This window comes from Dermacentor andersoni, chromosome 6 (assembly GCF_023375885.2).
Source record: "Dermacentor andersoni chromosome 6, qqDerAnde1_hic_scaffold, whole genome shotgun sequence".
NCBI classification, from domain to species: Eukaryota; Metazoa; Arthropoda; class Arachnida; order Ixodida; family Ixodidae; genus Dermacentor; species Dermacentor andersoni.
Window position 1 is genome coordinate 116,316,424 of NC_092819.1, and position 72,089 is coordinate 116,388,512.

Below are 72,089 nucleotides of genomic sequence, written 5' to 3' on the forward strand. Positions count from 1 at the left end.
TATGTAACCCCCCTGCCACTTTTGAACGCATGATGGACTCCCGTCTTCACGGTTTCAAATGGACCACGTGCCTGTGCTACTTGGACGACGTTACCGTATTCTCCCCAACGTTCGCTACGCACCTCAAGCGCCTCTCAGTAGTCCTGGACGTTTTTCGTCGAGCCGGTCTGCAACTCAACGCATCGAAGCGCCACTTCGGCCGTCGCCTGATTACCGTCCTTGGACATCTCGTTGACGCCAACGGAGTGCAACCGGACCCAGGCAAGATCTATGATGTTGCGCACTTCCCTTTCCGAAGTGTGTCAAGGATGTGCGCAGCTTCATCGGCCTTTCTTCGCACTTCCGCCATTTCGTGAGAAATTTCGCCGCCATAGCACAGCCACTAACCGAGCTCTTGAAAAAAGACGCCCCTTTCAAGTGGGGCGATTACGAGGCCTCTGCATTCTCGCATCTAATCGACATTATCCCAACGCCTCCCGTTCTTACCCATTTCGATCCTTCTGCGTCTACCGAAGTCCGTACTGATGCCAGCGGTCACGGAATTGGCGCAGTACTGGCACAACGCCAGCGTGGCCACGACCGTGTTATTGATTACGCCAGCAGGCTCCTCTCACCCGCGGAGCGCAACTATTCCATCACTGAGCGTGAATGTCTGGCGCTAGTTTGGGCGGTTGCGAAATTGCGCCCATACTTATAGGGCCGACCCTTTCCCGTTGTCACAGACCACCACGCGCTTCGCTGGTTATGCTCACTGAAAGATCCTACAGGAAGACTTGGTCGCTGGGCCTTACGCCTCCAAGAATATTCGTATACTGTCACCTATAATTCTGGCCGACTACATAAGGACGCTGACTGCCTCTCTCGCTAAGCGGTCGGCGAGGCTGACGACGCCGTCAGTAGTAGAGCCAACGGCATTTTCTCTGTGTCAGCCTTCGCTAACATCGCCGATGATCAGTACCGAGACCTATCGCTGTGAGCACTTATCGAGCGTGTGCGCTCTACACCTACCGACGCATCCGTTCGCCGATATGTCCTCCAGGGCGGCATTCTGTATCGAAGGAACTTCCTCACTCACGGCTCTCATCTTCTTCTTGTCGTGCCAAAACACTACGACAGACTGTACTCTTTGAGATGCATGACAAACCCACTGCAAGACATCTTGGGGTAACCCGCACGTACGACCGCGTCTGCCGCCGCTTCTATTGGCCTGGTCTCGCTCGCTCTGTTCGACGCTATGTTGCTGCCTGTGATCCCTGCCAGCGTCGGAAAACACCTCAGGTGCTACCTGCCGGTCATCTCCAGCCGATCACCATCCCTGTGGAACCGTTCTTTCGTGTTGGACTAGACCTGCTCGGTCCCTTTCCCACGTCATCCTCTGGGAACAAATGGGTAGCCGTCGCGACTGATTACGCCACCAGATACGCTATCACTCGGGCTCTCCCTACCAGTTGAGCCACTGACGTCGCGGACTTTCTCTTGCGTGACATTATCTTGCTTCATGGCGCCTCGCGACACCTGCTTACTGACCGTGGTCGAAACTTCCTCTCGAAAATTATCGCTGACATTGTGCGTTCCTGCTCCATTCAACACAAACTGACTACCTCATACCATCCTCAAACCAATGGCCTCACAGAGCGGTTAAACCGTACTCTTACCGATATGCTGTCCAAGTACGTTTCCAAGGACCACCACGACTGGGACATTGGCCTTCCTTACGTAACATTTGCGTACAATTCTTCCCGGCACGACACCGCCGGATTTTCTCCATTTTATCGACTCTTAGGTCGCGAACCTACCTTGCCCCTTGACACGGCACTTCCTCCTGATGCGATCTCAACAAGCCAGTATGCGCGCGACGCCATCGCCCTCGCCGACCATGCACGCCAGCTTGCCCATGCTCGACTGACGGCCTCACAAACCACTCAGCAGTGTCAGTACAACGCCCGCCATCGTGACGTACAGTTTTCGCCTGGTGCGCTCGTGCTCCTGTAGTCGCCCTGTCGTCACGTCGGACTTTCAGAGAAGCTGCTTTCGCGATACCCAGGGCCCTACCACGTGCTTTGCCAGGTGACGCCTGTGACTTACGAAATTGCTCCTGTGCGTTCAACCTCGTCCTCTCCTCTGGCATCTAGTGATGTCGTGCATGTCAGTAGGCTCAAGGCCTACTACACTGCTTCCGAGTCCGATCTTTAGTGGCTCCGGGACGGCGCTTTTCCAGCCGAGGGTAGGGCTACGTAACAATATGTGCGGTCCCGAAAAGGCGAGCAGTGTGAAGACGACGACGACGATTAGAAGCTAGCGCGGGCTGTTGCCTCTTGGCCAAGCGCAGCGTATTTTCTTGTAAATATACTTGTACATAGCTTTTCTTCTGCGTCTTCCTACGGAACAATATTATAGCGGATACAGGGACATTCTGGTGTAGCAGGCAACGAACTAACGAGCTCATTGGCAAAATCGGCTTATAAAGATGCAGAAATTAAACTCATCCCTTTATCACCAATGGGCACGCAACGCATATTGAGAGTACTAAAGAAAGATTTGCGTATGTCAACTTGGAATAATGAAAATAATCAGGAATCAATTCTTTACGAAGTGGACGCTCAACTCAAAAACCAGCTGGATGTAGCAGTTTCGAAAGGTACCGATATCCTAATTCATCGACTGCACTTTGGGACAGCATACACCAAACATTTCTTATATCGCATAGAACGGGCTCCTAAAACGGGCTAACACAACAGCTACAGTCTATTGATCCTCACCAGCTTTTCTCACTCGGAAAGTTGCTGGGCCCATGGTTATCGAAAATAACACAGCGAAAAGTATATTGAACCCATTTGAGCATTTTCCACGAAGAAACAGGCATCGTTAACAAGTACTAGATACTGCATCGAATAATCACACGATGTTACTGTAACTTGCCTCTATTATTTGTAATTGATAGCGCTTGTATATTACGTGTTATACTTTTTTGTGTACTGTGTAAACATTATTTAAGCTTTACGTAATTCCACATATGTTTATATGCTCATCGCAATCTACATCACGGAGGTTTGTGTGTGTTTGTGACTGTTGGAAAACTCAGTGTGGTGCAACTTGCATTTGACTTTCATATTGTTATGTTCCCGGAAGTTCTGACCCTATGAGGTGATTTCTTCTCATTTTCTTACACATTTTTTATATTGTTGTTTCCGCTATCAGAAAAGGAGTAGTCGGGACCATTATAAGGTGACTACGTCTCTTTCTTTTATTTTCATTTCAAGAAAGAAATGTTACCAGAAGTGATACGCGAATGTGTGCGCGTACCTATATGCTCACGATGACCACAGATTAGGATAATAAATATGATCGTACCTTTGTGCAATATTCTGCGTCACATGTGTGTCGTGCGCTAAAGATCTTCGCAGGTTCCACGTTCACAAAAAATTGAGTGGCTCAAAATGTTCTTGCATTTCAACATGGAGAGTAAATATGTAAGAACTTAATGAGAAATGTTGAGCAATTCAAATGCATGAAAAAATACAAATTACCAAAGGGACATAAATGCGAAAAATAAGACACACACGCAAGCTCGCCCACATTGAACCTACCTGATATATAGATTTATGATTTGGAGGTTAACTGAAAGTTTGGTTCTATTGCACGCGGCATTCTTTGGATTGCTTGTGGCATTCGTTCATTTCTTCAACAAAAGCCCACAAAATAAAAAGCAGCCGATCTTTTTTACTTCTATCTTTATGTTACTCTCTGCATTCTCGGTAGAGGCGAAGCGCCCGAATTAGCTGGTGCAGCTCTTATTCCTAAATATCTACCGTGAGTCGTAACTGAGAAAAAAAAAGCGGAAAAAAGGAGCATTGTGCATATAAACAAAAATAACTACATTAGTATGGCCTTTAAGCGCGAAATCTTTACAAAACGGACTAGTGACAATGGCCGCAAACAGGCTGAGATCAGCTAGGAGCAGGCATCATTTTGAAAGAACATCCGAGCTCACGGCGTAACAGAGAGAAAAAGAAACAGGTTGACAGAAACCATGCAACCCAGCAACCGCACCCTAACGTTTTCGAAACGGAACTGTACTCTCATTTTTAACTGCTCAAGGTTTCGAAAGCAATAGCAGGTCGCGCGTTACGCGTCGCTGGCCTGGTAGGCTCACTGTAGACGCAAAGCACAGAATAGTGTTCAGTTCAAGTACTGAAATAGAAGCCGGCGTTCAGTCCGCAAGGCTTGATTTTACAGTAACATGCACTTTGCCACGTACTGCACTTCTTTGCTGCTACATTACTCTTATGACTGACTCATTTGTGCAAGCGCCCAATAAATAAATCAAACGAGCTATGTCGTAATTTGTACATTGTCATTACGTGGCACTCGCAGCTAGTATCAAGCAGAGCAGTACATGCACTTCAACATACAAACGTTGAGAAAGCGCGATACGCTATTCGGCAGACAATTTTCTTTATGTTTGCATAGAGAGTTCAAAGTGAAATTTGTAAACATTCTTTCGAACAGAGCACACAATTGTACGTAGCAGAGGGAGGGAGAGAGAGAGAGAGAGAGAGAGAGAAAGCAAGGACAGGAAAGGCTGGAAGGTCAACCAGAAGAGCACCCCGTTTGCTACCCATCAGCAAACTAAGAAAATGGCAATCACGAATTAAAGTGACGGTGTTCATCCCTGCAGCTTAGCAAAGTACGAAGTTGTTAGCCAGCCTTGCACGCAAGCCTCAGCGTTGTCCATATCCCCGCAGCGAAAGTTGTGGTTTGAAAACTAATTGCCGTTCACCAAACCAACATCACCACAAGACCCAATTGCATGTGCATCCGTAATTTAAGCACGTGCCGCATCGCTGATTATTTGGTGTTGCCCCTATGGTCCTAGTGAATCACGGCATTCAACAAAATTCACAAGAGAAGCCAACCAAGAGCAACGAGCAACCACTTCAGTATACGTGCCACAGAATAGTGGGAGCCGCGCTGATTGATACGAAAGAGACGCCAGAAATTCTGTGAGAAATTTGTATTGTTGCCAGTAAATGAACTTAATGTTACTGGTTCACAATGTTTCCATCAGCTTCCTTGAACGCTTACGCAAAACGAAAAGCTGGTAAATTTATTCATTTGCCCGTTATATTTATTTTACAATAAAAGATGGCGCGACAGAGTGCGCGGAGGCACCAAGCTTAGGGATCATATGGTGCGCATACTCAATGTTTCAAATTGTGCAATGTAGAAAGAGAGCACAAATAGACAATGCTGATAACTGTAGTTTCATTATGTTTCTTTGCATCAAGGCATTGTGTTACCGCACCCACCTAATGGATACTTTGACGATATAGCTCATGTCAGTCATTGGTACATTCATCTCGCAACACATGCATAATGCCTACCCAAAGACACATGGCAGACCAGTTGTATAATGTACTAAAGCGAAAGCCTCTTTGTGGAATGGGGCTGGTTTTCATTTTATGGTAGTTTCAGACGGCTCTATGCTAGGAGGCTAATAAATGTAGTTACTGCGGTTAGTACACAGTGTGCCTAAGCTTTCTATGTGGCGTCCGATGGGTTAGGTGCTATTATCAGTGGTGCGCTTTGAGTCAGACTTTGCAGACAGTAGACAGCGCTTACGCCAGAGGTATCATTGCGTGCCGGCGTTTGTCGGCCGCTGTGATGAGTAAGACACTTCCACTATGCTTTATTTGGCTTAATGGCCCGCTGACTTCCCGTCATTTTAACCAAAGAAATAACGAGCCCCTTGGTTCGGCTATCCTTGGTGCTCACACACAGTATTACATACACCAACAATCAATAATTGCAAAATAATAAGTCTGCATCAGGTCATCAATGACTTTTTATTGACAAACAATCAAAATCAATACCTAAGCGTACTTATAATATATAGCTTGTACATGCTCAATAACTGTTGGACCTGTGTATCAGTGGTCATACCCTAATCTCATATGGACAGGCCGTTCATAGAAATGTGAGGACCTTCCTTGTTATCGACTGCCCTTCTACAGCGGTACACAGATACTATACCTGCGAGAAAAAACTATTTCCTAAAAACAATTTCCGAGAAAAGAACGTTCCTGTACCAAAGGTACAGGAACGAGCGTTCCTGTAGTGTTCCTATACCAAAGGTACAGGAACACTACTGGTTCCACTTCGAAGACACAGATCCCGCGGTATATCCAGAGGATGGATAGAACCAGATGAGTGGGGGACCTCTAGGCCTGAAGATGACAAAGAGATCACTTAATAACTACGTCTCTCAATCATTAAAGTGCGAAAGGAAGCGGCAGATAAAAGAATGTAGACTATAGTACATGACAGCAAACCGGGAAGTAAACTGGGCTAGGCCCAGGCGGTCTCCTGCAAGCGCTCTCTGTGGAAGTCTGACGTCTCACGTTAGAAATAGAACGCCTGCAGGCTGGAACCTGCTGCACACGGCAATCTACTAAACTTAAATACTGCTACAATGTGCTCGTTATCCTCAGCAGCGACGGCTTCTGCAGTAGGCATTCGAAAATGATTCCCTCTGTTGACGCTCTTTCATCAAAGAGCACTATCGCCATTGCGAGCAATCGCCAAAGTTAGTAGCAGCAAGTACAGTAACACAGAACGTGTTTCGCATTACGGTAACTGAACAGGCCTGGCCTGCACACACGTGCTTACAAAAGATATAAACATTATGCGGCGAAAATAAGCAGTGCATGCGCAGTTACCTTATTCGCAATGCAACATCAGTGTAGCGGAAGACGCCTAACTCTAGAAACCTCTGAGCTTGTAAAAATTTTATTTGAGCTTCGGCAGCATCACTGATCCCTGCAAAAATATTAGCGTTAACTAAACAATACGTTCCGCAATTTTGCTGGGTTTCGGGTACTCGCTCTCAGTTACTTAGGTATTTATTTTTCATTATTATAATTATAGGTCGTTGAACTCGTCACATTGAAAAAAAAAGGAAAACTAATAAACAAACGCGAGGAAATAGGTGTTTATTTACAATTCTCATCCACTTTTATGTAATGTTCTCGCCAAAAGAAGTTACGCATGCTTGAAAGTCATTTTCTTGAAGATAATGAACAAGTACAGGAAAGAGAAGAAGACGTAGAAGAAAGAACGTTCCTTTCTGCTATTAGCTAGGTTACAGCTTCCCAATATCTCTTGAAAATTGCCAACGCGTAAGTATACTGATATTAACCTCTTGCCAAACATACTTCTTTCTTCAAATCAGCGCTTCTATCTGTTCTGAAACTTTTAGGGCAGGTGAAAAATCGGAAGCGATATTTCAGATTGAATAGTGCAATGCGTTGCCAATGTGGTACAAAGTACAAGGAACAGAACGATGTCACCTGATGAACATTTCTGCAAAAGGCTAAGCGCTAACACCTTTGGTTCTCGTCCGCTTTTACTATATGAAAGTTATCTATCTTTGTGCACTCCTTTTAATGCGTACGGATTACTACAGATTCCGCGATTTACGCGCAGTATTCGCATTCATGCCGCACACACCGCCACTTTCAGTGCAGCCGGCTCAGTGAACTGCATCAGCGTTACTAGAACCCGCGACAGCATTGCTACGGCACTGTTGTGAGCCACCGTGTCTTCTGTTAAAACTTGCCCAGGAGATGGTGTCTCGGATCCTGTTTCTTGCAATTTCACTCCTGATGGCGAAAGCTCTTCTGCTGGACAAGAAAGACGGCGGATACGTAAGGCTACTCGTCGCCATTGACGACAACATAAAGAGCGACCCTGCTGTTCTTGATGGCATTCAGGTATGACAGTAGACACTCTGTTATTCCCTCAACAACATTCGCGACGTCCTGTGTAGTGCTGCTCTACAAAGTATTGTAACATTCTGGCATTTTACAATTGCTAGGTAATAATTACCGTGCGTGTTATCGCAGACACTTTTCACTGAAGCTTCGTCCATACTGAACCGGGCCACGCACCACAAACTACATTTCAAGGAGGTCACGGTAGCTCTTCCTCGAGGCTGGACTCCAATGGTCGAGCGACGCGGCACGGCCATCGAACGCGTCGCCTACCGAGCGTACCCGCACGCGCAAGTTCGTATCGTGTCGTCCGACGGGAAAAGCGACAACGACGCGATGCCGAGAATCCGCGCGTTCAACATCCGTGGCTGCGGTCACCGCGGGGACCATATAGATGTTCCGGACGGCGCCCTTCGTGAAGTAGACCACACCGATCTTCTTAGGAGAACCGGTCAGTTCGATCACTTAAATTGTTTTTCCTTTCCAGGCTGGTTACTTAAAGATGGAAATGAAATTTATCAAGGTATAAATGGGCGTGCTGATATTATAATGTTTAGGCGTAGAAACCTGTGGCGGATAACACAAGGTATACGAATCATAAACCTTATCGCTTCCCCAAGAACGGCATAATTGACGTTTCATCGTTACTTGTGCACTGACGTGTTTTGTAATTGCTAAATAAAAGTGGCCTGCTAATAAGTACTGTATGGGGCTGCAGAACCCCAACCTCGTTGGCACAATTACACTCATAGCACTTCAACCACTCAAAAGAATTTGGACAGCTTTTTCACTGCTTATTGCAATAAATGGTCGCTTTGCATCTACTCAAAACATCGCGATGGCTTTTGTATCTAGAGGTAGAAGTCACTAGGCAGGCGTTTAGCGTAGTGAAACAAGTACACGGACGCAGTAAAACACGACCACACACAGAGCGCTAACGCCGCGTTCCTTATACGGCCGTGTACTAGTCGTACGGCACTGAAAACATTTGGGATGACATACCAGCACACCAAGATCGTAGCCCTTAGTTACCAAGTTCCTGTTTCAGTAGACCATTGAAACTTCTTCGCTTTCAAACAGAAAGTAAAGTAAATAGTTCACTCACAAAATATTTGTGCTTATGACACGAGTTACTTTTACCAACGTAATCGACTACTCTGTGTTAGGAAGTGGGTAGATCGTACTCGTCTACAATTTCTCTTAGGCATAGGTGCCCTGATAACCTTATCAACGCCGACCGGTTCTTCCATATATCTAAATTTATTTATTTATATATTCATTTATTTAAAGATACCTTACAGGCCCCTAGATGCATTGTGGAAGGGGGAAGAGTACACTACAATATTATATAATAATTGGTACACATATGTGAGTACATATACAAAAAATACTGTCTAAGAAATGCGCTAACATGCAGTAATGTAGTGCTAAACATTGTGCGAAAGACAATCCGAATGCTTTTGAACGCGAGAGGTGAGTGAGTTAGAAATTTGCACAAAGGAAAACATAACCAATAGAATTACAGAGCGAGTGGGAGAATATTTGGCTATAATAAAACAGTATTTGAAACAGTATATATGTATATATATACATATATACATATACATGCATATATATATATATATATATATATATATATATATATATATATATATATATATATATATATATATATATATATGTATATATATACTGCGCTCCTTTTCTCCATTTTAGTCGAAGGGCAGGAATTTGCGGTACAGTAAACCGTTTCAAGCATCCCCTTCGTCAGTTTTACAGTCAACGGCAGATTTGAAAGCGGAGCTTTCTTTGCCTCTTCCTTTGACTTCCCCACTACTGCTGCTTCTTTCTGGCAAACCACGTCGGGGAGTGGTTTAGGGCCTACGTATACATGACAACAGCGCGGTAGAGAGGAAAAGCTACCCAAGAAATTCGTTTGTACCTTTGCACAGCGACCCTCAGCAAAAGCACTGCAGAAATTGCAGCGCTTACCTTGCCACTAACGTGCAAGTTCAGAGGGAAGGTAGGCACAATGGTGAAGAGGGGACGTAGAATGGGGGGGCAGAACAAAAAGCGCCTTTAGTAAAATGACGCAGTGGGGAAACGAGTAAACAACAGTCTTGCGACTATTCCCTCGCAGTTTCCATACCACTGGGGCGGGGGAGGATCGTAAAAACAGTGACGTGAAAAGGTAAGGAAACGCTACTAATATTGGCGCGACAGCAGTTGCGGGCAGACGGCATAAATTTAAGTTACGATACGGTGTGCTTTTGCTATTTTTGAGAAAATAAACGTCATGCAATTTTCTAAAGCAGATAACTTAACGCAGGGCGTGCACACTGTAAACAAAAGTTAGCCGACATTGGGGTTTTTGCGGCTCATGAGCTTTGAAGACTACCTTGCACCAGAAAATTACTCTGGCATGAGGCAGTAAAATGCGTTACATTACATCGTTTTACTACCATCTCTGAGAAACGTAGTAAAAGGATGTCATGAGCCGGCTTTACGACGTACGGAGTTTTAGATCACGTGACCAAAAACCATCTATTGAGAGTTTAAAACCACGTGATCTGGAACCAACCTGAAGATCACGTGATTAAATACTACCACTTTACTCCCCAAGGTCTCGATCATTGCAAGCTCCGCCCAATCCAGTTAAGCCTATGCTCGGCGACAGGCACGGCCGCGGCAGAAATAGCAAAGATCGATGCCGTGGCGGTGCATCCACCAGCGGAACGGCAGAACGTTGGAAACTTGGAACGTATGTACGTCGCGTAAGAGGTGCCTCAAGTGGACGCGGCTTCCTGCCGGCGCGCCGCCCGTTGCACGACCGACGAGCCAATCGACTGCATTGCGTCAGTGCGAACTCATCGAAAAATAATGTTCCGATTCCGCTCTGCACGGCGAACCGGCGTGGCCATGCTCGCATTCAGCGACAAAAATCGCCTCAAGAATCGTTCCTGGACCGATCCTCTCTACGGCAGGTAAATATCTTGCCGTTCGCGAGGGATACCGCCATCGGCCGGCAGCCTACAAACGGCGAGTTGTCGCGTCTGCTGCTCCGGCCGGAAGCAAGCGTGTCGGTCAAAGTTCATTGCCAAGCACAAGCCCACTTTTTCATGCTTCTACGAGCTAGAAAACGACTGTCTCTTGTCCACTTTGAAGCTGTGAACGGAATCGTCACGACCCACTGTAGCACAAAATAAACAAAACGTTGGTAAGTTGTAGTGACAGTCAATGGAAAGCCTCACGCACTAGAAATAGATGCGATCATGTCGAGCGGTCTCACCAATTGAAGATGAGGGCATATAATCTCGTAAACACGACAGCTAGCGCTGTAGGAAGCGTGTATACGAGCGGTGATCATGAATTTGTGCTCAGTAGGCGTCAAAGAAGCCCGTAGGCCATCCACTATTGCAAGCAGACGGAGCTGCACGGACGGCGCGCTGATGGGCTCGTGTTCGCCAGCTAAAGCGGGAGACACACGGCCCGATTCGGTGTCCGATCCGGCGTCCGACGCGCCTGAACGGCAGCCGGAATCGAGGTGTTTTGCCGTGCCGAACCGCCGGATCGGACGTCCGGCGTGCGACAAACCGGGCAAAGTTTCATCGTCTGATGTGTCCGACAACCGCACTGACCGCACCGTCGTTTGGCCGCAGCTAATGTGACGTTCTCTGACGTTCCCTCCACGGGGGCGGCGCTGGCAGGCCGGTTTCTCGCCGTCTTTTTTTTTCCTTGCCTGCTGCAGTTTGTTGCCGACACGAAATAGTTACCAGTTCAATAAAGTTATCTCGAACGTGTGCTTATTATGCAAAACAGCGCCTAGTACACTAGCACTAAGCTACCGTCGAAATCGGGAGCCGCGACGCGAGGGCCTTTCCGTGGGCAAACAGCACACACCGACCGTCTGAGCGAGGCTGCTCGCTTCGCTTGCACGTTTGCCCTTCGCAACGACTGCGTCGAGTAAACCAATTGTATTTAATTACGGGCTACCTAAGTGCACAGCGTTAATTGTTTTGGCAAAAATAAGCCCTCTTCATCGAGCTCGGGCTGAATCAAGCGCCGTCGGCCGCAGCGTCCGCCTAGCTATGCCTGCCGGCCGTATTGCTGGCTGTCACCGGAGCCGTCAGTGGACAACGCGCCGTCGTGAAGTGTTCTGTCATTTGCAGGGGCATAATTTTATTGACAGTGTTCACGTAAAGCGAAGCAGTGTTGTGCAGAGTTGTTTATATTGCGTTTCTCGACGTGAATATGTACTCAAGCGGGGGGGGGGGGGGGGGGGGCTGGATCTGGGCGGAGCTTACGCGCCGCTCGACCGTTCGGATACACGCACGTTGGATCGGACGCCAAATCGTACCGTGTGTCCCCTGCTTAAAGCTCGCTCATGGTTCGGCGTAAGTCCCTGTATATTCTTTATAAATAAGGAAGCCTACCTAGGCACTGTAAACCCAACAATTGGGGCCTAAATGCCTGCCCTCCTCCCAGCTGCGGCTTCGTTTGAGCGACAAAGTCCGATTTCGAAGGCCGTGCTTTTGCAAACTGCATGCCACTGAAGCGGTTGCGAATCTTGAAGGCGACATCCGCTTCATTTTTTTTTAATATATACAGTACATTTTCTTAAACTTCGTATAAAAAAGTGCATATTTATACAAAGTTAACACTTTTGGACCCAAGAAATTTGTTAAAGTGTCCCTACCGATTGTTGTTAGGAAAAAACACGTAATTTTCTCATTTACGATACATTTTTCTAAAAACCGTAGAGTGGCGCCACTGCAGTATTTGTTTGGTCGACATACCACGTTGGTTGTAGTGAATGCACCTTGCAGTAAGGCGGTATTTGAGTTATATTTTAGAAGTGCCTAGACAAAATCTGCTCCTTGTCGTGTGCAGTAACCATCGCAAACCCTCCGGACTTGTGTAACGCCGTTAGTTCGCCGTGTGTTTCGTGCGATCTACCAGTGTCGACAGTGAGTGTCTTACTACAGCGCCCGTCCGAGCTGCCTTTGTTCTGCCGAGCTGCCTGCCCGCGCTCTCGTGAAAAGTCTGGTACTGGAGCTTCGAATCGTAGTGTATGGAAGACTGTTGAAGGTTGTGCTTTTGTGGAGCTGGAGTTCATCGGAAGTTCTACAGTGCTTGCGCCAGAAAAACGTCGGTGCCTCGGTACCTTTGAGACGAAGGAGCGTTGGCCAAGTCTTTTTGAAAGGTAAGCAAGTTTGGCCCTTGCGCGCATTCTTGAACTTATGATTTACGTAATGAACGTTGTGTAACTAGCTAGAGCAACGCGCTTTCTGATCGTAGGTTGGCCGTCTTGCTGTGCACATTTAGCAAACAATTTCACGAAGGCTTCCTCTGATGTTACAGCGTACTTGCATTCTGCTGTAAAATATATGCTACCCGCCTTGATTGCTATGCCTGAATGGGCACACAATTATGAAAACACTGAAAGTTGCTGTTCGTTCGGTAGTTTTCTGGCAAGAAGTTATTCGTTATATATGCATTCCCGCAAGTACAGTACATGTGTAATGTATCCGTCGATGTATCATGGGCTTCGCGCGTTGGCACACGATTCCTATGTTTGACGCTTAAGCAGATAGAAGCTTGTATGAAGATTTTTCTATGTATACAGTTTGGTTTGGATGACCACGTCGCGAGAACCTGTGTATTGTTTATGTTCTTGAGTGTCTTCGCGTATTTGTCTTCTATGTTGCAGACCCGACATAGGCCGATATTACAGTAACGAAGTTTATTTTTAATCGAGACATTTCAGAGACCGGCCTTTAAGAAAGACATAGACCAACCAATTCTTACGAACGGGATGCCAGCTCTTGCAATCGTAGGTTATACGGCAGTGCGTAATAAAGTAAGGACTGCGATTTTGTAGCGATACTTACCCCTCGATTCTATACCACTCTTGTCGCCCACCGCAAACGGCCGGCTGTTCCAGTACGTAGCACGGGCCGGGGCGACGGTCAAACCACTAACGAATAACGAAAAGGAATAGCATCGCTACAAAATCACGATCTAGCTTTCAGAATGCTTTTCATGTGCTTAATATTTTTGTTTAATCAAATGCGCCACGTTTTACTGCATATTTGAGTTTTGTTTTTGATTGTCCTGGTAGCCTGTTGTTGCTGATTTCGTTCCTTCCTGAAACTTCGCTTGTTACAGAATATCAGTGTAACCTCCTTAGATATAACAAAGAGACATTTGTGCAACCAGACGCAAATTCATGCAGCTGGCTGTGTGAGGCTCTCTTTGCAATTCCACATGACACTGGTAAATCACAAATTCCCAGGTTCACAACACAATAAATTAAACATTTCTTACTTTTGAAGGCTATGCGGATTCTGGAGGCATCCCTACATCAAGCAGGAACCTGCTGCACTGCTGGAAGCTGGACAGCACGACAATAAAGCACGTGATCTGTGTGCTTTCTCAAAGGTGCGTACAAAACTGGCGCTGCCTTTCGAGTTGTAGGACACATTTGTGTAATATGCAATCATTTTACTGTATTGCCATTTTCAGGATTTCTAGTGGCTGATCACGAATTTTATGTTTTGGTGGAGTGCCCTCAGTTTAATGAATTTACCTAAAGTAGCCTCCTCTGAGTTAAATATAATTGGACGCTTGAGTAATTATGCCTTATATACTCCATATAGACTATATTAATCTAGCCAAAATGCCTTTTTAAGAACCATGAATTGAGGTTTCGTGTCTCGAAAAATGCGTTGTACCGCCTAAAGACATGGTTTAGGCAAAAGTGCCTTAAGCAATGCTTTCGCACAAAAGTTGTATCATCAAGAGCTTCATAGAAGCCTGTGTGGTCGGTATGAAACATGACAAAGAAAGACAAAGACCAACCAAATACAACATTAAAAGCAATACATTTTGGCTTCCATATGGAAGCCTTGTTCACAATAAGGCTAAAAAAAGTGGAAGTGCATATTTAATTAAGTTAGTTTTAGCATAAGATGGGCGTGGGCTCCTTGGTTTCAGATAAACGTGTGTCCTGTTGATTGCATCTCCAGGGAATCCGGGTACAGGCATGGCTTCCAATTTCTTTCCTGGCCGATTATGCTAGACACTATCCAGTCACTGTTGTGTTTAGTCATTGCTGCATGCTCTGCCAAAGCATTTGATGCCACTCTTTTCTCATCCACGTAGTTCTGATGTTGGCATAGCCATTGTTTAAAGTTGCCCATTGCCCTAATGTAGATAGTATTCATATACACATGTTATGTTTCAAAGGTCAGAATTCATGTCAGTAAAATTTTTGATACGGGTTGTTACTGGGATGGCTACCTCGTTGGTTTAGCATGGCTTGTCACTGGGATTGCTCTCTTGTTTGTTTAGCTTCTTGTCGGGTTCTTATGGATTTGATTTTGTGCACAATGAGATGTTACACACACACCTTGCATATACATGAAAAAAAGGTTTACAGCAGAGATAACATATATGCATGGGCATATATATGTGTCAATAAAATACCCAAGCCTCATTTCTGCCTACAGAAAAAGAAGTTATTTCTCCTTGAGGGCATGACTGCTTCCAATAATGAACCTCCAAGGGAAGGTTTTCTCTAATCCCCATTTTTGATATCTACATGCTTATGTGGCATGTACAAACTGGACGAGTGGTCTAAATTTTAAATTTGAGTAATAATTGCAATAAATAACTCATTTCACCTGTCTTCTAATGACTCTAAAATTCTATGCTTCTACCTTGCCAAACCTTTTATGAAATTAGTTTGATGAGGCCCAATATACAGGGCTTTCTAAATTGAAGGTATCAGTACCTATTAAAGACTGTGCTAACTATGAAAATGCTTGTGTATGTGGTTTATTCATTTCTCAGACAAAAGCTTTACACCCAAGTGCAGTCAGTAAATCGAAAACAATTGCGTCTTGTTCAATAGTTCTCGAGCACTTGTGCGTCACTATAGTCGGATACAACTTTAGAAAAAAGGGGAGGCCCCGCCCAGATGACTGAAGCGCGACGTCCGATTGCCTCCGCGACTAAAATAATCCCGCTCAAAAAATCGTGCTTCGGAAACGCGCAATTCTCGGTATAAATAAAGACTTTGATGACTGGATTAGTAGAGCTCTCATGTGCTACAGCACATGCCAGATCGCGACAGAAAAATAACCCCGTGCCTTCCACAACGCTGCCCGTCGTCTGCTCTTTAGCTTCATTGCAAGTGGCAAAAGTAGAAAGAGCAACTCTGCATGGCATTTGTGCTTGTTTACATGTACACGGCAAATTTACTACTCCTGTTCCGAGCTTCAAATGAATCAGTTGCTACTGAACAAGTACTTATATAAAACAATGCATTTATCGCAACCATTACAAACCCAAGATGCTCAGTGTCAGCGAAAGCACCGGGTTAAAGGTGAGGAGGGAGGTCAAAGCTTCGCATATTTCGGGTGGCAAACTGTCGACACCCTCGTGAAAACGCCCACAAAATGTGGAGAAAAGAAGAAGCAGCACGAAGTAGGACACATGTGCGCTGAGGTCGTGTGCACGATTTCTTTCACCACAACGAGATACCGACGATCGAGAAGATCACTAACGAGTTCTCGAAGCGTATGTGGTGTTATGTTTGTGCCCTGGGATTTGCCTGACGGAAGGCCAGTGCTATGGTTTGTCGACCGTGGAGGCAGCATTCATCCCTGCATGGTGCCTGCCTGCTTCGGACACGACTACGTGCACGGCTCGGGTTTCCTCGCGGCTGCACGGCATCCACGACGGAAGCAGCCACCGGATCACGGACTGCTTTTCGGCCCCTCCCCGTCCCGGCAGCAATGCAACCCCCCCTCCCCCTTGTTTGTCCGGCGGCGCCCGCACCGCAAACGACTCCCGCTGTGTTGGGGACAGTTTCCAAAGGAGGGCTGTGTTTCGACCCAGTGCCTTGCAGTTGGTTCCCTTTGTCCTATGCGGGCCATAAAACTTGACCGGCGCACCATTCTGACCGACCGCCAAATCGTCCCGACGCCGCAGCGCGGTTCAAGGAAGCGCCGGCCACCGAGAGCGGCATTAGGACACCGGAGGCTGCCCGGACCCTCTCTCTCTCGACCTTGTTTCGTCCTTGGGGACTGTCTGGGGGATCTTTGGACTAAGGGGTGTTATTTAAGCAGCTTGCAGCTTCTCTGTTGGTCTCTGTCCTGATAACGACGACAACATGTAAACATTGTATAAAGAATTATTCGCAGAGAAAACTCTCCTCGTCTCTGACTCTGCGTGAAGCGAGGTCCAGACCTCCTGCCAGCCACACATACCTCGGCAAACGCAACAATGGATCTCCCATCACTGAAGCGGTGTACTGTGTGTCAAGCACAGCAGCCAAGCATTCTCCCGTGGCCTCTCAAATAAATAAGCAGTTCATTTGATGATATATTCCTTTTAATGGAAGCCCAATTCTGAAAAAGCAACGTCCTGCACAGATCATGCTCAGTATAAGCGTTGGCATGGAAACGTGCTGAAATGCCGGAAAATCTGAATGCAAATGCAGTTATTAATCCTGAATAACTATGTGGGGTCCGAAATGCTCATTCGGGCATCCACTGTCCAGCTTCACACGAAAAAGCAGTAGTCAATGTGAATGAAATTGACAGCCACTCTTAGCAGCCTGCACGCCAAAGCACATTGTGCTTTGCGTGCAGTTGTGCTGCCCCTACTGTTTTTTCCAGCCCGTTGAGATGAATAATGCCAATGTCAGAAGGCCCAATACTCTATTGGGCAGCCACCTATGAGCATGACGGGCCCTGTGATGAAATAACAGTCATCAGGGCACTCTTCAAAGGCACCTTTAGCAGTCTGCACGTCAAAGCCCAGTCAAGCCGTCACCGCTGTTGGTGAAACGGCAGCAATCAATGCGAGAATGACAGCCACTGTTGGCAGCTTGCATGCAAACACACATTCATGTGGTGGCATTGTTTATTTTGGTTACCTGGCCTAGGCAAGTAATGCGAATATGACAACAATTATCAAACATCATTAGCTTAGTTAGGTCCAATATACTCAGTCGGGTAGCTATTAATAGCAGTAGTCGAGGGCACGCTTGAAAGGCACCATTAGCAGTCTGCACGTCAAAGCGCAGTCAATCCGTCGCCACTTTTGGTGAAATGGCAGCAATCAATGGAGAATGACAGCCACTGTTGGCAGCTTGCATGCAAACACACATTCATGTGGTGGCATTGTTTATTTTGGTTACCTGGCCCAGGCAAGTAATGCGAATAAGAGAACAATTATCAAACATCATTAGCTTAGTTAGGCCCAATATACCCAGGCGGGTAGCTATTAATAGCAGTAGTCAAGGGCACGCTCAAAAGGCACCATTAGCAGTCTGCATGTCAAATCACAGTCATACCGCAGCCATTGTTGTATTTGTTTATCTGACCGGGCAAGTAACACCAATGTAAGCACAATTATTCACCCTGAATAGCTCTGCTAGCATTGTGCTAAAAATGCTGAGTGAAGTTGAATGTGTTTTATTGAGGCAATTATTTAATTCACAAGCCATCGGCATGTCGATCAACGGCCAGGTTCAGACAATGTCATTTGTGAAGTGATAAAGGGTGAAAGTTGCAAAAGCTCTTGGTGCACTGCTTTGCTGGGCTCCATTCACTGAATAATGTCTTTGCAACGGCGAAAGCGTCAGACAGAAATCACACCCCACTGCACATTGTTATTCGTGCTGAAAATTTTCACCATCATATGTGATAGGCAGTGAAACCGTTTGTTTACTAAGACTGCATGCATGAAAAATTCAACAGCATAGCAAGGTGTTTCACAATATGCAGCCTTTCATGTGCACTTCTGGCTAGCTGCCACATGCACTGACGCATAAACATGAACAGAGGTAAGAGGCAAAGTTACTGTGCAACCCACATGACGCTTTTAAGAAAATGTATCTCTAAACCTTTCTGTTTTGATAGGCGATCAAAATTTGTTTTGAGCAAGTTGGTTAGTCACATTGCAGCAACAGCACAAGAAACAAGGACAGAAAACGCAGCGAGTAGGCAGATTGAGAAGACGAGGTAGACCAGCGAGAAAGGTTTTAATGAGATGGAAGAGGCCAGTTGTGCAGTGTACAGGAGATAGTGCTTTGAATGAGATTGGCTAATGAAAATGTGTAAAGACTTTGCTGAAAGAAAACTAGCAAAAACAAATGCTAATATAAAATAAAAGGACAAATATGAGTAAGTGCAAACACGCATGGAAGCAGGAACGCTGGCAACACAACTTATGCGTGACTGTGCCACAGCACGCATTCTACAGCTTGCGTGCGCGGTGAGCACTGGTGGAAAGAAATCAATCGACGGTGCTATACACAACGCTCGAACACCGCTGTTAGACGCTCGGCTATCTCACTGTTGACAACAATCATTCACGCTAAGTTGACGGCGACAAATCTTTGCATTGGAGGCTTCTTTTGCAAATATTTTCTGTTGAGACGCTCGTAGGTTTGTTTCACGCACGCACGCTTTTCTAATTTCTCCTCAGAATGGTTTTGCTCCATCACTTTACCCCGTCCGACGGAAAATGCAGCGACACGGTACACGAACTCACCCGCAGCTGACAGCAGGCACCAGACTTTGGCAAACTTTTCTTGTCCTAACTTCACTCGGGAGCGAAATAAAAAACATGGAACAAACAGGCAGGATGTGTGTATGCAGCAGTCACCGAGACATCCTGTTTTCAGGCAAAGCATAGCGCAGCATCAGCAGTGCTCGCTGCAATGTTTTCTCGCCGGATCACGGCTTAGAATACACGCACGCAGCACAGATGCCGCATCGTAAGCTCGCAGTAATATTTCCGGCATGATAGACAATGACAAACTGTTTGGGAATTCACTGTGACGAGGCATTGACGCGCACAGCTGACGCGACTTGGCCTAGTTCGAAGCCCGGGCGGCCATCTTCTCCGACGGCGGGCCACCGGCCGTCCGGCGCATGACATCAGTCCAGAGTGCGCAACCATTAGTGGATGCTCGTGTGCATCCGCCTCGGAGGAGTAAACGCCTCTGTTTTTCTAAAGTTGTATCCGACTATAATCGAGCACAGCTTGACCCTTGGCCTAATACTAAATCAGGCTTGAAGCTTTCAATGTCTGCTAATCGCTAGAACAGCACCAGATCTCATTCTGTGCCAAGGGGTGGAACGCATTCGCTTAGAGCTAGGCAGATGAATGTCTTTCTTTCGCATTGAAGTTCCCAATACTTTCTAGTCTTAGGTGAAAGTACACAGCTCAGCACAACGCACGTATGGTATACGTAAGGGTACTTTGTTCTTTAAACCATATCAACAAGAAGCAGCTACTTCCGTTTTTGCACACCTTACCCTATTTCCTAACCTTTCCTTGATCAAAAGTGTAGAAAATTAATCTGTGCTTGTTCTATTGTTTCACAGGTAGACATCGGCGACGGTGTTTATGTTGAAAAGTGCCTGCTGAAGAGGCTGCGCCTGGATGCTAACAACTCAGGCTTTCAGTTCGCGGGGGGCCTCCTTAAGGCTCCTTTTACAAAAGAAGAGGTTGAAGGGAGGCGCTACACATGGATGCGCAGCGATTGTTTGTGACATCGTCACTGCTGGCAGGCCTGGCCTGCCTTTTCGCTTCGTTCTGGGTCTTCCACGTTATCTACTTGAAAAGGCCCACAGGGTTTTGACATTTATTGAGCACTGCTTTCTGGATTTGAGCTACACAAAGCTGCAGGTGAAAGCATTGGATTTAGTCAATATTTACAAGAACTATTGCTAGGCAAAAAAATTTTCAGATGCATATCCTCAAGAAAGTTTCTGTAAAAATTATTTTGCCTAACAAAAGCACTCGTGGGTTCTGTGGCTGGCAGCTTGCCCAAGCCATGTAGCACAGTGCTTGCTTTAAAGGGACACGAAAGGGAAAATTTATTTGAGCGTTATTAAATCATTTTTCTACAACACCGAAAAAACAACTCCCTCTATGAGAATTGGCTTGATAAGCCAGATAACTTGCAAAAACGAAAACTGGTGTCGCCACCACCACCTTATAATTCCTGCACCAGCTCGCTGTGATATGGAATTTGACGGTGTCTGTTCGGGTCTAGCTAATGTTCTACTGGCCAATATTGATGAATTCTGTTGTAAAGGTGTCAAAGAATATACTTAGTTGAAGTATGACTCCACACTGATGTGCGGGCACTGCATAAAACTTGAAAGATAAATCTTCATTTTCTCATCTATTAATCCGCTTATTGCCACAATGTTCATGAATACAGTTCTGAAAGATTGTTTTATCAGTCTAAAATGATTTATTGTTTCTCTTTAGTATCTCTGTAATGGACCTTTAGCAACAAAATGTGTGTTAGTTTGCGACAGGTATTCTCGGCGGGGGCAAGAGCACCAGCAGCATGCTCAGTGATTCTGTACCAACTGATAATTTGAAGGATGTCCTGTGCCACTAGGGTTAGGCCAACATGGCTCTGTGTTAATCACCACAAGTGTATTATGCAAAACTTAATGGCCCAGAAATTGGTAATTCAGGGGGGAGTTGAATTAGCTGTTTATTTTTTTTTTCTTTATCATGGACTTCTCACATTACACTTTGTCACAACGCATTCACTTTAAAGTAACTGGAGAATAAGGTGGTTTGGTATTCAGACATGCCTTCTGTGTGTAAACAGTGTTAGATGAGCAATACAAAGATACACCATAGATGCTGACTGGCAACATGAAGGGGTTTGAGGGCAGCTACGAATATACATCCTTGTAGTCGTACCTATAGCACTATGTTCAATTTGTCACACAAGCATATGGCATCCATCACAACTGCATGCCTAGAAAAAGACAAGGGCAACACACTCAATTACCTTTTATTCTATCTAAGAAGCACTACAATATTTAGGCAACGAAATTGACATCTGGCTTGTACCCATAAGTACTGCAATACAGTTGTATAACATGTTCCTCTTGTGTGGAAAAAGGGCTGCATACGTTTTCTTTGAGCACAAGGGGGAGTGGTATCAGTTAAAGCCCCTCCATCCACGCGCCACTGCCGCTTTCTTAAGTAGCGACAACCTTTGTTGTGCGCCGCCTTTTCCCCCGACATCAAATCCGGTTCCAGCATTTCCAGTTTCAAAGTTTCCAGTTCCGGCGTTACCGCTTCCTGGAGTTGTGCTGCGGGAATTTCCACTTTGACTGCCGATGGTGAGATGCCCACGCGTGCTTAGCAGAGCTGTGGTAGTCACCATGAGAAGAATGCAAAGGCGACAAGCTGTTGCATTCCGCTGAAGTAGTAATTCGCGGTCGCTGTTTTCTAAATGCACGAAAAATGGCAGTGGTCTCCAAGCGCCCAGGCACTACATTCCACTGTACGTTGTCTCGTGGCACAACCCGTCGCAGGTTGACGCGAAACAGCGAACACGATCAGATCGCTGGTTACAATAGGCGGTGGTACTTGGATGGAATCGCATTCACAGTTTAAACCGCAGCTGGTGCAATTAAAGCCTCTCCATCAACGCGAAAGTAAACAACGTTAAGAAAAACATAGCGTTACTTCCACTCGGAACAGGAAGCTGCAGCTACGGAAGTTCCACTTGACGCCGGAAGCTAAGGGGGCGAGTGGCAGAGGAACGTGGAGGAAGAGGGTAGGTTGGCGGTACTTAACCTGGTCGGCAGAAACGTGTATGGAGGGGCTTTAGTATCAGTTAATGGCTGTTTTCACATATATGTTTTGTCGTGTGTATTAGCAATCACCACTTTCCTTATCTGAGTGAGGTCATTTTTTAGAAAGTTTGAAAGTTTATAGAACATGTTGCTCATGGTTGTTGCAGTTTTCTTCCTAACTATCCATTCATTGCACTGTGCACCCATGTCTTGGGCAACTAGCTGTTTGAAGGTCAGCATGCTATCGATGGGTCTAATGATAATCTCTAGTGCCCTCTCATTTGCTTGTTGCAATACTTAAGAGTTAGATTTTGTATATTGTGTCACTGGTTTATTTTCACTGTACTTTAGTTTCACTACATCTTGAATGTGTTGTGATAGTTTTTCTTTTGCAATGAAAGATATGGTGGGCAGTTGCCGACACTAATGTTTCGCTGGGCAGTAATGGTCATTAGCAGCAGATGCTAGCTGCCCTGAAGTGCAATGTTTTTATGTTGCATAGTATTGTTCATGATCCATTGAATGCACTGCACGCGCATGTTGTGGACAACTGCCTGTTTCAAGAAATTATCTGCATATTCAGTGGGTCTAATGTGAACATCTCTACTACTGACAGCTTCACTACATCTTGAATGTGTTGTGATAGTTTTTATTTTGCCGTGACAGATGTGGTGGGCAGTTGCCGGCACTAATGTGATAGTACGAATGCTTGCTGTATTTACCACATGGTTGTTTCATTTCGTCTGAGGCAGTAGTGGCCGTTAGCAGCAGATGTCATTTGGCCTTAAGTGCAATATTTTTATGTTGCATAGTTTTGTCCATAATCATCCATTGAATGCACTGCAGACCCATGTTCTGGACAACTGCCTGTTTGAAGGAATGATCTGCATATTCAGTGTGTCTAATGTGAACATCTCTAGTACTGCCTGTGTATTTGTGAGTTAGATTTTGTATTGTGTGTCATTTTGTTTTCGCTGTGCTTTAGTTTCACTACATCGTGAATGGGTTGATAGTTTTCCTTTTGCAGTGAGAGATATGATGGGCAGTGGCCGGCACTAATGTGATAGTACGAATGCTTGCTGTATTTACCACATGGTTGTTTCATTTTGTCTGGCGCAGTAATGGCCGTTAGCAGCAGATGCCATTTGGCCTTAAGTGCAATATTTTTATGTTGCATAGTTATGTTCATACTAATCCATTGGATGCACAGCACACCCATGTTCTGGACAACTGCCTGTTTGAAGGAATGACCTGCATATTCAGTGGGTTTAATGTGAACGTCTCTAGTACTGACTGTATATTTATCAGTTAGGTTTTATATTGTATGTTGCTTGTTTTCACTGTACTTTAGTGGAATTGCACATTGAATGTGTTGTGATGTATTTTATTTTGCTATGAGAGATCTAATGGGCAGTTACCAGCCCCCAGTCTGTGTATTAGTACAAATATTTATTATGCTTATCACAGCATTTTGTAAGGCTATAGTTTTGTGATGATTAACTCATGCCTGACTTTTTTATGAGAAACATGTCACAACTAATAAACAATCACTCATGCTTGGGATCCATGAAATCATCCTTGTAATCTTTCAATTGTCTTCGAACTACTTCCACATCAGGCCCAAGAAACTCCAGAACGCGCTTGAAGAATTACTCTCGGAAAGAACCAAGAAAACCTGATGAATGAGGTAAAAAAATACTCCGAGATCAGCTCCAAGAAACCACAGAATGGGCTTGAAAATTTCTCTCAGGTAGAGCTACGAAACCTTGATAACGAGGTAAGAAAATACCCCGACATCAGTACCAACAAACTCGAGAATAGGCCTGAAAATAACTCCCAGGAATAGCCTAGAAAACTGGATGAATGATGTAAAAAAGTAATCCCACATCACCTCCAAAAAACTCCAGAATGGGCTTGAAAAATTACTATCAGATAAAGCTGAGAAAAGTTAATGAAGGAGGTAAAAAAATACTCTCACATCAGACCCAAGAAACTCGCGAATGGGCTTGAAAAATAACTCTCAGGAATAGCCGCTAGAACTTCGTGATGGGAGTAAAAATATAGTCGCACTATCGTCCCTAAAAACCTTCCCACAGATTAAAAAATTACTCTCGTTTCTACATGCAAAAAACTTGGTCAGCATGGTAGTAAATTTTTACCTCGACTGGTACGTAGTAAAAAAAACCCAGAAACGGGAATGCGATACAGGACGAGCGGTTTACTCCCGTTTCGCGTTATTTTTGTTTAGTGTGCAGCAGCAGAGCTGCATTAAAGCGTGCGACATTACGGAAACGTTCAGACGTCAAATAAACACTTCTGCGCCAGCCGCGGTAACTTTGTGGCTGTGGCATTGCTCGAGGTCGCCAGTTTGATCCTCACTGGAGCACTCGCTATTCGAGGGGACGAAAAAAAAAAAACGCTCGTGCACTTATATTTAGGGACATGTTAACGGCGCCACTGGTCAAAATTAATCCGGAGTCCGCTACTATGTCATTCCTCATGCACCGATTTTCGTTTCTCTATGCACTGCTCCATAATTCAAATAAAATTTAATGCGTGTGCTAGGATGTGATGCGCCATGTGAGCCAATGACTATGCTCAGCCTTCTCAGAGGTTATGAATTATGGCGCACAAGAACGCTTCAGCAAACACCTATCCCTTTGTGTTCTGTGTATTACGCAGACAAACAGCAATGGTAAACGCAAGGTCACCTTTAATATGAACTCGCCACTCTCGTGTTGGGCTAAACGTTGAAGAAAGAAAACATTCAGGGCAAACATCACCACTAATTATCGTCAGTCAAAGAAAACAGCACCGAAAGCTTCGCTCACATTGATTTCCACAATGCGTGGAATCAGCATTTTTTTGGACTCCCTAAAGGCCGCGGAACGTTCGAGAACTTGAGCAGTCCCAAAAAATGAATGCACGTGTTTTACTGCCCTAAGCCCTCACATCGCCACGGGCACATACGAAGATCTGAAGGCCTGCCAGTACCCTCATTCTGCACATCGGTGCTAGTGCTGTGACAGGAGATGGCTGGTGGCAAAACGTGGCAATTGCCCGTTGCCACGTTTTTCAAGCGAAACTTGTATTGCCTAACAAGTGGTGCTGCAGAGGTGACGCAAAAATACTGTTGCTCCCAGGGCTGAGCAATTGCGGGAAAGGAAGGACAGCTGCGCTGGCGCCGGAGAATGAGTCATTACCCAGGATTCCGCAGCCAGTCAGAGCCGTCTCTCTTCCACCGGAGAAGGAACGGACAGGATAGGGTCTCGCTGACGCTCCGCCGATTTTGTTTCCGTTCACCGTCACTTCCACCGGTTCTCGGAAAACGGATGAGACGGCCACGCATCGTGCGTTCCCCCGAAGAAATGGCGGCGGTTGACGAGCGGCGGCGAGAATTCTCCCATGAATGAGCTCGCTCTGGGCACGCCGATCAAGCCATTAAGGCCTAAATATAGTCCGACGTAGCGCGAACGCCTGCACACGTTACATCATGTCGGCGAGAACACCAGCGTCTATATTTCGACGGATGGTTCGACGCACTGGCGTGGCCAATTAAACCGTACGCGGCCAATGCGCTTCGACACGCCCGGCATCTCACGACGATCGCCTGTGCGCCGATAACGTCGGACTATAAACGCACTCTAGAGCCGGCTGATATTGAGAGTGTGTGTGATTGGGAAGAGGAAGAGGTGCTGTTTTCTGCAGCCCTTTAGAGAGCACGACTCAGCGCCTCGGGGAAGGGGACATAAAGAAGAAAGAAAAAATGAAAAGAGGGAGAAGGTCGATGCGATTGCAGGGCACGGTACCCTTAACTGCCGCTGTCAGCAGTAGCCATGCGGCGGATTCACAGTTTACACGACAGCCCCGTCTCTTCCAGGAGCGTAAGAAGGTGCCAGAAGGCGGAGCCGTGGTGCCGGCCGGGAAACAGCAGCTGGGGTGTCGAGACCGCTCTGAGTCCGAGGCTTCGGAATGAGATGTAGAGAAGGCGGGACAAGAACAAATTAGATGGTCGATCATTTCGTCATTGCCGCACACTGAGCAGGCCGGGAATGAAGCCAGGCCTTTGCTGTACCTCCGGGATGCCGTCTAAGAACGGCTCCGGATCGGCTGCTCGCTCGGCATCCCAGCTGTCGTTTCCCGGTCGGCACCACGGCTCCGCTTTCAGGCACCATCTTGGGTTCCTGGAGGACATGGGTCTGTCGTGTAAATCGTGAACGCGCCGCATGGCTACCGCTGACAGCGGTACCTAAGGGTTCGAATCCAGGCAATCCGTCAGCACCGAGAAGATTCCGAGCTGAGGGAGCGGGAGGCCGAAGAAAACCAGCACCGTTACCGCTGGGTTGCTTGGCCGTGATGGTCTGCTGCACGCAGGACAAGCTTCACTTACCCCTATTTTCCGGTAGCGGAAGGATTCATATTTGTATGATTCACCGGAATAAGTTCGCGCAAGCTTTGCCGTGTAACAACGTTGTAATGAGGCGAAGCTGCCTTTCGGGAATTGGCACTATGCAACGCGTCTTGCTTTCCGAGCTTCGAAGCCAATTGCGAGGACAACAAAGGCAGAGTCGGTGCCCTTACTTGTAGTGGCAGACTCTTTCAATGAAAAACGCGGAACCGAACGGCAAGAAGCTTAGTAGCGAACGTCGAAGCAGATTGGCCCAGTGTTGCTGCGGTTGTGGCTACGGCTGCCAGCGGATCTGCCTGCGAGAGCGATGGTTCGAGGAGGCGAAGCAATAAATACGGCGGCACAGGTGGCTTTGATGAATGCCGTTACGGACCTGTGGTCACGGTAAAAGACCGGAAAATCGGACCGCGAAGGGCTCTTGCATCCTAAATCACAGACGTCCTCATACGTTCAGCCTATAGGGTACATGGTGGCGCCGCGAAGCCGTCTAAATTATCGGGCGTCTGGAAAGTCGGTCATGTACACTGGCTACTTCTCTAGCCGACGACACTGCGTCAAAGACGATTCGTCATGATTCCTCTCTGTTACCCGAACCAGAAATATGACGACTTAAGTTCTCTTTCGATAAAATTACAGCTAATTTCCCTGAGAAAAGCCCAAATTCCCTGAGCTTTCCTTGAATATTTCCAGACTATTCAAAAACCCTGAAAATTCCCGGTTTTCCCGGTTGGTAGAGTTCCTGTGAATACACTGACGGTGGCCTAATCCATATTGTTTCCTTCCAAATAGCTCCTTCCAAATAGCTGTCTTAGGCACTACAGATGCAGCGTCCGCTCTCAAAGCAGAAAGAATGCACAGTCGTCACTCATGTCCAAGGCGGTGCTGGTACATATTCTGAAGCACAGCGGTTTCCGTATGTGATGGTACGTTAGCATGAATCCATCAAATACGGCAAATATATTTTCAGATCGTCCGTGGTGTACGATATCGTATGCGTGTTTGTTTCACGCTTTTTCGTTGTTCTAGTCGGACCCGGTCACACCAACCGGGAGAGCACGGTCTAGATAACACAGCGAAACAAAACACGGAGGCTAACGCAATCCTGCACGCACGATGACACCTTGGGCACACAACGCCATAACGAAACCGCTAGTGTGCCCCGAGAAGATGGCCGCTACACGAAAAAAATGCTACGCGAGTTCCTACCCACCTTCCTCCTAGCGGGCAAAATGGGTAGGGCCTGTCAATTTTTTTTCCTTCCTCCATGATTTGAGTCTAAATTACCATGCGAGACCGCAAAGCGTGGCTGGAGGCGCCAGTTCACTGCTGGCGAACTACGGGACCATGGCGAACTGGCGAACTACGAGACGTTCACCACCGAAATCCCGGACAACGCCAAAGGCAGAGCGAGCCACTGCGGAGCGAGCTACAGCGGCTGCAGCGAGGCAACGTGCACTCCCCTCCTCTCCAAGTACCCGACTAGCCGACAAGCAATGAACCCAGTGGTGTAGCAAGGAAGGTGGCAGCGGAGGCAGTTAGATCGGAGCAGCAGCGACAATATCAGCGGAAACTTTACGAAGTTAGGAACGCCAAGTACACAGCAGCAACGGAGAAATTCGTGAATGCGTGCCTCAGACACCCGTCGGATGCTGGCTACGACATCCCTCCAGGGTATGAGGTAGAATTCGCCTGCGGACCCGATGAAGAAATTTAATGTCAACACCATAGTGCCGCTAAGAAAAATACTGTCATCACCCGGCAAAGTGGTGTCATCGGGGTGAAAGAATGGTGTCATAGAGAAACGACACTCAACGCAATTTTCAATGAAACACTAACGAGAACTCCCGAAATAAAACTCAGCTGAGAGATGGCAATATGAACGGTTTGTCGTATTGCGTTGTTGCGACCTCATCAGAAGCATTACACACGGAAACATAATGCTGCAGCACTACACTCAGCAAGGTTTTGCGCAGCTCTAAACTCGGCAACACAAGTCAGCGACACACAGTGACCAGTAATGCCTCACGCACTTACACATAAAAAGAATAGCTTAGGTGCATCTACAGATTTTTAATGCGCGCGGTCACGTAATACTGCGGTCGTAAGAAATTTCCTTCGTTGTTTTCAGCACCTTGGGAGAGGTCTCTAGATTTCTGCTTTGATCTTACACTGTGTCCTGAACACGTATGCGATATATTTTTTCTTATATACCATGTTTTATCATCCACCCGTGATTTTTAGACGCGCCACTCAGTTAAGTGATATTGTCGGCGCTGATATTTGCGAACGTCTTCTCAAAATACTTCTTTGGCCTGCTTCGAAAATTACGGCACAGCAGGCTGGTACTTTAGGAGAAGAAGCGAAGAAATGCCGCCCTCTGGTGCAGGATAGTGGGCTCTAAATGCTAGAGTGAACACGTTCTAGAAGCTCTCGTTTTATTGCAGGTAGCATTGAGCACACCAGGCACATTTCTGCCGTCGCCGTGAGGTCTCGTATAAAGTCCAAGGGCGATCAAATCGTGGCCGCGCGCCATATGCTGTATGTGCAAGTGAAAGCGTGGGTGGTTGAGCCGGTGATCGCGGCTCAATCTCGAGCATGCAACGGAGGAAAGCACTGAGATAACGCCGCTCTCCCTGACGCGCAAAACTTCGGGAGGAGAGTAGGGGGGGGGGGGGGGGGGGGTGAGCACTTTCTACTTCGGGCGGCCCGGGTGGCCGCGTGAACCCGGACAGGTCTTTGTATGTTGAAAGCCATCTGCGACGGGTACAGATTCCACGCCGCGCTGTTTTCCTGCCTTAGTTCACGTTGAGTTGATGCGAGCGGTAGCACGAAGGTCAATTCGCTCGCTGCGGCTGCCGCGTTTCCTCACGGCAGCGTTTCGACAGCGAGTGTCCGCGGTCATCGAGTGAGATGTGTTCATGTTTGCTTGTGCGCGCGTGACACCGTGCTTGCTAATTCAGTATGCCTATGTTTACAAGTTTATACGGCCAATAAAACCACTATCCTTACTTCGTATAGCTGGCCAATACTTTGTTATGGCAATCGATGTTTCGCGTTTCGGGCGAACCTGCTTCCTTTATGATACCTAAATCACTTTTCGCTTTGCTGCGCCATGTAAAGCCTCTGTCAGAGCACTCACTGTGAGCGCTCTCACTGTTTTTACTCACGTTCACAAGCGAATGATAACAGTGAGAGCGTATTATCTTCTAAATAAAAGTCGTACGTTTCAAATTGATGCCTATCTAGCAGTGCGGTAGTTTACTGGAAGCCAGATACTGATACTGATAATGTGCGTACAAACGCTAACGTCTTTTCGACGTTGCGGTTTCCTAAGAGCTTATTTAACGGTTGCAGGCCACTCGACGTATTCAAAACATCCACGCTTTCGCCATTGCCACGCCGGCGCAACGGAAATTGTTCGCCACAAGTGCCATTAGTAAGAGACTGCCCCGCCGGAGAAGGGAGATCTGAATGGGCAGGGGACTGCATTCGGTTTGCGAAGGCAGTGCACTGGTGGTCGTTACTGCAGGCGGTTAACCCCCAGATGGGTCCGGAAGAAGGTCGGTGAATCTCTCCCGTCAGGTGTATCCTTACCCGTGTTAAAGTATTACCCGTGTTAAAGTTAAAGTGTTAAAGTGTTTCTGCGATAATAGCTACGTCTTTTTGTGGTTTCCCGTCCAACTGCTTTGGTATTTGACTAGTCAAAACGAAACCAAGCGCATTGAAAACGAAACGACGCTTTTAGACGTGATCCGCGGTTCGTAATGCTGTAGCCAAGCGTTCACTTCTGATTTTCGATTTCGTCTATCGAAGGTCTCAGCAAGCTGGAACAAAGTATTTTAGCTCGCACGCGTGCTCAGATTTTAGATCCTTACGACGTAGCACCCTAACGCCATCGTTCGATGGACGAAAGTTGCAGCGGAAGCGACGAATTCGACTTGCAATAGGCTCCCGTCTCCGCCAAAAGCAGCGCGCCTGGAGAATGCCGATTGGCAAAGGGTCACTCACACTACGCCGACATGAAACCGATTTCTGTCTGCCGGCTGTCGGCGACAGCGTTTTTGCCTTTGTGTCAGCGCCTCCATCACCACCTACCGACGTCCACAACCTGCCGATGGTCGGCGGAGGGCTCGGCGTCGGTACAGTGCGACAGACGCACCGAGACGAAGGTAAAAAACGTACCCATTTACGGCACAACTCTTCGATGACATACTGTATCACAGGGAGATCATAAAATTCTGGGTACTTGCAAACCCGCGCTATATTCGCGCGCGGGCAATAAACAACATGTGCGCCGCCATGCGAGTGGGACGACCAGAGCGCTTGTCGTTAGCGTGGACTTTCTTTACTTCGTAATACGCACAGAATAAAGCGCAAGGGTCTAATTATATACTAACTTTAATTTTAAACGATAATTATACTGTACTAAATGACTGTCGACTTACGTACAGTAATATCTTTACTACAATTCGAACGATCAAGATTTCACTGTCAGGCCTCGCCACTTACTGGCTTTCAGTAGGTAAAGGCAAGGCGCAGAAGACCAGGACTTAGGAAGGAGAACACAAACGACAAGACGGGCGCCCGTCTTGTCGTTTGTGTTCTCCTTCCTAAGTCCTGGTCTTCTGCGCCTTGCCTTTACCTACTTCAAGCATGAACCAACTAGCCCAAGCAAGAGTTTTACTGGCTTTCCTTTGTTTGGCAATGTAAAATTTCATTTCCGACTGAAATCCCGAACAGAAAGCTGGATTCTATCATTATAAATCATAGTCATTTAATTTGCATCAATGTCTCACAACACATTTTGACCAGTTGTCTGTCCCTTTAATACAACGCCCATTCCGCACTCGCTAGCATCACACTGAATCACAAACTCCTTTGTGTAGACCGGTGACCTCTGAAGCGCTTATAAATCCCTTTCCTTATTTAGAGCGCCGCTCTTACTCGCTCCTTCCTAGGGTCGCGGCGGTGGCGTAACCGCGAGAAAGAGAACAACAGGGAAGGATGAAAGAAGAAAGCGTAGTGCCGCCTGGAGACTTGCACCGTGTATAGTGCCGCGCACGACTTGTTCTGCGACGATCGCTAAGAGATGGCGCCAGAGTGCCGCGCGTCGTCTGTTCGCTTCGCTTTCTTCGGTCACTGCTTTTCATCGGCTAACAAACGTTGAACGGTGTTAAACTTCGACGCACGACGCATCTGCATGTATCATAAATTGGTCGAATGTTAAAAATTAAAATTAAATTATGGGGTTTTAAGTGCCAAAACCACTTTCTGATTATGAGGCACGCCGTAGTGGTGGACTCCGGAAATTTCGACCACCTGGGGTTCTTTAACGTGCACCTAAATCTAAGTACACGGGTGTTTTCGCATTTCGCCCCCCTCGAAATGCGGCCGCCGTTGCCGGGATTCGATTCCGCGACCTTGTGGTCGAATGTTATCCATAGCGCTACCTACTGACTGCTGTTATCAAAGCTTTTTGTGATCTGATCGTATGCGGGAAGCAAACTGTGTAATACTTTGCTGTGATCTTCTTGGAATCATCGCTTTATCACCCAAAACTGGCGAGTCCTGGTATTGCGATCATAATAGGCCATCGCTCATTGATGGGCCTGAGATATTGCGTTGCTTCATGATTTCTGAGCTTTTTCATATTCTCGAGTAGCTCAAAGGCGGATTCCATCACGACTGGGTCGCCTCGGAGTTCCCACGGTTCTCGACTCATGCAAAGCGCGGACGGCAGCGATCGACCGTGCACTAGCTCCACAGGCGAAAATCCGTTTGCCTCGTGCGGTGCGGTCGTTTGCGCACACATTTTTGCTGGTAAACAAAGCTCACCGACAGTCTTCTGTTCAAAGCATAACGCCCTAAAAACACCCTTCATCAATGAGTGGAGCTTCTCGACAGAATTTGATTGAGGGCGGTAGACTGAGCTGTGAATCAGCTTTGGCTTACAGCTTTCGACATAAGTCGCAGGTGAAGCACTAGTTAACAAAAAATATACGCAGTTTCACCCGAAAGGTGAAGCATCGATTGCGATAGCAAATTAGCGCATAGCTATATGAAGCAAGGATAGTAGTTTTCTCGTCCGTACGAAATTGTAAACATAGGCACGCTAAGTTAACAAGTGTGGCTCACGCTCACACACGGATACTTGAACACATCTGACTCGATGTCCACGGAAACTCGCTGTCAAAACATTGGCGTGAGAAAACGCGGCAGCGGCAACGAGCGAAGTAACATTCGTGCTGTCGCGAGATGAAATACCGGCCCGTGGATGGGGACGAAATGCGAAAACACCCGTGTACTTAGATATAGGTGCACGGTAAACAATCCCAGGTGGTCGAAATTTCCTGAGTCCCCCCCTAAAGCGCGCTTCATAATCATAAACTAATTTTAGCACGTAAAACCCTATAATTTCAACTGCTGTTTATCTTGCTGTCTATTGCTTTATCGAAAAAATCAGCGCCGAGAACGCACCGCACGCACAAAGCCACGATCCGCCGACGCGCCGTGTAACGTGTAAAACCTATCGCCAGACATATCAGTTAGGAATGCAGGACTGAAGCGCAACTAGGTGAGGGGGGACCAATACTGAAACTAGAAAATCTATGCGCGAAATAGAATGTACGAAAATTTTCAATCAGAATACTGTCATAGGAGTAAACATTCCCTGTTAAATATTTCTGCACTACTAAAAAAAATGAATGTAAATTTTTTTCTCATTCACAATTCATCAAGTTCTTCTTGGTGATCCCTGCAAACCGGTGATTCTGGCGCCAGATTTGGAAAGACTGTGCGAACCAGCTATTATGTCGTTCAGAGTGGCGTTGCTCGCTGGAGAGCGGCCGTTTCATACGAGTTTTATTTACTTGCGTGTTTGTTTCAATTGTGGAATGCACTTCACTACATATTTTGCGTTAGCCAGCGCACGGGATTCATTGGCAAAATGAGTGAGTGTAGGTTTTTTGTTATCAAGCAAGTTCACGCTACGGCATCCAATGCGCTGTCTCGTCGTGTGGGTAAATGCGGAGCGCTCCGCGAAGAAACGTCGGGCTATGATCGTTCACTCTCCCTAACACAGGCTCTCAGCTTCCGACGAACAGAAAAATTTTTACATCGAAGGTTTTCTAAATGATAATGGGGGGCAATATTGTCTTGTCTGATAACTCTTGGATACGACCACGTAGTGCCGCACGATATCGCGAATAATTCTGTGAAAAGGTTTCGCATATGTTGCTATACATTACGACCGTGTGTTGGCCATAGTACTTTGATCCAATAAAACATGTTTTCTTTGGAGAAATATATAGGTATAATTATTCTAGACGAACAAAATTCAAGTTGCTTTTGAAACCTCTGTGTCACTGTCATTTATTTACATTCGGTTCGCTCACCTTCCGAAGGATCCTACGGGAACCTACGGCGCTCACAATAATCCAGGGTGGTATTAGTACTTAAATGTGAATGCATGTACGTGAGTTTCTGTGAACGCAGGCACGAATGCGCATGTTGTGAAATTTCTCAGGGGGCTGTATAGCTTATTTTCAGTGCGAGTTGCAAAAGAAAAGGTAAACAAGTGTGATTCTGCTAGGGAGCACACGAAATTTATTTCATGGGTCCCCCCGCGCACGGCTGCCATGAAGTAAAGTACAAAGTAAACGCTTCTCCACCATACACCTCCACCACCATATACAAGAATAAGCAGTCTCTAGAACACTCTATATATCTTAACAAACTGGCAAGAAATCTCTCCAGCCACCGCTGCGATGCGTACAATAATAATGACATATAGAGGCATTAATAGTGCCACGAGCACCCATTATGTAAATCGAGCGGACTTGTTTTTCTCATCACAGCTGGAAAGTACCCGTGAGCAAATACAATGTAATAAATAATAACACGAGCAAATGGGAATTAACAATGATCATGAAGTGCATGTATCTAAAGAGTAAGCCGTAATTGCAACTACTCGGACACACACAGTTACAAGAAAAAAAAAGTTGTCGCTAGGGGTATGGTATGTAAACCGACTACCCGGACTATGGTAAGGCAATCGCTCACCGACCTTTGGTGAGCAAGAGTCTTGCCATCTTCACTCTAGATGAAAATCGTTTTTCGTATACTTACACAGCTTATCATTGTAATATTATGCAACGTTCAAGAAGTACCATGAAACAATCGAAACTTTCACGTGACACAAAGCTGCTTGATTTACCAAAAAACAAGAAAATGCAATACATAGGGTTTTAATTGATACTTCTCACACCGAGGATTTACGCAAATGGCTAAACTATACAATTTAGTCCCATTTGAATTACCGTCCACTGCCACTTCGCCAAAAGTTCACCAAAAAGAGGACCAATGTTGTCTCCGAACTGGTACAGCCAGACGAATTCTGTTATTTTAAGCAATACCCGTTCTCCTGTGCTGGACGCCTCACTAACCCATCGGTCTGCCCGAGTGGCTTCCAACTCCATGCCGAGCCGCTTGATCTCAAGTTGGATTTGAACATATTGGCTTACTCGTTCACTCTGCTGCCTTTCCCTTTAGGCCCACGATCTTGGCTTTTGCGTTACCACTCTTCTGTCTGTCTCTTCGCCTAGCCCGAGTAGTCTTTAAATATTCCGAAAGCTCGACATCGTCGGCCTTCGACGCCTGAATAGGCCTGGTCAACTGTCTCTGTCTTGCAATGCATCATGTAACCGAGCAAAGGACAACGGACGGAGAAGGAAACACACAGGACAGGCGCGGTGTCCTTCGGACTGAGTCATGGACACCTATATGCAACTCCTTCGCCAGCGCAAACAAGTGCGGTGTTCGCAACTCATTTAAATTCATGGCTGACCCTAGTGCTGCTTTCTTTACTGTACACACAGTACTGCCGTGAAGCTCCCACACAGTAGGCGACAACGAAAGTTTTTAATACTTTGTTAACTACACCGACAAAAGCCTGGGAAAACTCAGTAGAGAAAAGCCTCGCAATCACCAAACCTCGCAGCCAAGAATCCGGCGTTGACCATCCCAACGCACTGTTGCATTTCACGCAGACAATCAGCGGATGTCGGATGGCACCGCGGGCGCCAGTGGTTAAGGACCGCTCACCCAGGACCGTGGCCATGACGGTCGGGAGCTTGATCGGCATGGAGAGGCCCAGGCAGAGACGAAAGGCGATTCATGTATCGAGTAAAAAAGAACGTTTAGTACATCGTTACGGAGCGGTCAGCTGTACAAGTCTCCTCAGGGATAGCGACACGCAGTGAAGCTTGCTCAAACGCTAAAAGTTGAAGACCGTTGGCGGGTGCGTGTTTTGTAGGCTCCTCGCTCAGGGCAAGGAAAGAGCCAGCGCTCTTCACTAGCTCTCCACAATTGCGGCCGCGGCTCGGTGCATCAAGACAGGCCAACGGTTCTTCCAACCGCTGCTGGCCAAGCACAGGGAAAGGCTGCGACACGCGCACACAGACACCGCCGGCGTCTTCCTTGCGGAGGAGGAGAAAGAACGAGTGCACGCGCCAAGCTTAACTATCCCCCTGGCCGAATGGAGACAGTACTGCAGAGCTTAGGCGGTTATGAGGGTGCTGCGCACGCCGGAAGGGGCGGGGCGGGTTGCAGGCGAGATTTTGCGCCCGAACGCTAACGTGTTTTCATCGCTGCGGCCTCTAAGGAGTTTCTTTAACTGTTGCGGGTGGCGCGGCGTATTCAAAACGTCCGGACTTTGGCCGTTGTCACAGCGGCAACAGACAAATTGTTCACACAGGTTAGTCGTAACAGCCTGCATCTCCCGCTACGGACTGTATGTAAAGGTGCGCTTAGCCATACGGTTTCTCGCTAAACTGCTTGAGTGCCAATAGAATAATGCGGACAGTCATGGGGAGGTGGATTTTGCCATTTTTTTCTAAGTGTTCTCTAGAGTATTGGCCCTCGTGAAGTCCTCCGCAGACTCAACATATGTGTACACTACTCCTCTTAGTTTTGTTATAAGCCTTACAGGAAATTAAAGAATATATGCTTCAAATCTTGCTGCCACAGCAGCTACTCCTGTCCTGAGCGAAATAGCCGAGAGTCTGTCTCGTTGCACCTTCTTTCCTCGTGCAGCTGTGCTACAAACATTGTCAAAATGTGGTAAGAAGAAGCCGAAGTTGTCACACCCCTGTGTAGGTCCTGGAATTTCTGTATTTATGCTGAGTTGCGCAGTTAGGAGGAATTGAGCTCGCTTTCTATATCTGTGATGTGCATACGTTGTCATACCTAGTCAATACAGTGTTGCTGCATTGTTTTGGGAGGAACGCGTAGATTTTCTTTAGAACATTCGAGCAACGTCACTACTGACTGTATTAAAATACCCTTGAAATATAATGCTTGTTGGTTGTACTGATTGTATACTTGTGCCAACACTGTGCTAGTAGGCCTTCCGCACGAACTATTCATGATGGCAGCTCATAGGACACAAAGGGTAGAAGAGCGCATCCAGAGAGCATTAAGATTTTCGAGCACCACAATATAAAAGGTTTTGTTTTTTTATTCTTTTCAAAGTAAGCTCTGAAGCAACGCGCAAAATTGAAGTTGGTGAGTGTTATAGGATCTCTGTGCTTCATTTTCCTTTTTGTTTTGTGGAGATATGAAATTTTACGTCACAATATATTTTTTTTACCTATTAAATGAGAAGTTAAAAGGTTTAGGACGTTTCAAAACTTCGAGCACAAGACCAAACTACCGATACCTATACGAAGCAAAATACGACTTCCGCAGCCATCAGCCTGGTACGGGAGTGGATACATTTCCGGTACGGCGTCATTGACGACCTTGGAATGCCGAGAAGCTTATTTTACCCGGACGTCAACTGTAGGGACAGCAAGGTGAGTGACCATAATATGTACTTTAGTACAAGCTGTACCAATAAGCCAAACTTTCTTGCAGTAGCTCGATGAGACGTCGCTTAAGTACGCATGAACGCTGTGCATTTTAAAAGGAGGCTAGAATTATAAACTACAAATGTAGTATGGCCATTTCTTGTGCACTTCTTCATATTATATCATCATATCATCATCTTCTCATATCATCATCATCTTCGTATTATCATCATCATGTGGGTGCCCTTCTTCTGCATTGTGCGCGTAGTCACATCATAGTGGACTGTGCCGAGGGTCCTTCGCCGCGTCTCTTAGGCTCCATAGTGGTCGGCCCTTATTGTAACGTCACAAGTGCTGGACATGTTTCTTGATACCCCGTCCTCTGCACGTCTGGGATACTCCCTGGAGCTCTGATGTTACGAATTACGAGCGCGTAAGCTCTGATAATCGGTGGAATGTCCTACTCAAGCTCCGCCATGTCTCATTCTATCTGAAGCGTGTGGCGAATACCTGGTTTTTCAATTATGAGATTGATTTCTCCGATTGAACCACCTTCAAGCGGAAGTTGCGACAAGTATTTGGAACGCCGGCTGTTCGCCCCACCCTTGCGAACAAACTCTTCATGCTCGCAAGGAACACTCCGGTGAGTCCTACACATCGAACATCGAGGATGTGCTTGCGCTCTGTCATCGTGTCAGTGATGATATGGCTGAGTGGAACAGGGTACGTCATGTTCTCAAAGGCATTGGGACTGTGGCCTTCAACGTGCTCGCCGTGAGGAACCCGGCTGCCTTGGCTGACATTGTCTTGACGCGCCAGCCCCTCGACGAGCTTGAGTCCGTACGCTTGCAACTGCACTGCGACCACCGTTCTACGGTGGACCCTGACCTACGTGTAATAATTCGGGCGATTATCCGCGAAGAACTTCAATCACTTGGCTTTTAATTTCCGTTGGTCCTTCCTCCTCAGCCTACTGGGGCAGTGTTGCGCGACGTCATCAAGGATGAGCTCGAGTCCATGACTTGATCTGCGCTTGTTGACAATCCTGCTCCTCGCACCTTACCAACATACGCCCAGGTTGCTACCGCGCCTCCAACCGGCTTCCGTTCAACGTTGTCTGTACCCCCGTACGCGCCGGTTAATGTCGCTCTTCCGGCTAATGTCCCCTCATAACCACTACAGCCTTCATCGCCCCATCTGACAGCACTATCTCCCAGCGTATCGAGCGGCCCCTATACCCGCCTTGGCGACCATCTCGTCCTATATCCTATTACTGTGGTTATCGCGGCCACATATCACGTTTTTGCCGTAAGCGCCAACAACATGAGCGTCGCGGGTACGACATGAGTGAACCGGATGCGTATTCTGCTGCAGCACCAGACGCCGCAGCTCCAGACGCCGCTCACCTTCGGCCTTCCGCCGCTCCTGGCCACCGCTCCGGCCTGCCTCGTTCACCTCTCCCCGTCACCGGAAAACTAAGTAATGCAGTTTTCGGAGGAAAAACTGCATTTATATACAGGACTACAATTCCTCCAGCGCGCCCTTGTAAAATGATGTCTGCGTTCGTTGAGGGTGTGTAAGTTGAAGCTTTGGCGGACACTGCTGCCAATTTATGTGTTATGCATGCTATTTTATGTAAGCGTCTCAGGAAAGTTACAACGCCTTACGATGGACCACTGCTGGTTGCAGCTCAAGGGACTCTATCCACCCTTCCGAGTTTTGTACTGCGCGTGTAAGGATCGACGACATTATCCACCACATACAGTCTGCTGTGCTGTCGCCATGCTCCCACCAGCTCATTTTAGAATGTAATTTCCTTGCCTCTGCTTCTGCTGCTATATGTTGTGGGCAACATGTCGTACATATGACCAACACATATTATTCGCTTGGCGATGAAAAGTACAAGCCACATCGTCTGCTCGCTGGCAAAGATACCATGCTAACGCCAGGCTGTCAGCAAATTCTGACCGTCACGTCCGACGTCTTCGACCATGGAGATGCGTATTACCTCCTGCGCGTTATTTCAATAAATGGACAGCCATTGTAACAGTCCTAGTTAGAACTGACAATGGGTCTGCGCTTCTCGCCGCAAGGAACATAAAGCCCGAGAAAATTCTCCTTGCTAAAGGCGTTTTCGGTTTGCGTTATTGACTTGACCCCTTAGAAGACGCAACAGTAACTAAGTTTGTTGAAGAGGCATAAAACTTCATTCGACGCCCATTCTTTGACATTCGGTCAGACTTCCGTAACAATGTATCACATTCAGACAGACGGCAGATCCATTGTACGTCTCCGGCCGTATCGGGTGTCTCTAGCTGAGCGCAAGACTATTGAGGAAAATGTCGCCGACATGCTGCAACGTGAGATAATCCGCCCATCTGCTAGCCCTTGGTCGTCTGCCATTGCTTTGACCCGAAAGAAAGGGCTCAGTGGTATTTTGTGTCAATTACCAAGCTTTAAACAAGATTGCGCGCAAGGATGTATACCCTATGCCTCGCATTCACGATGCCCTCGATTCTGTGCAAAGTGATGAATACTTCTCCAGCCTGTATCTGCGTTCAGTTTACTGGCAAATTCTGATGCACGAAGACGACAAAGAAAAGACAGCGTTTGCAACCCCAGATGGCCTTTAGGAGTTGGACGTCAAGCCCTTGGACCTCTGCAATACGACGATGAAGGGGTTACAAGACGATGAAGGGGTTACATCACATTGTGAGCAAGGATGGTATTCTACCTGATCCTGACAAAATTAGGGCGGTGCTTTGCTTTCCTCGACGAGATGACAGCAAAGAACTAGACAGTTTCCTTGGCATCGCTTCCTATTTTCGACGATTTATACGTGGGTTCACCTCTATAGCTGCTCCTTTACACAATCTACTTTGTTCTGGTGCTCCCTTCCTGTAGTGACCGGAATGTGAATCTGCCTTTGACCAGCTGAAGGGCGCCCTCACATGTGAACCTGCCCTGTGTCATTTTGATGAGACGGCACCCACAATCTTGCACACAGACGCTAGCGGCCACGAAACTGGTGCTGTTCTCCTCCAGCGAAAGTCCTCTTTGCGTGAGAGAGTCGTTGCATATGCGTGCCGTGTACTTACACCTGCCTAGCAGAACTATACCATCACCGAGCAGGAATACCTCGCTCTCGTTTCCTCCGTTCAGAAGTTTCGCGCTTATCTCCACGGCCGCCATTTTACCATCGCTGTGGACCATCAAGCCTTATGTTTGCTCTCCACACTCAAGAACTTGTCAGGACGTCTTGGTCGCTGGATTCTTCGTCTGCAAGAGTATGACTTTGAGATCATCTACAAGTCTGGTCAAAAGCACCAAGACGCAAACGCTTTTTCCCGCTGCCCGCTTCCTGCAGCCGCACTAATCAATGACTCCGCAACCACCTCCAGGGACGCAAACCCTGGCGTCTCTTCTACGACGATTTTATCCTTCGCACTTTGCGCGACCATGAATCATTTTCGTATCGAGAACTCGCCGATTCGTACTGTCTACGTATTATATACCGTCTTCGCGGAGCTTCGCGCCCGCCTTACGCCATACACCGTCGACAGCTGACACAATGCCAGCTACAAAACTCCGTGCTGTACCGCCATATCCATCATCCTGACGGACAACGCTGGGTGCCCAGACAGTCTCGCTGCATTCATGCTCCTGTCCTTCAGGCCCCTCATGAAGATTTGACTGCTGACCACCTTGGCATCCAGGAAACTCACGACCGCTTGCAAGCCGCTTCTGCTGGCCTGACCTCTCTGTCTGTGTGGTACGTGTGTGTACGTCTCTTCCTGCGCCGTTTGACAGCGTCGAAAGCGGCCATCATCAGCTCCAGCCAGGCAGCTACTACCCGCCTCGTGTCCTGCGAAATCATGCGAGGTTGTTGGCATTGATCTCTATGGGCCACTTCCCATGACGCGAGCCGGTAGTCGATGGATAGTTCAAGCCGTAGACCACCTCAGGCGCTATGCCGAAACATTTTGTGTCAGTTCTGCGTACCTTCATTCTTCAACCCACAATCTTGCGTCACGGCGCGCCTCATGTCCTTCTGAGTGACCGCGGAAAGGCATTTCTTTCAGAACTGCTAGGCGACGTGTTCAGAGCCTCTGGCACAATATACAAAATTACTTCAGGTGACCATCCTCAGACGAGCGGATTGACTGAGCGGTTTCATCGTACACTGTCTGACATGATAGCCACCTATATTGAACCAGATCACTGAAATTGGGACGCAATTTAGCCATTCGTCACCTTCGCGTATAACATCGCCGTTCAACGCACAGCCGGTTACTGGTCATTATACCTTGTTTATGGCCGTTCGCCAAGTTCCTTTCTCGATGTTTCGTTCTTTTCTGCCCCGGTCAGTCCATCTCCATCTTCCTGCGAAGAATATGTTTCTCGCCTTGACCATCGTCGCCAGCATGCCCGCTTCGACACCGGAGCCAGGCAACAGGACCGCAAGGATCATTATGACGCATGTCATAGCGGAGTTTTCTACTAGCCAAGCGATCAAATGCGGTTATGAACGCCAATATTCTCATTGAGCAATGTTAAAGCTTACAAATACCATAATACTTGTTAAAGGTTTCCCAGTCACCTGCGCAGTGCGCGTGCATATAGGCGAACACCACTTCATTTGTTTGCGTAGTGTGCGAGCTGCGAAAACTTTCCGCCTAGAAATTTTCTTTTGCTGCGTACTAACAACGCCTACTGTGCCCTTGTCTCCACTTTTTCTTTGTGTTCCTGCTGTGAGTTTAACACACTTTTGCTCAGTTACCAGTGCTTCTAAGTTCTCGAAAAAAACTGCTAGCTACTTGGTCTCTTTTCAAATTGGGGTACAACACAAGTGGAAGGCGGTGAATATAGTACGCTTAATAATGCTTCGTGATCACCGAGGCACACCATGATCATATAATGCACAACGTGATCAGATGGGTCCATCAAGCTAATCCGCTGAGGGAACACGGTTGTGAGCGAACTATCGGACTATCTTGGGTCACTGAGTATGCGCCAAACTATACATACGTGCCGCTGTTCTACGAGCCGACTTTAAGCCACCGCGATCCCTATAGATGCAGGACTGGGTTTGGTATCACTGTCCGAAGGAACTCTGACACCGACTGGGTGCGCGTCACTCGGTCTGTTCTCGGCTTCAACGAACTTCTTTAATGCCAGTTCTGATGAGTGCGTACATACCAGTAGATATGCGCCGCTTTTCATTCCATCCATCCATCCATCCATGCATTCCATATGGTAGCACAGGCTTCGCGGCGGCATTGCCAGATTACACCGATTGTTCTTAGAAAAGCGCGAACAGAAGTTCTGCTGTATTACGGACCTCATCAATAACTCGTTCCGTCCGTGGACATAACTTTTTTAGCTATACTGACTCAAGGCTAACGAATAACCATCAACCATCGAAAGATGGCTTCTGCCCTACTTTTTAATACCTTAGGATTCTTAGAGTACTTCACGCACTTCCCGGTGCCTTTTATCTCTACATCGATGTATATCTGTTCGTATCTAGGTACATTTGCATTGAATCGTGTTCCCGCCGACCTGGATCCCTCGGTAGTCCGAGGCCAGATTAGTACCTCATCAGACTGCTGTGCTGACCAAAGCGGGTTCGAAACCAATCATCCAACCAACTTGGGGTTACATATGTGCTATTTAACAAGCCTCTTTTAGGCCTACATGGGTCACCGTAGGCGATGGAATGGAATGGCGCCGCTGTTCGAAGAAACTCTTTGAGGGCAACTTGTGCCACTGGGTTTGTACCAATGAGTTTGTGGCACTATTCACTGAACCTGTTCGCCGCAAGCTTTCGTAACCGCATACGTGCCAATGGAAATGTGCTGCTCCACAATGCAGAGAAACAGCCCTTAAATAAATTCGATTGTGAGCGGAATCGAAACCACGTGGCAGAGGTTCCTCGTGTACGGACCCGACAAATTATCAGGCTGCACGACAAATGCACTGGTTTGGTACCTGTTTTCAGCGAACGCCTCATACGCCCAAGCTTTAGCAAGCTGTGCGGTGTGCGCATTGGTTATGTCCCGCTCTTCAATGAACCTCTGGCCCGCTTCAGTATGCGCCACTGAGTGTGCGGGAAGCGAGCGGAGGGACCGGAGCTCGGAGGGACCGGCGCGCCACGCAAGGGCTTCTCGACACTGCCTATAGACGGTGCAGAACGTCCAGAAAGAAACGTAAAAGAGGAAGCCGTTTGCAGGATGATCCGATTCTCACCATTCGTGCGCACCGGCGCTGCATGCATTGAGAGGCCCCGCGAGGGCTTCGCGGAGGCGGCACTCGACGGCACCCAGTGTTTTTAGGGAAGTGCGGAAGAGTAGTGCCGCTGCATTAAACGCATGACAGATTCCTCGTTTCGACATTGACAATGCATTGTGTCGCTATGTTGATTCAATTTTAGCGCAATGTTAACCGTTGACACTGCAGGGGAGATGTGTTCTTCCGCAATTTTATTTGTAATTAGAAGTATTTGCGCATTTGTAGCCTTGTAGGTGATTTTTATAGTGGTGCCAGAATGATGCACTAGGCTGTTCTAGCAAACGTGTGAATTTATCAGATTTTAGGCACGGCAACATTAAATAATGCGGACTACGTATGATCGCCGCAGTTGTAGCGCGCAAGTAGTTCAACACAGATGGTGAAAGCTTCGATTAGTCAAGAATTGTGTTACCACCAAGGTGTCCATTAGGCGCGTTCCAATAAGTATGTAATAGGATCCCGTGTTTTATTCCAAGCCTGCGGCCTTCGCATTCAATAAAAGGTATGTCCAAATTGCATTGAATATCAACGTATTCACGTCTGCTTGTGCGTCCTGCTCATGGCGTGTACTTGCTTTAGAAGAAAAATAATTTGACCCCTGCAATATATATAAACCTACGAACGATGCATACATATAAATGACAACTGAATGTCGTAATATAACACTGGCTCGCGGTCATTCGTCAAACGAAAACAACACTCATCCTTGCGTTGTTCTATTTTAGGTCGATCAGTACCGCCAGCTGTGTAACGGTGCCATTGACAACGACCGCGACGAAGATCGCCGGTTGTGCTCCACCAATTCAACATGGGATATCATTTCACAAAGTGCAGACCTAAAAAAGTTAGTAAAGCAAAACATTATCCATCATTCTTGATCGACTAACCCACATTTGTCTCCTGCCATTCGTACCCCTATAACTAGCAGAATAAATGGAGGCATCCATATATATTTGCAGAAATGTGGCTTTATCCTCATGCCCAAAAGCTTCAACAAGTGCAGTGATATTTTTTTGCAATGTCACGTTCTTTTTATCTCATAAGAGGATGCGATACCGCTATGCTGTAGCTGCTAAAATGGGATAGTGAAGTTTGCCTTCCACTATAATACGTCTAATAATGCGGATTCAGCGTAGGCCATGCATGTTACCAATTTTTTTCTCGCAGTTGTGCAAGTTGTCATATTTCTACTGGCGATTCTACATGCACATGGCGGCTTCTGGTACTATTGCAGGACTTGCTTGTAAAAATATAGATTTTACTTGCAACTCATGGTATATGTCATCTCAGTTTTCTTCTGATACGGACTGTATGCCTTTGGTCTCATGTCACCTGCAATGAGCTCCACTAGCGCTGTGAGGAAAAAAAAGAAGAAGTAGGAGCTCACCGGAGGTGTTCTGTTATAATTTTCAACCTTTGTACAACATGCTCACATACGGCTAAAAAAATGACCATGAAATCTCCTTCGTACCACAACATGGGGTGGATTAGTTTCTTTGCCATACAGTATACTGAATAAACACAATAACTTTGAGTGCACTGAAAAGCGCCTGTCGACTTCTAGAAAAGCGTGGTTTCAAAAATCACCTGCAATTTTGTTACGTGTAAATTTACCAGTTCCTAGCAGCTCAAGGATTATTCCATCTACAAGATCCGAATGTGAGCGGGTACCAGAAAGGATGTTCATGGGCTTGTGCTGTTCACAAAAGCAGGCGCCCACCATCAGTTCTAGTGAATCTACCTGCAGCGCATTCAGCTGGCTGCTGACTAACTGCTTTTACGAAGCAAAAACGTGCGCAAATTGGGCCACTCAATTGTTATATTTTTTCATATATATTCTGGTATTCCTGGGGCAGATGCATTAATAAATATACGTCTAAATGTCAAGACACTGGGTGATCAGCAGGAGCATTCTTTTTATGTCCACTAGAGCACGAAGACCTCTCCCAGCAATCTCCAAATACCCCTGCTTTCCGCTAATTGATTCCAACTTGCGCTTCCAACTTTTCTCATCTGGTCACCTTGCTCCTGTCTGTGTCATCCTTGACTGTGTTTCCATTTCCTTGGCACCCATTCTGTAACTCTAATTGTTTACCGGTTGCCTGCCCTACGCATTACATGGCCTACCCTGTTCCAACAATTTCTTCTACTGTCCACCACAGTATTGGCTATTTCTGTTTCCCCTCTTATGCGCAACGCTTTCCCTGTCCCTTACTGCTGTAGGCGTAAACGTTTTCGCTCCAACTTATTTTTGCGTGTAGTTAACTTATTTCTGAGATTCTTTGTTAACCTTCAAGTTTTTTCCCATTATTCCAGCACCAGTAGAATGCTCTGTAGGGCGTCTCATGTAATCCATCGCCTATCACGTTACCTAAGTTCAGCATCATTATAACAAGAAATAAAAACTGCCACTTTCCTTTGGGAACGTTACAAACATAGAATCTCTTGCACCGAATTGTATGTGCTATATGTTTTCTAGCCAACTGTATATTATAGAATATAAGGTAAGGGGCAAACGTTAACGGCTCGTGGCATTCGCAAAAAAAGTAGAAGAATTCAAATCAAGACGCTATCTACAGCCCAGAAATGAAATTTTCATTTTTCAGTAGCATTTCGCCCTGGGCGATTGTTTGTCCCAAATTACAACCTCAACCGAGCAGAGATTCACATTTGCCATGGAAGCTGTACCTACCAATTTTTTCAAACTTTTAGAGCATACCCTCCACGTCCAATTCTTGAAATCACCTATGTTATACCACTAGCTTCATAAACTGACGCAACAGATAAAAGCAGGATATGGAAAAAACTAAACGAATGTGACAGTAACCGGGAAGGTTTAAGTTATTACAGGTCTTTCATTCTGGGTAGAAAGTACCATGTAATGTCGGAGACTATCGTACACTGACAACAGCTTCGAAGTGGCTCAGTCTTAGTCGTCAGCGATACCGCGGTTAAGAGTAATCTCTGGTGGCTATTAAAGAAATGGCACTCCAAATGTGGTAGCTACACCACCGTGGACAAATTGACATCCGCCTGTTTTGTAGCGCAAATCTGCAGTGTAAGACCAAGCGGCTTTCTCACAAAGAAAACTTCGCAGTTGAAGAAAAAATAACTCCGTACCAACGCCTTCCCATGGAGGTCAATTTACAATGCCATCTGAGCTAACCAGACGGCTAAGTGGTCGTAACACCCTAACAAATGAAGAAGCATTGGAAACAGGAATAATGCAAATAAGCTCCGTGGAAGCCCGTGAGGTGGAGGAAACGCCATGAAAGCAAAAAACTGATATTTCATTTCATTTCATTTATTTTTCCCTTAAAGGCCCGAAGGCATTACATAAGGGGGGAGCAAAATCAAGGTCAGTTTTTAGAACAATAACAAAAAAAGAGTATGTAACAGTTAAATGTTCTTGTCACGCGTATACAATGCAAAGTAAAATTCACGGGATTGAAACACGAGAAAAAAAGAAAAATATAGATATATATATGAAACACTCAATTATACACGAGAAAAATACAGTGAAAAAGGCATCACACGGGAAACAAGTAAAAATAAAAAGTAATCAGCTGTTGAGAGTGCCGAATTGAAGAACCTTTTGCCCTCGTTAAAAATGGTCATTTAGTTTATCCCGGAATGATTTGCGGTTAGTGCATGATGCAATGGTATTTGGCAGGTATTTACCCGTCTTGTAGCAGGAAGCTCCAAAGCAAATATGTAGGTGTCAATATTTCCCTTACAGAAAGTTTTCTTCAGCTTGCAGATTTGCTGAGAACTTACTTGCTACACGAGTGTTATTTAGAATATGCAACGATGATTTGGAACCTTTAAGCTTTGTAGCTACTTTCGGAATAGCTACTGTGGGAATGTACCGGCTGCGGATTCATAACCCTCTGGGGTCTAGATTGGAAACTTGGTTTTAAAATCTAGCGTAATCCACAGAACCCAACATTGTCTATCGATCGTCCCTGTTCTAACGATTGCATTTCACATGAATGAATTGATAAACAAATGGAGGAAGTTCTAACATATTCATACCGGTAGAAAGAGAGACTAATAAGAATGTATTTGCTATTTAAAAGCTAGCTTCGGCACAACCAGTATGGCAGATAGCCTTGCCCAGCAGCACTGCGTCGTCTTCTTTGTCCCAATGCAGATCGTATTCATTGGCCGTTCTATTCATAGAACCCTGACAATATTTTATATAGGAAGCACGGCTAAGTACTTTGGAATACAAGACATAACAGTGCCGTACGCTAGCTAGGATGTGCTATGGGAGCAAGGGAAACGATGGCTATCCGAAATACACATGTCAACATCTGTATTCATGTTGACGCATGTCAACATGAATACACAGTCAGAAGAAAACCTAACACAAGATTTCGTCAAAACGCTCCGGCAAACTTTAACACTACACAAGCAGGTTGCAATGAGTCATGAGCTCACAACAATGCATTCTCTGTTACATTATCCGAACAATAAAGCTGTCCGAGAAGGTCATTCAAGGTTGTTGAATCCTAAAGGAAACGCGATGCTCTCCATGGGTGTAGCATGCAGGCACTCCGAGGACATCCTACATTTATGTAGATACCTCTTGCTCACTCGCTTTCTTTTATTGTTATTGCAAATATATGGACAGCCCAGACGCATTTTTGCCATAGCTGTCCCCGTTCCGTATAAATTCACGGGAACCACAACGCCGCCTCCCTGTGCAATATGCCGTATGTGCGAGTGAAAGCATGCACATGAAAGCACGCGAGGGTTAGCCAGCGATCGCAGTTCAATCTCGCGCTTGCAAGGAAGGAATGCGGGGTGAAATCAGGCCGTATTCCGTCCCCCGCAGGGGCGTCTGCGTAAGCAGGCGTTTGGTGTGTTTCGGCACACGAGGATTGTACTCTCCCGTGTGTAGCCGTGCGCAGTTTAGCCGTTGTTTGGGGAAAGGGGGAACCTGGGAATTGAGCGGATGCCCGTATTTGGACCAATAAGGTCCCCCGGCGGAGGCAACACACCTCTTCGGCCTCTGCTTCTCATAGACGGCCCCTCCAGACTGACCCACCAGAAGGAAATCGGCAGTCGCCTTTTCCTGTCCTTCTCTCCAATCCTCGTCTTTCTCTCACACTTTTAATCTTTGCTGTCCTCACTTCACTTCTTCTTTTCCAGCGGCAAGGGTTAATCTTGTGTGGCTAGCCAGTCTTTGTTATGTTGTATTTGGTTATAGCAGCGATGTACGGCTGGCTTTGGCAGGGCTTTCCTTACAGGAATTTCTGTCACATCCCCATGTTGGGCTCCATGGTGGGTGGGTGGCATCGCTGAAGAAAACCCCATCTACACTTATGGAAAATGCTTTCCCTAAACTCTCTGATAGCCCTCAGAAACGAGGGTGCACCAAAGGTGTCTTCCAATTTTTTGGACGTCAAATCTACAACTTCCCCCATTTCCACGTTATTCACTCTGAAAAGTCAGAGAAACCAGTGCGAAGCATCTCACCATACCTTGTTTCAAAGTCTTTGACTGAAGTATTTGGTCCAGGTTATCAGGCGTCGAGGATGGCAAGCGGTGATCTTCTCTTGCACGTCCGTGATCAGAAGCAGTATAAGAACCTGTCGAAACTAGCGTCATTTGGGGAGAACCAGGCAACAGTAACCCGGCACCGTGCTATGAACACCACATGCGGCATTGTCTCGAACGTTGATTTGCTGTAGCTGACAGAGGCTGAGTTCTTGGAGGGCTTCAGCGAGCGGAATGTTGTCAAAGAATTAAGATGAGGCGGCATGGCAAAGAAATCGAGACCAGTCACCTTTTGGTTCAAGTGTCCTGCCCGAGTCCATCGAGGCCGGGTACATCAAGCTCCATGTTAGGCCACGTGTAACCAATCCCCTCAGATGTTTCAAATGCCAACGTTTCGGCCACAGTTCACAGAACTGCTGAGGTCATCAAACTTGTGCGAAATGCAGTGACCATGAGCACACCTCTGATTCTTGCGAGAACACTCTCCACTGTGTAAACTGTGAAGGGGGCAAGCCGCGTACTCGCGGCCGTTCTTATCCTGTAAAAAAGAATGAAATTGTGACGATAAAATTCAAGGAAAACATACCTTTCTAGGAGGCATGTAGGCGGGTATCCTTTTGCCGATGTGACGCGTCAGGGGGCAGCGACACAACGGCTTCCGGTTGCTGTACGGTTCACACGCAACAAGCTGTCGGTGTGGCCATCTGCCCCTCTCCCCCAAGCGGCTACAGCTACCGTTGTTCCGCGACCCCAGAAGAAGGGACCCTCGAGCTCCCCGCTGCTGGCCTCAAAGGTCTCGTCCAATGTGCCGAGGCCTTCACGTCAACCGCAGCACTCGCAAGATCGCGTGTCCAGCGCCTCACAAGAGGCGATGGACACAACCGCCAGGCAGATGGTGACGCCAGCGGCTAAGGAGCCGCGAGGCTCTCTCGATCGCTGAAAAAAGAGAAAGCTCGCGTAACGGCACCTCGAAAGTGTCCGTGAGCTAATCTTCGTCTCCTAAACGCACAGCAAACAGCACATTTATCACAATAGAGACACAGATATTACAGTGGAATGTCGGAGGGTTTCTCCATAACCCCGACAACATTGCAGAAATACTACACAAACACAAACCAATATTGCTGTGTGTTCAAGAGACCCATCTGAAACCTACTGACACTAATTTCCTTCGTAATTGCCATAACTTCTGGAATGACCGCGACGAGGCTACGGCATCTGGCGGTGTAGCAATAGTAGCCCTGAAATCTGTCGCTCGCCAACCGGTCGCCCTTAACACGCTCCTTGAGGAAGTGTCAGTTTTGGCCATTATTTTTAATAAATTAGAAACTGTGTGTTCCATTTATATACCGGCGAACCTGCAACTCGAAAAAACAGACTTTTATAGCCTCATTGATGAGCTTCCCGAGCCTTACATACTCGTGGAATATTTTAACGCTTATAACACGATTTGGAGAGACTCGCGATGCGACGCGAGAGGTCCACTTAATGAAAATTTATTTTACCCTCCAGTGCGTGCCCCTTCAATCAGAAGTCACCGACCTGTTATAATCTACATCATAATTTATACTTGTCAATAGACCTGTCTATCAGCTCAGCGTCTATATTCCCTGATTTAGAATGGTCTGTAATTATAATCCCTTTGGAAGTCATTAGTTCCCAATAATTCAAAACGTAGTAACACAACATGACTCCACTGCGCCCTCCCTTGCTCGAAACGAGACAAGGTTAATTGAAAATGCTTGAAGAAATCTACCTACATATCATCAGATATTATAAGTAATTTTAGCATAGATGGATGAAACAATGAAGGGAATAGCTTGGAAGATCAAGCTGACGCACTTGGGGAACATTTTTAGGGCATTTCCATGTCTAATCATCATTCCAAGGCACTCCTAAAGGACGAAAAAATAGCGGAATGCGAGGCCATCAACCGCAAATGCAGACAAAGGGAATCCTATGACCTGCCTTTTAACGTTGCCGAGTTCACAGCTGCCTTCGCTGCATGTCAGAACTCTGCTCCTGGACCTGACAGGATCATGTACGACATGCTTATACATCCCCACAGCGATACTCAATAACGCTACTCGCACTTTTCAATGCCATAAGAGTTACCGGGAACCTCCCATCTAAATGGAAAGAAGCTATTCTTATCCCAGTTTTAAAGCACGGTAAAGATACATCATTACTGACCTGCAACTGTTCTATAGCGCTTACGAGCTGCTTTTGTAAGCTCTTTGAGAAAAATGATCGATCACCGTCTCGTAAATTTCCTAGAGTCCAGCAAAACTTTTGACATTTTTCTATGTGGCTTCAAAGAAGGGCGATCCACAACCGACCATATCGTGCCCATCGAAACAAACATTCGCGATGCCTTCGTCCATAAACAATCCTTCTTATCCGTGTTTCTTGATATGGAAAAGGCGTACGATACAACTCAGCGTTGGGCGTCCATGGAAATATGTTAAACATTCTACAAAACTGCCTACCCAACCGCACATTTCGGATGAAAATAGGTAATGCACTGTCGTGTACATTCATAGGGTAAACTGGGGTGCCCCAGGGCGGCGTGCTCAGTTGCATGCCCTTTGGCGTTAAGATGAACACTGTTCGTACATCACTACTACTAGGTATTTTTGTATTCCGTCTACGTAGACGACATACAAGTAGGTTTCAAATCCTTCAACCCCACAGTGTGTGAGAGACAGGTACAGCAGGGCTTAACCAAGGAGTCCAAGTGGGCTGACAAAAATGGCTCACAATCAAACCCCTACAAAAGTGCTTGGGTTCTTCTTACAAGAAACAGAGGCCTGGTTCCAGAACCTTATGCAGAACCGTGTGGGCAAGAAATACCTCTCAACAAAGAGCACAAATTTGTAGGTAATATACTTGACTGCAGGCTTACTATCATTCCCCACTCTAAATATCTTAAAGAAAAAGTGTCTACAAACAATGAACTTACTGAAACTTCTATCCCACACAACGTGGGGTAGCGACAGGAAGTGTTTGATGAATCTTTATAATAGCCTAATTCGATCACGATTGGACTAAGGTCCCATCGTATATAACTCTGCCGCTCCGAGCGCGCTAAAGATACTCGACAATGTCCACCATCTAGGTATAAGCTTAGCCACTGGCGCTTATCAAAGCAAGCCCGATTGAAAGCTTGTACGCAGAATCAAATGAGTGGTCACTCCACTTGCATAGAACATACATCAGCCTGACGTATTTCCTCACAATACACTCTAATCATGAACATCCATGCTTTAATACCGTCACCAATATTACGTGTGCCACATTTTTCCGCAATCGTCCCTCTCTCTGTAAGACAGCCTTTCTGGCTTCCTGTGAGGGAGCTTAGGGTTGATATGCATGCCCCACTCTTCTATCATCGCTTAATGCACCGAGCCAAGCTGTTACCTCCTCGGGAGTGGCAGGTGGTAGAATGTGATAAGTCCTTTCTAGAAGTAACAAAGCACGCACCAGAGGTGGAAATAGGAATGCATTCACAAGAACTTCCCTACAAGCCCTCGTGTACAGAGTTCTACACCGACGCTTCCAAGTCACATAACGCAGTGTCCTGTGCAGCCATTTTCCCAACCTTCTTCGGATCTGGTGTACTGCATCCAGAAACAAGTATCTTTACGGCCGAGGCCTACGCACGATTGTCGGCAGTGAAAGATATCAGAAATTCAAAACTCCAAAAAGCAGTTATGTTTACAGACTCCATCAGTATCGTGAAGGCGTTGATCTCACTCTGTAAACATAAAAACCCCGTACTTACTGAGCTTTATTCCGACCTGTGTAAAGCTTATCTATCTAGACAGCACATCATTGTATGCGGGATACCGAGGCATAGGGGACTCAAAGGTAACGTTCTGGGATACGAGATGGCTATGTCAATTAGATCTCATGCTGTTAATCCTACCAATGTGGTCCCTCTCAGAGATCAGGAGCCTTTTATACGAAAGAAACTGCGAAACCACTAGCAATGCATGCGGGACGCAGAAATAAATAAGCTCCATGTGATAAAGCCACAGTTAGGATTTTGGCACTCCGCAACAAAATCACGGTGAACAGATGTCTTATACTGCTTTCTGAAAATACGATATAAATTTGGAACCCATACTCTTCTACTAACTGGAAATGAACCTCCAACCTGTGGTAGATGTGGTGAGAGGCTGATCGTCCTCCACGTCCTCCTGGAGTGTCGGGAAGCCGAAGCTGAGAGAAAGAATCATTTTCCTCTTGCATATCGTTATTACATCCCTCTTTATCCGGCTTGAATGATGTTCGCCTACATGTTATAAGCCCATTAAATTCATAGCACATTCTGTTTCCAGAGGATGCTGCTGTTATAATGTTTTGTGTAGCACCATCCTCTAGGCCCTTGTGTTTCAAGGGCTCTAAACAGGCAGTAGTGCTCTAGCAAATTTTAGCACCAGACGTGTTTTGTACATCGTATCATTATCTCTCAATGCATCTTAAAGCTCATAGTTCTCGTTATTTGGTATCGCCATAATCCTAATACAATAGATTTTACGCACTTTAGAGCGACTATTTTTAGGGCCCCTTTACCGCCGCGTGACATCAACTTCATAGAAATTATATATCTCAACTGCCAACCCGTTAACACTGACATGGCGCTCTTTGGCCATACCTGGCCCTTGTGCTAGTAAACATCATTCATTCATTCATTCATTCATTCATTCATTCATTCCGTATTCAGTCGTGCGCATGACACCGGAAGAAGGGAAGGTGGTGGTGGCAGGGGGAATTGTATATCGGCAGCAACTGCGCGCTCGCGTGGGCTTTATCTTGAAAGTGATCGTCTTTGGGGGTCCCGTCTAGGGTGGCAGAAGACAGCCTGTAGGTTTGCGTGTTCGGTGTTCTCGCCGCTCGGATCGCATTTAAGCGATAGACAGCACGTAGGTCACTTCGCTCGCTGCTGCTGCCGCGCTTCTTCACGCCAACGTTTTGACAGCGATTGTCCGCGGTCATCGAGCGTGATGTGTTAATGATTTCCTGTGCGCGCCAGCACTACGCTTCTTGCTCTAGAAAGCGGATATTTGCAATTTTATACGACCGATTAAAGTACTATCGTCACTTATTATGGTTGCCTACTGATTTGGTAACGCAACTGATGCTTCACCTTTCGGACGAAGCTGCAAGTTCTTTATAGCCATTTATATTTCCGTTTCTCGTTTTCGAACAGACCTAAACCATGTGTTAGTATCCTTTCTTGGAAAGCTCGTAGAAACTCCAGCTTACATGTGAAGCTTCTTTTCAGTTTCGTCACCCTTCTGGGAAAGCGGCAGCTCAATTATATGTAATATCTAAAGGAAATCTAGAACTACATGGTAACCGCACGTTTCTGTGTTGGAACAAGAAAGGTTAATTGCGTAATATAAATGCCTAAGCTCTCAGCGAGAGATAATTGCGATGCTTTAAAGGCGCATGTAGTATGATCAGAATACGTTTTAGGAATATTCACGGAGGTTGTGCTTTATTACTTTTATTGATAATAGCCTTGATAAAGACCTCAAATGCTGTTTCATCGGTTGAATTTTCAGTCATACTAAGAGGCGATTTATCTAAAATAATGCATCCGCGCCCGGATGGCGCTCAAAATTTGTGTTTTGTGTTAGCGAGAATGGTGCGTATCTTCAGAAGAGTAGCGTCTTCATGAATTTGACAGCTTAGTAGGTAAAGTTATGGTGGGAGGGAATTACAGGCGTAACCTTGAGTGTGGTGCGTAAATTAACAGAGCCTTAGTTTGCATGGAGTAGAACGTAATATAGTGGGGAATTTCTATTGTTATTGGGTGCTGCGTTAAGACCCGCAAGATTTGCACACCTTTGGCCGATGAGAAATCTTGACGCTCAAAGCACTGGTAAATTGCACGTGACAACATAACGCGAGTTATCTCGTACAGAAAGATTCCTGTTGAAAAATGAAGCTGAAATGGTTGCCAGAGCAAATATAAGCGGATCATCAATTTTGACGCAATCATATGCAGTTTTGACACGTTGAAAATCCCGTAAACAGGTTGTATACTTATTGTGTACGCGCATATTGGCAGGAAACGAGAGTTACCGTAAAAGAGTTCCATTATATCTTGTTCTCTCATAAGCGACACAACCTGCAGTTATCTTTATTCCCCTTTGCAGCCAAGATTTTATCATCTCAAAAAATAATGAGCTTTAAGATAGGACATTCTCTAACTAGAAAGCTTTTATTTCCAGCTTTCCACCGAATTTTCGTGCATCTCCGAAGCCAATGACCTTCAGGTTTATTACCGATGATCCGACATTAGGCCGACGTCTGGCGCTTATTCTGGGTATATCAGGTTCACCACAGGTAGGTGTCTATATTATAGTTAGAATATAAAGTGATAATATATTGCAGTACAAATATCAAACGGTCCTGTTGTGACTCAGCATTTCCTTGCCACAAAATATTGAGGTTTTACAGCCTATATCTTGACTTTATTGAATGTCAGCACAATCGTCGCCTTTTATAAATCGGTTTCAAGCCTAATATATAAATTTACACACAGATTTCAAGCCTAATAGGTGCAAGGCATTACCTATTATTGCACAAATTCTAATTCCGTCCAAAACTTTTAGACTGCGCAAAGGGATCGATTTTAATTAATCATATCATGAGAAACCAACAAACATACCAAGGAAAACATAGGGCAAATTACTTGTACTTACTAACTGAATTAAACAAATGATAAATTAATGGCAAGGAAATTGGACGAAAAAACAATTTGCCCCATTTGGGGAAGGATGGCACGTCTACGAGGCAAATTGTTTTCGATCCACTTTCATTGATGATGATGATGATGATGATGATGATGATGATAATAATAATAATAATAATAATAATAATAATCAGCATCATCCTGGTTACGTCAACTGCAGAGCAAAGATCTCTCCCATACTTCTCCAACTACCCCTGTCATGTAGTAATTGTGGCCATGTTGTCTCTGCAAACTTCTTAATCTTTTCCGCACACCTAACTTTCTGTCGCCCCCTGCTACCCTTCCCTTCCCTTGGAATCCAGTCCGTAACCCTTAATGACCATCGGTTATCTTCCCTCCTCATTACATGTTAAGCCCATGCCCATTTATTTTCCTCGATTTCAACTAAGATGTCCTTAACTCGCGTTTGTTCCCTCACCCAATCTGCTCTTTTCTTATCCCTTAACATTACACCCATCATTCTTTTTCCCATAGCTCTTTGCGTCGTCCTCAATTTAAGTAGTACCCCATCTTAAGGCGCCAAGTTTCTGCCCCGTACGGGAGTACTGGTAAGACACAGCTGTTATACACTTTTCTCTTGAAGGATAATGGCAACCTGCTGTGCATTATCGCAGAATGCCTGCCAAACGCCCCCCAGCCCGTTCTTATTTTTCTGATTATTTCAGTTTCATGATCCGGAACCAGAGTCACTACCTGTCCTAAATAGATGTATAGCCTCATTACTTCCAGTGCCACGCTACCTATCGTAAACTGCTGTTCTGTTCCGATATTGTTAAACATTACTTTAGTTTTCTGCAGATTAATCTTCAGACCCACCCTACTGCTTTGCTTCTCTAGGTGAGTCAGCATACATTGCAATTGGTCCCATGAGTTACTAAGCAAGGCAATATCATCAGCGAATCGCAAGTTAATAAGGTATTCTCCATTAACTCTTATCCCCAATTCTTCCCAATCCAGGTCTCTGAATACCTCCTGTAAACACGCTGTAAATAGCATTGGAGAGATCGTATCTCGATACCTGACGCCTTTCTTTATTGGGATTTCATTGGTTTCTTTATGGAGGACTACGGTGGCTGTGGAGCCGCTATAGATATATTTCACTATTTTATATACAGCTCGTCTACACCCTGATTCCGTAACGCTTCCATGACTGCTGATGTTTCGACTGAATCAAACGCTTTCTTGTAATCAATAAAAGCTATATATAAAGGTTGGTAATATTCCGCACATTTCTCTGTCACCTGATTGATAGTGTGAATATGTTCTATTTTTGAGTAGCCTTTACGGAATCCTGCCTGATCCTTTGGTTGACAGAAGTCTAAGTTGTTCCTTATTCTATTTCCGATTACCTTAGTAAATACTTTGTAGGCAACGGACAGTAAGCTGATCGGCCTATAATTTTTCAAATGCTTGGCGTCCCCTTCCTTATGGATTAGCATTACGTTAGTGTTCTTCCAAGATTCCAGGAGGCTCGACGTCATGAGGAATCTTATAATCAAGTGTTCGACGAAAGGTCGTCTTGTCAGGCAGGGAAATGAAGGGAATCACGGTCACTAACAAAGTCTGGGTAATAATCTGACGTTTCGGAACCGCGTACGGGTTCCTTGTTCACTGAGTTGGACAGGAAATCGTCGTCACTCATATAGCCAGCACGTGACGTAATGAACGTGCGTAAACGGCAGGCATAGTCCCTGGTGTCCGGATCATCGTAGCTGGCGTCGATTGAATGTTTAGAAATTCTAGCAGTTGTCGTGACGACAAGTTCTTTTCTTTGGCAACAACAGTGGCATTGTCCCAGTCAATCTTGTCATTATGTTCTTGCGCATGCTCGCCAATGGCGTTCGTCGTGTTACTATTATTTCTTACGTCACGTTTATGTTCCTTGTTGCGTCTGGAGAACTTCCCTGTTTCACCAATATATACTTTGTGGCAATCAGCGCATGGTATTTTATACACAACTCCTGGGAATGATTAAACAGGTAACCTGTCTCACATTCATGAGCTGGTTCCGGAGCTTGCTGGTCGCGATGTGGGCAATGCGCAAGTGGTATTTTGAAAATACCTGCGACAGTGCCTCGCTGACTCCTTGCACGTAAGGGATGGCTGCACGTACACAGATTGTCGTGTTGTTCTCCGAGCTTGGCTCTAATATCCGCTTCTCGGTCCTGCATATGAAACGACTAGGGTAGCCGTCGCCCGTTAGTTCAGGGTGGATCGTCCGTAATTCCTTTTCAGTGCATCGTCGCCTGAGCAGATTCGTACGGCGCGTGTTATCAGGGACGACACTACGGATATCTTGTGGCCGAGAGGATGACAAGAATTAAACTTGAGGTAACGACCTGTGTGGGTAGGCTTCCTGTATACCGAGAAGGCGCGAGCACCCACATCCTGACGAACCAGAACATCCAAGAAAGGCAACGAGTTGTCCCTCTCGTGTTCCACAGTGAATTGTATGTGCGCATTTTGCGCGTTGAGGCAGTCCAGGAAGCGTTGGATGTCTTGTTTCTTTAAAATACTGAAGCAGTCATCCACGTAGCCATAAAAAACATTAGGTACCGGGTTGAATGTGGCCAGCACTTTCCCTTCCCAAGCTTCTTTTACTAGAGCGGCCATGGTGACCGATATTGACGCTCCCATCGCCGTGCCATGCGTTTGCTGATAAAGGCTACCACCATAAGAAAAATACGTGTTGCTTAGACAAAACCGCAGCAGCTCACTAAATTCGGGGACGTCGAAGGGCGTGCGACCAGGAAGACCACTGTCGGCTTCTAGGGCTTCCTTGCACGTGGCTACTGCCAAATCCACTGGGACACTAGTGAAAAGCGATGTGACGTGGAACGAGACCAAAGCGTCATCTTCACTCAACGTGATGTCCTTTATCTTTGCTACAAATGCGGATGAGTTTCGACGTGCGTTGAGGTCTTGCCGGCAAGAGGGCTCAACACTTGTTGAAGGTAGCCCGTTAGTCGGTAGAGCGGCGATCTGGTGAAGTCGACGATAGGACGAAGTGGGACGTCAGGGTTGTGGACTTTTGGCAGGCCGTAGATTGCAGGGGCTGATCCGTTTGTGCAGAGCAAACGGTGATAGAAACGTGTTGCGAAGGGACCAACTTTAGCAGCCTGGTCAGCAATTTTTGGGGTTTGGTCTGTAGTCTGCTTGTAGGGTCATAAGCCAGAGGAGCGTACGTATGATGGTCTTCGAGAAGGGCCAACATCATCTTGTGGTAGTCGCTCTTATCTAGCCGGACCATTGCGTTGCCTTTGTCGGAGTGTAGAATGGCGATGCTACTGTTATTCTGTAGGCTTCGAATGGCTTGCTTCTCCGCTACCACCGAATGCGTTGTTGCATCGTGTCTCCGCATACCGGAAAGTACACCAATGGCACGGGTGCGGGCTTCTTGCACTTCAGAGGGAAGTTGACTGACCACACATTCGACTGCACGGACCACATCTCTTGGCCTTGGCGGTGTTTCCGTGTTGAACTTTAAACCACGGTACAGTACCGCAGCCTCCTCGGTCGGTGTGAACGAAGATAGGTTGATGACGTCTTGCGCGTCTTGTGACACCTCCGGGCGGAGTGCCTGTAGTTTCCTCTCTTGTGACGTTTAATGAAGACGTTCTCTCGAGGTTGCCGTGTAGTTTGCATGCAGTTGCGCCTGGGTATGTCCCCCTCTCAATGACAAAAAGAAAATGATTTAGAACTGATCAGGTTATGAGCGGAATCGAACCCACTTCATATTCTTCAATTCATTTTGTCTCAACATATATTCGCATGCGTGCCACTCGCCCATTTCGTGGCATTGCCCCTAGATAGTGTAGCGCAGCCAGAGGCAAGTACGAGAGAGGATCCCAGCGACATACACGCACCATAAGGCGTCTCCGCGTGTGCAATAATGTGCGTCGCAACGTTGCTTCAAGTTAAGCCCATTATTGTGCACACTCTTCGAGAGGTGAATTTGTCGAACATTTGAGCGACAATTTCAGAAGCATAAAAATATAATCTGTTTCCTGAACTCTAAATACCGGACATCAGCGCACGGCACGCCCATCAAGAGGGCGTTCTGCTTACAGCACCCAGTGGTGGGCATGCCAGTGCGCTGCGACGGCGTGGAACACGGAACTACAGCTCGCTGGCTGCCCGCATCTTGGTAACGTAAGCTAAACGTCCCACGCATATTTCTTCTGACCACTGCTACTGGGATGGCAGCCTACCACCTGCAAGGTTCTTTTACAAGTTTTGGCACTATGACGTCACCACTGTTTCACCGTTCGTTTTGTCGTTCGGCCGTGATTCTAGTTTACGCATGGTAATTTCACCTTCCGCAGTGCTTCTTGCTACTGTCTATGGCTACTACGCGTTTTTTTGAACTGATGGCACCCTCTAGGTTGTCTGCAAGCATTTAGGCACATAGCAAGTACAACAGAAGACAGACACTTCACGACAGGCAGTGGTGGCTCACATGTTTTCTGCAAGGTTTTGTTCACCGCCGCTGGACTTAACCCGCCCGACCAAAACACACACAACATGCTGTCACCTCACACTTACCCTTACCGTGTCCTTCGCCAACTCACGGACCTCCCCTAGATCACCGCACCTCTCGTTAACCGTGCGTCATCATCACGCCGGCTGCACAGTTGCGTTGGTTACGTTAGGCGGCGCAAACCGTACCAGGCGCGGTACCTTCCCGCAATCATCGTGACTCCTGCTTCTGTAATCGCCTAACAGCGGCAGATCAGTACTCCTGCCAACGGAGGAATGTGTTACGTGACTGCTGTTCAGCAAGCAATACGCGCAAGCATGCGCCACAATGAGGGCGGCGAAGGCGTCCCGTGTCCATATGCGCGTTAGCTATATTGCGTGTTCTGCAAATAAACTTACATTTTAAATAATGTTTCCTCTTTGCTTTGTCACTAAAGTATGTTCAGTCAAGTGGAAGATTCTCGTGACCACGTCATGAGCCAAAGAAGATAATTTGTTCTTGCACAACCCTGTCTAACGTAAAACTGTAATAAAGCATGACGCTGATCAAACAGGTTCATCTAGACAGCACCACTTCATTTCAGCCTTGATGCGTGGGCTGCGAAAAAAAGAAAGGTTTAGAGCGGCAGCTTCAGTCCTGAAGTTTTTACATCCGGCAGTACATATATTGTAAGTGCTTTTGTGTATTTGATCCTGTACTTTCTTTTTAATTATCATTAAAAAGCCAAATACCATGCACTGACTCAGTAGTGTAGGGTTTACAATTTCCCAAATATAAGTTTTTACCCAAGGCGTTTTCATATTTTCTGTATGTTTGTGCTCTTAAATTTCTGCGTTTATTTCACAATATGCAATTCTTCATTATTGATGTTTTTAAAATATAAATTTTTCATTCAATTATTTTAATTTATTCAATTTATTATTTCGTGCTCGTGATATCCGCCGTCGCAGGCGCGGCCACGTCTGGATGCCATTAAAGCTGCCATAAGCGCTTTCCTGAGTGAAGGGCTTCCAACCAGGACCCGAGCAGCACTGGTCACGTTTCATGGAAACCAGACGCTCACAAGCCCGCTCTCCAATATTGGCAATGACACGAAAGTGATGCTGCTCCGACAGGTGGAGGAAGTGCAACCAGTACCTCAACTGTGCAGCAGCTGTGGAGTGCTGGCTGCCCTGCAGGTCTGTGCACAGGGAATTCATTATTGGAAAATAGCGAAGAAACGAATAGAGCTCAGTTGTACAAAACAGAAAAAACTCATTGCTTTTTGCCAATAACACGAACATAATGTGCCTAACGATGGATATGTTTAGCACTTGAGCGTAGCAATAGCTGAAGTTTGATGTCCATAAACTCAGAATTGCTGACTAGACTGTCAGCCTCCATAGAAATAACAAAGAGCATCTAAATTACTAAATTCAGCACTAAACTACATAGCTGAAAAATCATAGTGCCACGTGGTGGTAATGGTGAAAAAAGCTGCAAAACTGTGAATGGCGAAACTAGCGTTTTATTTGGCGAACATGTGCGCTCTAAAGTAGGCTACACTCAAACGACAACGATAGCAGCGAACACAGTTGGTGAATGTCGAAAATCTGATCTGCCGGGCAAGCGCGTCGGCTTTTTATAGACGAGACATCACAGCGTCTAGAGCAAACGGGGGTGCCCCCGTGTCTTAGGAAATTCGTGCACAATTCCTATCACACATGCATTAGATTACACACGCTTCGGTGACAACAGAGCCATTGAAAACATTCCAGAAGCTACCAACACATGTAGGGGCGTCCCGCGCTGAGCAATAACATTTGTTAGATGGTGAAAAGCGCTTACCGAAAAAGGTAAATACATCTCTCAATATGATTGGTGCTTATATACTGTTAGTCTTTATTCGAAAACATCACCTAAATACACGCACATCCCTTACGCTCACATTTTGCATCATTGACGGTAGCAATATTTTAAAGAATAACATGAAAACATAAGCATACCGTTCTACAAGTACAATAAAATATTATGAAACAATCGCGGTTAAAAGGTTGCATCAAATGAAGGTGTTGTGAAAGGACAAGCTGCAAGGGGAAAATACAGGATGTATAGTGATGAAACTACATTATAAAAAGAGGGTGTAATTTTTTTCTAAAGCCAATGTCATCAGAAAGGCTAAGAGTGTTTTCAGAAAATTTGTTCTAAAGCAATAGACTACGCTGTTGATTTGAAAGCACTTGGGGCCCTACAATGCACTGAAACGTGAGATGATTATGCAGGCACCCTGAGGTGTGACATAAATTGTTGATGGACAAAATAGAGGCGTGTTCGCTCTTTAATACTCTTGTGATACAACCACACTAAGCAATCACTTTGGGAAAATTCGAAAAAGGAGAGTGATAATACTGAAAATTTGTAACGTTAAAATATGCGTTATTGTACGGTATTAAGACTGCTTAAGTGGAAATGTGGGCGAACTGCTTTGACATACTTGGGATTCACAAACAACGTAACAAGACAGGACGCCATTTCCGTATCGCTGCGCTATTTTAGATTCCCAAGTAGAGTATTAGCCTAACATCGCTAAAATTTATATTATCAGTTATGTTATTATAACTTGGAGGAACAAAAGCAGTGTCGGTTGTTCAAAATATACAATTCGCCTATACATAACAAAGAACAATTATCAGTACCAACATAATTTAACTAAGAATAACTCATGTTTTCCTAACTAGACGTTGTACTAATATAACAAAGTGCACCGCTTCAAGCATTGGGCACCACTAGCACTCACGAGCTCTACCTTTGTTGCGTTTTGAGAATATAATACAAATGCGCTTGGGTATAACAAGCACAATCATTGAGCAAAACGTGCTCAGTGTAACAAGTTCGTGGTATTTACTTCACTGTAACGTTTTCCCCTTAATTCCATATTGGGAACTTAGCAAAGTGCAAAAGGAGGCTTCACTACAAAAGTGACAGGCTCGGCGCTTATTGGAAGAAGTAAGCTATCGACTTGTTTTGAGTAGTACCAAACCAAGAGTTGTACCAAGGTAAATATATCTGGCAGCACAGTTTCCATAGAAGGCAGTACGTTCAGCACATGGCGATTCCCCGGCAGCTGTTGGGGCTTTGCGCCATCAGTGCGATGAAGGGACACTCCCGGGGGAGGGTGCCTTCACCCGAAATATGTCCCAAAAATGTCCCAAAGATGACGTCATACCCGGTAAAAAAAGAAATGACTTCATTTTACTTGCCAAAGGCGCGAAATTCATTTTGTTGGCCTGCCATGGGGGCAGTATTTTTACCTGTCGCCCAATGCGGCCGAATGGTTGTTTCGAAGTTTTACCACGGAAAGTTCTGCTGCGCGAGGACAGCCGTACGGGTGTCCCAAAGGCACCCATGCAGGGAGCCTTCTTTACTTGCGGCCGAATAAAGTTCCATGTGTTTAGGGCTGGTCACACCATCGATGTCAAGTCTGCCGGCCAGTGCAGCAGCTCGAAGACAGCTGGGAGAAAAAATATCGTAACATCGTAGCTCGCTACTACAGACTAAACACGTTGTGCATGATGAAACACACCTCTCACGTACAATGCCACCAGAACTTAGACAAAGGTAGACGAGCAAAATACAACATGTGAATAGGGCTTTTATTGCCTGGGGAACCTATGTTAGCGTACTTTCTACATACCACAAGAGGTGCATTGCATCGAAACTGATAGCGGTGGGAACGTCTGCTTTTGAGCGGTGGCTGAATAACAAGTATTCATTCTTAGTTATGGATAAACATTCTTGTCTTTCCTCTCTAAACAACTCTAAACAACTCGCTAAAGTTTTCCATCTTCAATGCAAAATTGATAATGCGCAAATTTACAAAAAAAAAATATATTCTTTAAAATGCAGTAGCCCACAAGTATCATTGCTTTATTATTGAGAATTCATATCAGTGTTTAAGAGGCCAAATGTGGGGCTTTATGGACCAAAATATCCCAATTATTTCTCTGCCTAATACTGGGAGGTAGATAGTGCTCACACAATACAACTGAAACGCAAATTTCGGACACACGTAACGGTAAGTTATTGCGTATTTTATCAGATGAGAAGCGTAGGCTTAATATTCGATACCTCGTGCCATCACTAACGTAGCATTGAATTGAAAATTTGCACATTATCACTGGGATATGCTTACTGTTTCTGTATACAGGCACACTCGACTGGTGCGACCAACTATGCTGAAGGGAGTGCCATCATTTTGGCTACTGATAGCCCCATTATCGACAAGACGCCTGTCTCGAATCTGGGCCCTCTGTTGCTTCGAAAAGGGATCCTTTTCAATAGCATCGCCTTGAGCGTCAACGCTCGATCTGATCTTGAGCAGCTCGCCTACGAGACAGGAGGCTCAGCATTTGTGGCGCTGGGACCTGAGGATGTCTTCTCTGCCCTAATGGAGGCGGCGTCTTCAATCATGGACTTGACGGTGGAAAAGCGTTCATCGCGTCCTATTGTAAAGAGTCTAACCACCCATGGCCAGGTAGGAGAGTGGCAAGTATTTCACTTCAAGCCGTGTAAATATAGCGGGGCTAGACATAAATAAAAAATAAAATAACGAAAGAGTGTACACAGCTCAAGAGAATTTTTAATAAGAGGGGTTCTTCCTTTGCGGGCACTGGATGTTATCTTGCACTGTAATCCCGTCTTACAGATAGTGCACACTTCCTGTGCACTCTTCCCTCGTCTGCTCTTACTTTAAATTTTTATGTCATCATTTATGTTTCAGTCCTGTGTTTGCCTATTGCAGTGAGCATAGGTATTTTTACCCTGCCAAATCGCTCCTATAGAATTTTTTACTCATTTACTTGTGATGAGAAGGTTAACTTGCATGCACTAATTTCCTTCCCAGCGAGAACACTTACTAGTAAGTGGACGCGTAGGCATCCCCACAGTAGAGAGTTCCCTTATATTATGATTATGAAGGCACCGCCTTTCCTTAAAATGAACATTGCCCTAAAAAGCAAAATGCTAAACACTATTAAACATCTTTAGCATCCTGCCGGCGCCGCATAAAGATTTTCTCAAGGAACACCAAGAAATGTCTTGTTCCCAGTGGGAAATGCAATGTGTACGCCTTGCCATTTTGATGCAAGAACAATGATTGGGTTCAAAAGAGATGCTGTTTATATGATTGGTTAGGAGAACATAATTACGATATATTGGACGCGGTTAGCGGATTAGTAGATGTTGTGCTGTATGTCGCGATTGTGGTTGTAGGTGAAAGCTCGCAACATGTTCTGTTAGCTGGAAATATTGCCATTTGAGTACAAATAATGGCAAATACACGAAAAGATCAATTATTGTGCCTCGCAGTAGCATTATTTGCTATCTAGAATAGGCAGTGGTTGCGCACAATATAAGTTTGGAAGTGGCAGGACGCGTTGTTGTTGCAGGTACCCAGCCTGAAATGAAAGAGCTTGCGTGGCAACAATAAGACTATGAATTATGCCACGCAATTGTTGTGATTACGTTTAAAAAGTTACTATCGTATTTCGGCGACATTCGCTTCCTCCATCGGCAGTTGATTTCCCCAAATTCAGTACTACACAAACCAGATGCTCAATGCGTTCCCTTTGGAGCCGAACTGATCAGTTGCGGAATGGGTTGAATATGTGAAACTGCATGTTCGCAAGGATTTCATGCAATTCGCGTAGAAGAGACAAAACTCGTGGTTCTGTTAACAGTAGAACAACCATTTAGCTGTATTTAGAAGGGGCGCCTTGAATACTATCACGCGCTTGCCCTCGGGACCAATCAACCGTTATGAGCTAGAAATTGAACTGTGTAAGCTAGCTGGGCTACGCATAATAATGTGCAGCCACATATAAAGGGCTTCTGCGAGCGTGTGCGCGTGTGGGGAAAAATGGCGTTGAGCCCTCCGATGAGTATTAAAATTTCTTCGCTGCTGCCCCCTAGAGTGATTAGTCCATCGTTACCCGAAAAAAAAAGGGCGGAAGCCCCAGCCGAACGCTTTCCGTGAACTGAGTGAGGCTAAAAAGGGCGTGAGTCACAGAAAAAAAAAAATTATGGGGTTTCACGTGCCAAAACCACTTTCTGATTATGAGGCACGTCGTAGTGGAGGACTCCGGAAATTTTGACCAACTGGGGATCTTTAACGTGCACCGAAATCTAAGTACACGGGTGTTCTCGCATTTCGCCCCCATCGAAATGCGGCCGCCGTGGCCGGGATTCGATCCCGCGTCCTCGTGCTCAGCAGCCCAACACCATAGCCACTGAGCAACCACGACGGGTGTGAGTCACAGAGAAAGCACCTTAAATGAGTAAGCTGTTTTTTTTTCAATAACGGCAGGCAGAAGAGGGTGCTGAAGGTCGAAAAAATTTTGCATCCAGTTTGATAGCTACGGCGGCATACTTCAATAATGGCTTAATTGGTAAAACGTTTGGGACGTGTGCGGTTTTTGTGATCGATTGTTAGCAAGGGCCGACGCTTAGACAAGTATGTTTTTATGGTAAAATGAGCCCGGTGCAGAAAGAAGGGACACACAAAAAAAGACACAGTGGCGTGAATCTCTTTCTTTTCATTTCCCCGTCTTCTGCGCTTCTCTAGCTTTCTCACCAGTCGTGGCTTCAGAACACTGCGGAACCACCGTCTATACAGTGTAATTTGATAAAAGCTGACTTGTGTGTTTCTAAACGTATGGATGCATGTGCTCGTGTTTGCTGTTCGCAGCAAATAGAAAGGTAAGAATGTCGAAATTAAAGAATCGCCGCAATCGGTTTGTTTCTTGCAAGCTCGTTTCTGTGTGGAGCGGTATTTGTAATTTACGGAACCGATGTATAACCTTCGCAGATTTTCTTTTTCTCGAGTGCCCACATGAGAGGTGTTACATGAGGGGGTGGGTATGAACGAAAAAACTTTTTATGTAAAGGAGTTTTATGCATGTTTTATGCGATGCGAGAAATTATTCGAACGCTTCTCAGAACTGGAGTACAACAATATCGCTCATAGAAAAAAATATTTTCAACATATTATCAAGGTATAGCAATTCGTGAATACACTTCTAACATTAGCTTTGTAATAAAAAGATTGGAAAGCTACTCGACCTATAGTTGACATCGAACACGGATAATACTTTTCTGTCCTGTTTGGTGCAACAGTGTAGCGGAGACACTGGGCGTGGTTCTCTATGACGACCTCCATCGCTTGAAGGGCGTAGGACGACTGTCAGACCACTACTGGTTTCTCACTTACTGCACATTTTAAACCATGGTACTCCTTGTCAACTTTCCTGCGTTTGGCGCGGCTGCCTGGATGCTGGGTTGGTAACCATCTCGGTCGATGAGAGAACTTTATTTGATTTAAAAGAGCATATGTAATCAACAGAGGTCCTCAATTTGCGGCACTGCATGGCATGACAAGTGTCATGAAAACAGACTTCTCCAAAGCTAATAGAAAGGAACATACCATAAAGTGTCCATCTTGCACAGACCAGTTTCATGGACAGCCCAGTATCAAGATGTGTAAGGGAATAAATATAATTTTCAAGGAGGGTCAACGAAAAAATTAAAGCTATGCCACCCTCAGAATTGCGCAAGAATAAATACATTCCAGCAATATTCTCAAGCCATATTGTTGGATCAAGGACATCTACTTTTAGAACACACCGATCTGGTAATGTAATTGCAAAGTGCATTTAAAAATTATGGGGTTTTAAGTGCCAAAACCACTTTCTGATTATGAGGCACGCCGTAGTGGGGTTCTTTAACGTGCACCTAAATCTAAGTATAGGGGTGTTTATGCATTTCGCTCCCATCGAAATGCGGCCGCCGTGGCCGGGATTTGATCCCGCGACCTCGTGCTCAGCAGCCCAACACTGGAAAGTACATTTAACGGACTTTTTACGGCGAAACTGTGTATGGCTAGGGTTCAGTGCAAGTTTGTTCTCCGCGAACGGAAACTATCATCATCAATGGCTCATACCCTCGCAATCATTCATACTAACGTAAGCAAGCAACAAATGCAATGGCTTATTGCCCGGTCAAGCAGAGGCTCAAACACATCAAAGCCCTCAAGTGATATAACCTCACGCCCACGACAGCAACAAGTGTCCTCAAAGTCGCACCAGAAGAACAGGAAGAACCAAGAAAAGCTTTTAGATGGTAGCACTGCAAATGAGATATCAAGTATGCTGATTCCTATGATGTTCGCCGCAATGAAGGCTATTCTCCGTGCCAACCCATCGTTTAAGAGCATCCCTGAGGTAGACGCCGTCCTGGCTTTGGAAACGCTGGTGTCGTCTTCTTTCACGGTGCAATGCCGTGATTCTTCGCAGTAGGAATGATGGCTTCGCCAACAATCGTCTCACAAGCGGTGTCCACCAACAAACACTTCCGCACATGTACTATATTCCTGTTGAACGCTCGCGGCTTGCGCTCGAAATTAGCAGACTAAGTATCTTGCGCGAGTGTACCGACTCCCTTGTATGGTCATTTCCGAGTCTCGCGTCGACGAGCAGTTTAGGATAAAGGGTGATTTTTTTCATCATTCAAGGCGACAAAATGGAATTAGCCGACTGCTCGTTGGATTTCGCAACGACATACCTGCCTCTGCGATTGACGTAGCAGCACATGACAAGAACGAATATATTTGCGCAAGCACAGTGATTGCATCCAAAGTGTTTACCCTGATCGGCGTCTTCTTGGAACCAGGATCACCTTTCGACGTGACAAGATTGGAAAACTTGTTGACGAACACTCAGTCTCCACATAATATTTGTGGCGATTTCAACGCACATAACGAGATCTGGGGCAGTTCACATACATGTGCTCGGGGTGATAAGCTGGGGAAGCTTCTTGCAAGATACAATATAAACCCCTTGAACGATGGCAGCATAACATACCTGAAAAATCCGAAGACTGTTAGCTGCATTGACGTCACATTCGCATCAAGTCAAGTGGCCCCTATGTTCGGATGGTGTACAGATTTCGAGACTCGAGGTAGTGATCACTACCCGATCCTAATCTCTGCCCTTCATTTTCAGACGTCGCCCAGAAAAGTGAAACTGAAGTCGGTAGACTGGGAAGCTTACACAGCAGCCGTAGAGAAAGGGATTACAGCCTCAACTACGAATACAGAAATAATACCGACAATAGATCATTGCCTCAAACAAAGTACTCGCTCTGCCACTAAGCATTTTAATGTACCAACTAACGCCGAAGAATTTGAAAGATTGTGTGCCATTCGAAGGCGTGCCGAAAGGAAGGCTCTACGTACTAAGAATATCGAAGACCTCAGAACTTGTCGACGGGCACAGACATATACGACGTTACCTCACTAAACTGGAACGAAAAGTGTGGAGGGACGTTTGTGGGGCACTGGACATACGACAACCGCTGAGCAAAATCTGGCGAGTCGTTAGATGCATTCGCAAAGAGCCGCAACAGCTTTATCCTTTCACCGCCCTCTCATTGCATGAGCGCGCATCCCTGAAAGAGGTGGCAGAGCAGTACTGCAGGCTCCTTTCCAATGGGGCACAAACCTTTTCGGCAAACTGCAAGTCATCAGCCTAATCCACCTCGAGCTACACTTCCTGACTTAGAGTTACCATTCACCATCGAAGAGCTCACGGCAGCAATCGGCGACGTAAACAAGCGATCATCACCTGGCCATGACGGCGTGAGTTATGAAGCACTCGCAAATCTATGCCACACATCTCGCCTACGCCTTCTTGAGTACTACAACGCCTAATGGATAACTGGGGAGGTTCCCACGGAATGTAAGCTTGCGAAAGTTATTCCTATATTAAAGCCAGGGAAGCAGCCAACAAATTACGCCTCCTTCAGACCCATATCTCTGCTTAGCTGCGTAGGTAAGCTATTCGTAAAAATGTTCTACAAAAGAATAAATTGGTTCCTGGAAGCTACAAAAGTTTACCCGGAGGAAATGAATGGCCTCCGGCAAAATAGGTCCGCAATTGATAATGTCATTGCCTTGGTCTCATCAATTCAAGAGGAATTGGTCTCTGGAAACATACATACTGCAATATTTTTAGACATTAAGGTAGCATATGATTCGGTATATCATAAACCAATACTTGACGCTTTGGAAACCCTTGGTCTTGGAGGACGGCTTTACGCATGGATTGAAGACTATCTTCAAGGACGCCAACTCTTTATGTGTACCCCAGATGGCCCCACGGCGCTTTATGCCGTCGAGAAGGGAGTGCCACAAGGAGCTGTGTTAAATTTTTTAGTCGTCATCCATCTGAGAAGAAACCAGCCACGCGGCGTCAACATCACACTGTATGCGGACGACATCTGCATCTAAAGTGCGGCGCGTTCCCTCAGTTCCACCCAACAACGTCTCCAGAGAGCGCTAGCAAATATATCGGCCTACCTAAATCCAAGGGATCTGAAGTTGTCTCCAGACAAAAGCGTTGCCATGGTTTTCACGCCGAGGTGTATGGAAAAATACGCACTTGTGTTGGGTGGTCGTGCCCTTCCATACGTCAAGACGCAAAGGTTTGTTGGAGTGACTATCGATAGGAACCTCACATGGTCGTCCCAAGTGAAAAAACTGAGCGAAAATATTTCCTCGGCGTCGCACGTATTCCGATATTTAGCCGGATCACAGTGGGGCACCAACTGTCGATCAATGGTGCTCCTCCATAAGGCCTGCGTCGACGGAACACTACGATATTACCTCCCGATCCTGCACAAAATGTCTCCCACAAGTAAGAGAAAACTCGAAGCAGCACGAAACAACTGCCTTCGCTTATGTCTTGGCCTTCCGAAGGGGTCGTCCCGCTCAGGAACTGTAGCAGAAGCTGGATGCCTGCCTCTCGAAGTGCTATCTTCGCAGGAGACACTTCGAATTCACCTCCGCCACGTCATTCATACGAAGACTCACTTTTTAAAGGATATTGTCCCGTGGTAGTGACGTTAAAGAACACAGTAGCAGTACTGTGAAAGACGAAACTAGCTTTTATTGGGCGAACCTGTGCCCACAAAACAGGCTACAATTAAAGCACAACGATAGCGGCGAACACAGTCGGCGATCGTCGAAAATCAGATCAGCGGGTCGAGCGCGTCGGCTTTTATACTGCAGTCGTTCGGACCCCTGTGCCTAGCACAAAGATCTACACCATTCGCGTCACGCGATGAAATCAGATAAGGCAGGGTTCGCCGACAACAGAGAGCCGGATAGAAGCATCGATAACTTTCCAGAAACTTCGGATACATGCAGGCGCATCCCGCGCTGTGCGATTACATTTGTTAGGCGGAGAAACGTGGGCGCCCGATAAAGATAAGTACGCGCGTCAATACCCCCCTCTTAAAAAGCATCGTCCCGATGCTACAAATATAAGAGCGAAACACAAAAGGAC

General features: G+C 46.1%; 1 long non-coding RNA gene across 1 annotated transcript; it reads left to right on the plus strand.

Annotated features, from left to right (window-relative positions):
* The first annotated feature begins 12,342 nt into the window (after positions 1–12,342).
* On the plus strand, positions 12,343–23,983 carry LOC129383338 (uncharacterized). The gene is made up of 3 exons (XR_008611213.2): positions 12,343–12,975; positions 14,108–14,213; positions 20,180–23,983. It is a non-coding gene; the product is annotated as an uncharacterized lncRNA (long non-coding RNA).
* The last annotated feature ends 48,106 nt before the right edge of the window (positions 23,984–72,089 follow it).